Here is a 72,089-nt window from a genome sequence, read left to right on the forward strand (position 1 = left end):
CTTGGTGTTGAATCCTTTCCACTAGGAATGCGTCATACAAAAATAGCAGTTCGATGCATGATTTGTGCGTTCACGCAAAATAACAGGAACACCGAACTTCATGGAGACGTTTTTTACATCCATCCATGCATTCAGATTGGACGAAAAGCTGCAAAACATGCAGGATCCACGATCTGACTTGGTCTACAAACTGACACTGAAAATACAAGGTGTACGCCTGTTTGAATTTCTTAGCCAATGGACGCCTTCTTTAGCGCCCAATAGCGTCTGCTCAAACGTAACAAAATTTATCAAGTGGACATTTTTGTGAAGGCATACAGGCGCGCAGTAAAACAATTCTTCAATTTCTACGCTTCATCTCATGCATTCGCTGCCTATCGCCACGACACGCCTTCTAGTGACAAGAGAACTAAGACAGCACAATAGCAAGCAGCTGTGACAAACAATAGTTAAAACTGCGTCATGTATCTACATTCTACAATGCTCTCTGTATGGCGCACACACGAGTCATGATACACAGGAGTGTTGCCAAATTGTACTGGAAGCATCTACCTCAGTCTGGGAGAGGATCTCTTGTCTCTGCATGTAGCTCTTATAATGTCCTACAAGTGCGAATGTGAAATGTAACCTTGATATTCGTGTTCATTGCATCTAAATCAATAGCGCACTCTTACTTTCATTTCTAAAAAAAATAAAAAGGTATAATTTATTTACCAGTCTTGGGTAAAGAAATCCTCGCTAAAATTTCCAGATTCAGCGAACTCATTGTGACTAAATCAGTGTTTGTAAGACACAGGCACTGGATTTCCATTGAAAATTAACAACCTATTTCTTCGTTTTATGTACTGTTTCTTGCTTCAGAAGCTGAAATGTCAGGAAAAGAGTAATTAGTGTTGCTTGGAATAAAGCGTGGCGATGAATAATATATTAATATTGTGAATTAAGCATGACACTAAACATACACTGAAGCACCAAAGAAACTGGTATAGTCATGCGTATTCAAATACAGAGATACGTAAACAGGCAGAAAACGAAGCTACGTTTGGAAACACCTATACAAGACAACAAATGTCTGGCGCAGTTGTTAGATCGGTTACTGCTGCTATATAATAGCAGGTTATCAAGTTTAAGTGAGTTAGAACATGGTGTTATAGTCGGCGCACGAGCGATGGGACACAGCATCTCCGAGGTGGCGATGAAATGCGGATTTTCCCATATGATCACTTCAGGAGTGTACCGCGAACATCAGCAATCCGATAAAACATCGAAACTCGGACGTAGCTGCAGCTAGAAAAAGATCCTGCAAGAACGGGACCAACGACGACTGAAGAGAATCGTTGAACGTGACAGAAGTGAAACCTTTTCTCAAATGTCTGCAGATTTCAGTGCTGGGTCATCAACAAGTGTGCAGATCATTCAATCAACATCGATATGGGCTTTCGGAGCCGAAGGCCCACTCTTGTACCCTTAATGACTGCATGACACCACGCTTTACGCCTCGCCTGGACCCCTCAGTACCGACGTTGCACTGTTGATGGCTGGAAGCATGTTGCCTGGCCGCAAGAGTCTCGATTTAAATTGTATGATGATAATCTCATGAATCTATGGATGATGCATGTCAGCGGAGGACTATTTAAGTTGGTAGACGCTCCTAACGCTGTGGGGCGTGTGCAGTTGGAGTGATATGGGATTCCTGATACCTCTAGATACGACTCAGTAAGATGACGAGTACGTAGGCTTCCTGTCTGATCACCTGCATCCATTCATGTCCTTGTGCATTCCTACGGACTTGAGCAATTCCAGCAGGAAAATGCGACACCCCACACGTCTAGAACTGCTACAGAGTGGCTCCAGGATCACTCTTCTGAGCTTAAACACTTCCGCTTGTGGGGCGGTGAGTGGAAATAATTGTTAATGAAATGTTCCTATGATTTATTTAATGGTGTTGTTTGCCGTTCTCAACACTGGCCCTCTAACTACAATATTGGCTACCAGAAAGTGATTAGCAAAACGTGAAGCCTGTAATTAGAATTCTAGTGCCCACTTCAGCTGAGAAATACACTTATAGCTATAGCTTATAGCTCTGAGGAATTAGGAGACTGTCTGGGATTCATATTCAAAAAAGATTATTTCTAAAATGTTCACTATATTCTGAAAGTCACAGACCAAAAACAATCCACACAATCCAACTACCAGAGCAGGTCAGAGTCTAATGCGCTGATGCAACTATAACTGTTCAAATTAAATGTTTAAGTGAATGCTCGCCATAATTTGATGATAATGTTCATCAAACTCCACGCTAAATAATGGTAGAATGTCTGTCCCGCGGCGGCACGTGAAAATACGACATACGCGAACTGAAGATATGCGTATCCCGAGTAACTTATTACGGCATCCGAGGCTGTTTATAGCAATGATACCGACGCGACGCGACTCCCGGCACAGGTGGTGCTCTGATCAGCGTCTGGAGAGAACTGGGGCCTTTTATTAAATCGTGTGTGTGGATCTGCACGGAGATAACTTGTACTCCGATGTGTGATGGAGTTCGCAGCAGTTAGTGCTTTGCCTCCCATACATGCCGATGTAATGCGTCTTCACATGTAGATTGTCTTCTTGGGTGTCTCCTCAGCACAGTTCTGAGGTGCCAGCTATGCAGCGAGCAGGTGTGGCCAGCGGGTGGTGACGCTGCGCGGCAGTTTGCGGCCCAGAGTCCGGATTTGGGCGTTGTGTGACCGGCCAGCACGTTCGTAAAAGGTGCGGGCAGTCGCCTGGAAGAGGTCAAGGAGCAGAGGTACTTCCGCGATGTCGTGAAGATGAGCGGTGGGAAAATCGTAAGGCAGGTGCAAGGCCAGCCGAAGAATGCTATTCTGCAATGTCTCCAGCTTCTTCAGGTTCGTGTCGGCGGCGTTCCCCCAGACGACGGCGGCGTATTGGAGTACAGGGTCGAGCAACGCCTTGTAGAGAGTGATGCCCAGCCGCGGTGGTAGACGGGAGCCGGGGTTCAGCACCGGATACAGGATGCGGAACCGGTTCCGCACTTTGACCTTCACTTCGCGGATGTGCGGAACCATCGGTGGTCGATGGTGACGCCGAGGTAATGCGCCGTGGGACGCCACGGGACAGGGCTGCCACCGACGGTGAGCGGTTGTAGACCTGCAAGAACGAGTCGCCTGGTGACGATCAGGAACTGCGTCTTGGCCCCATTGAATTGTAGACGCCACTTGACGGCCCAGGCTGCCAGGGTGTCAATGGCGAGCTGCAGACGGCGGCGCATGACGGCGGCATTGAGGCTCTTCGTATATAGAGCCGTGTCATCCGCGTACAGGGCGTGCCGCACACGGTCGATCTTCGGCGCATCAGAAGTGTACAGCGAATACAGGAGTGGTCCCAAGACCGAGCCCTGTGGCACACCGGCGTTGATGCGGCGGACGGAGGACAAGCCATGCGTGGCCCGCACATGGAAGGTGCTATCGGCAAGATAGGAATGGATGAGACGGTTGTGCAACGTCGGGACCCCAAGTTCAAAAAGTTTGAACAAGAGGCAGCGGTGCCACACACTGTCGGAAGCACGCTACACGTCCAGGAACACCGCACCGAAGAACTCGCGCTGCTCGAGGGCGACGAACGCATCTTCCACTAGCCGTAGGAGTTGGTGAACTGCCGAGTGGCCCCTGCAAAAGCCGAACTGCTCTTCGGGCAGGAGGCCTTCCTCGTCAACGTGGAGCTGGAGCCGCCTGATGTACACCCTTTCAAAGACCTTGGAGACGGCCGGAAGATAACTAATAGGTCTGTAGTTCGCGGGCTGACGCAGATCCTTCCCCATCTTCGGAATCGCCACGATTTCTGCATGCTTCCAGGACTGAGGAAAACTGCAGGACCGGAGGATTACATTAAAGACGTCGGCAAGATGAGTGACAGCCACCGGCGGCAACTTCTGGAGTAGGGCATTGGAAACCTCGTCTGGGCCTGCAGCTTTCCTGGAGTTCAGGGCACGCAGGATGGACGACACCTCTTCCGCCGTCGTCTCTTCAATGACGTCATCGTCGCCGCGTGCCTCCAAGTAGCGAGGGAGCCGGTCAGCAACCAGATCGTCGTGGACAGCGTCGGTCGGGTCTTCGATCGGCGTAAACGCAGCCTCAAAGACGTCTGCGAGGGCATCAGCATTCGCAGCTGGTTCGCAGACAGCCTGACCATGGACCAGCAGCGGAGGGATACGTTGCGTGCGGCGCAGGAAACGCTTCGTCGTCTGCCAGGCCGTGCCGTCGTCAAGACAGAGGGTGGCGACCTTGTTATTCCAGTCGCGATTGCGATGGTTGTCAATGACGACCCGGATGTCCCGACGTATCCTGTTGAGGAGGCGCTTGGTGTCGGCATTTCTTGTCCGCTGCCACTCCCGGTAGATCCGGTTCTTCTCAGTGATGGCCGCAAGGATGTCCGGCGGCAGCTGGCGGGAGTAGTCAGGCGAAGTGCGAGATCGGGGCGGCGTTGCCATAGTGGCAGCGTCGATCGTGGTTGCCGCGAAGTGTAGAAGTGCTTTCGCAGGGGGCGGCGCGGCGGCGAGTGAGTCCGTCACGGCTGCTTGAAGCCTGCCCCAGTCGATGCCAGCAAGTGAGATGCCTCGCCTGGGCTGTTGGAGGGCGTCTAGTCGATATCAAAAACCACTGGGACATGATTAGAAGACAGTGCCGTCCTCGTCATGGCGGTGATCTGATGAGGGATGCCCTTGACGACCGCGATGTCGATTATATCCGGGAGGCCACGGGCAGGGAAGATTTTCGGGTCGTACGGCCCCACCACAAGCGCATGGTGGCGTTCTGCTACCCGGAGCAGGCAGCGGCCGGCGGCATTGGTGATCCTGGAGTTCCAGGAGACATGTTTACTATTGAAGTCCCCTGCGACGAACACCTGCCCCCTCAAGGAGAGCAGAGCATCGATGTCAGCAGGATCCAGTGGACGAGACGGCGGTCGATAGGCAGCGACGAACGTGATGGCGCCCGCCGAGGTGTGAACGACGACACCAGTGGCCTCCAGGGTTGCCAGTGCTGGAAGTTTATCACATGATGACGAATGTCATTGCGGACGTAAACGGCTGAGCCACCACCCGCCGTCAGTCGATCGGTGCGATAGCTGGAGTAGTTGGCCGCCCTGACGTCGACCCCAGGCTTCAGGTGGGTTTCGTTGATAAGGCAGACGTCGACGGCTTCATCTCGAAGAAATTGGCAGAGTTCACCAGCTTGAGTGCGGACGCTGTTGGCATTTCACGCAACGACCGTGAGCCCTCTAACGCTGCCCATGGTGCAGCTGGTGAGTGTTGACAGCGGTCGGGGCCGGAGAGGCCATCGGCACTGCAGCGGTGAGTTGCTGCGAAAGGACTTCAATCAACTTCGTAGCACTGGTCACCAAGGCAGTGAGCTGCGCGACGAGGTTGGCCAGGTCAGCGGTGGAGGCAGCCGGCGCGGCCCCGTCGCTGGAAGGGGGAGGCGTGGCTGCGTCGCTGTGAGAGTCCACATGGGGCTGCTCGACTGACGGTGCTGAGCGCTGGGTACCCACGGGGCGCTGACCCCCGCGCCGGCGATTGGCGGGGCGCGGTCCGGCCGACGTCCCGGGAGAGGCAGTACCAGGGTCCGCCACTAGCAGCTGTGGTGTAGGCGCAGGAGCCTCGGGTGTCGGCACGGCCTCGGATGAGGCAGAAGCAGGAGCAGCCGACGCAGCCGTGACGGCGGAGGGCGCCCCTGACGTTGCCGCCGCGAAAGAGACGTCGGGCCACCTCGTTGCTGGCTTCTTCGGACGCGGCGCTGGTGTTTGGCCACGTTGGCGAGCGATGGCACGCTTCCACACCTCACACCCACGATAGCTGGCCACGTGAGCACCGCCACAGAGTGCACATGTCGGCTTCTCGGTGGGCGGACGGGGGCACGCACTTCCTGCGTGGGCGCCGGCGCATTTAACACATCTGTCCGGCATAGAGCAGTGGCGCGCGACGTGATTGATCCCCTGGCAGCGAAAGTACTGCACAGGGCCTCTCCTGGAGCGAAGATCTTCGGTCTGAACTTGAACGTCGGCGACCCGCGTCAATTGGTAGAGTTTGCGGTTCTCCACGGTGTCGGAGCAGACGACCAGGAAGAGCGGCATATCATCGCGTGATTCAGGCGACTTCATCTTCACGACTGCCCGGATGTAGAAGCCCAGGTCAGCGAGTTCGAGATGCAGGTGATCGGCTTCCATGTTGAATGCGAGGTCCCGGATTACAATCTTCAAGACCTTGTCAGGTGCGGAAGCGTGGATATAGAACGGGATACCACGCTCAGACGCCTCCTGAGTGACCCGGCGATAGTCGTCAGCAGTGCGGAGTGTGACCCTGTACAGGTCTCGTCGGGCAGGCTTCACGGTATACACGGCCGTTGTCCAGCTGCGCAACAGCTTATGCAGTTTCCCATAGGGCGGCCGAAACTGGAGAACCACCGGCGGAAGATGGGAGTCTTCCTTCGGCGCAGGATCGCGCGGCAGCTGGTCCGGAGCGTCAGCGAGCGCGTCGAATGAGTTGGCGACGGCAGTTGGAAGCGTCGTCGATGACTGTATGCGTCTTGCAGTGCGCCGGGCTGGGACAAAACCATCAGCGTCAGGTGCGAGATCTTGCTTGGCCCTCTTCTCGATCGGCGAGCTGCGAACAGCGGACGTCACGGCTGTTGCCCTCCTCTTCTGTTTCCCGCTTCGTCCGCGTGGCTGAGGGGCGCTGGAGCTCTCATCTTCAGAATCGGGGAGCGGAGCAGACAGCTCTGTTTTCAAAGTTTCTGGAGCTGTGTCCATCAAATCCATAGCCATAGCACTGCTCGTCGTAAGTGGGGGGCCAGATGGGGCCGCCGACAGCGCAAGCGCGGCCGGACGGCAATCTGCCACACCCTTCGCGTCGCTAGCAAGCGCAGGTACGTCCTTCTCGCGGCTGCACATCTCAGCGACTCGTCCCTTTTTATTATTAACTCGTGCAGCGTTCTTATATATAAAGCCGCTGTGCGGACGGCTAAGGGAACGCCTGATTAAATTCGCTGTCCCGACTAGCCGCTGGGCTAGTAATGCACCACTTTAAGTTATCAAATAAATCATTGCTTCCTTTGCTTATGGCCGATGAAGCTCTCAATTAAAATGTGACATCAGCACACAGGTAAGGAATCATAATAAAAGTCTGACGTGGCTAAGTCCAATATTTTGGGCGAGAGAATTAATTTAATTACACTACACGCAGTAGACGAGCTCTGAACTTGCCCTTTGGAGATACGCTATCGCTATAGTTTTATAGTTATTGAGTTGAAACTTCTCACATCTTTATGAATATAGCGGATCTCCCTTCTACTTAAATTTAAACATCCTAGCTTTATTTATTCACCTACTTAATCTATCTTGCTTCCTTAATTTTTAAGACAAAAACAGAAAACCATGAATTTCAACTAAAATTTTAGTTTGTGAGATCCAAAATACTGTTCCTACTAAATTAATATGCAAAAGGAATCTAAACATAATTTTTTAAGTTTCTAGCTCTTTTCTGTTGCGCCAATGTTTTTTACAGAAAAAGTCAAAATTTCCAAAATGGTTGAAGTTATTGAACTGATATTCAACACATATTGATTTAGTATTACTCCTGACATGCTAGAAACGTTTCAGGTTATTTACTTGATTTTGAAAGTATTGTGCAACATTTATGACGTCAGAGCTAGTTACAGAGGACTGGCTGGCACACAATGGAAAGACTGATGTACATTTTATACGGCGTGAGTAGGCTGCTTCCCTACACGTTCTCCAGCAAATGCCCCATACATGAACAGTGTTGAGCATATCTGGGATGCCTTGCAACGTGCTGTTCAGAAGAGATCTCCACTCCCTCGTACCCTTACTGATTTATGGCCAGCTCTGAGGTATTTATAGAGTCAATTCCATCCAGCAGTACTTCAAACATTAGTAGAGACCATGCCACGTCGTGTTACGCCACTTTGCGTGCTCGCAGGGGCCCTACGTGAAATTAGACAGGTGTACCAGTTTCTTTGTCTCTTCTGTCTATTTTATTGCCATTTTTTCAGGCCCTCCTTCTTTCTTCATAACTCTCGTTGTTAACTTTTCTGCTTGCCTGCATACTATGAAGCATTGCGTTTGTCCGATAAGTTCTCCTTGGAAAACGTTTCAATCTTGTTGAGAACATCCAACAGGAAATTCTTAATTCTTCCGCAAAAGGTATCTTCAGGACCATCGATATTTCCTGTTACCTTTAAGCTTGTTTCCTTCACTTTCCGTTTGGTAATTTTTAGTCTCTTGAAAGCTCTTTTAATTTTCTTATTTCTTCTATTAAAAAGTTGACTGTACTTTGTAAATGCATTGTACTGTAATTCACGTTAGGGTTAGAAATTTTGATTCCTCGTCTCGTTCGAAGTATTCTTCTCTTACATTCACACTATTATCCCAGCAAAACTACCACTATGCAGCGCAGTCCTGGGAAGCTCCTTTCGATAAATTCGTCAGTCCTCATAACGAATTCTCATGAATGCTATGAACTGGTGCAAAGTGACGTTCTTGCAACAGTAATTTTCATTATGAAAATAAGAAAAAGCTACATGGAACCATTGCACGTGAGTAGGGTTCTGGTGAAGTTATAATTTTGATGTCTGGCACATAGAATTTAACTGATTAAGCTGAGTGTAAGGGCGTGACGAACTGCAAGTTTTCCTGCCAAAACTGTGGTTCCTTTTTGCCCATTTTCGTCGCGGTACCTCTTCAAAACGCTTGCATGTTGAATCCTATTCACTGATATCAAGGCAAAAAATTCCAAAATCACGAAACCATTTACACCGAAACGAATTGTGGCGATAATTTTACATGAGATTCAGAATGTCTTGCTTCTTTGGAGAGAGGAGAGCATTTACTACCTCACTGTGAAGATACTTTTGTCGCATCTTTTGTTACAATACTCATTCCCTCTGGTGACTCTTCCCATGAATGTTTCGTCATCGTCAGCAAGCAGTTTGCTTCAAAAGTTCATTTGATGTTCCTTCGGAATTTGTCAACGGTTGAAATTTTCTCTTAAAATCTTATTATATTAATAATGGAGATTTGAGACTATGAGAAATGCACCAGATAACATGACACACTGAGGCAAACGCAACACGGTGAGGCAGTCGGGCTTCTAGATCTGGGGTCGCCTTCAATTGACTGACCACTTTTGATCAGAAAAACCATTTGCAACATTTTTCGAGTGAAAGTTTCATCTTCGTAAGCTAATGTTGCGGTAGATACAATGTTTCCAAAGGCATTCGTTTGCACGACTCATTGCTGCGTTAAAAACTTTTCGGATCTTTTAAAGAGATTCCATGTACAGAGATGCCTTATCTGCTATTGATTTCTGCACTACAGTGCCTACTTTCAAGGGCCTCTGTGATAAATTGGGTTATAATTAGAATAACTGGGTAACTGCCATCCCATCTCTGGACAATCCAAGCTGAGGCACGCTCCTGACTCTGTCTCCTCAAACTCCGGCGGCACATGGGGTCTGGACCCCTCCACGCCTATAAATCTCTCATCCACCCCATCCTCTGTTTTGCACATCGCAGCTGGATTTCCGCCCCCCCCCCCCCCCCACTTACAACAAGTCCCTTCAAATCCTGGAAGCCTTGCGCTCCACCTTGTGTACCACATCCGTTTGCCGTCCCCCACACAGATCCTCTACGACTTAATTCCTTTCCCACACCTCCTCCTCTTCCTTAACACCTCCTGTAAACGTGATCCCTCTCACCCACTTGTCTCTCCCATCCTTTCTCACCCCAATCCGCTGTCGTGCCTGTACTTCTGAATCCCACCCGCTCTCCACCTTACCACACTTCACACCCTGGCCCAAGGTGGCTTCCGCCAATTCCCCCTCCTGGATGATGCCCTTGTCCCCTCCATCTACCCCTGCCACCTGATTTGATCCTCCCCTTCCTCCTCCTGAGTTTTCCCTCCTTAGGCTCCCTCTTTCCCATCACTCCCTCCTTCCTTCCCCCTTCTCTCTCCCTCTCCTCCCTCCCCGGGCTTCCACATCCCACCACACCCTCTCCCCTCCCCCTCCCTTCTTCTCTCCCCCTGGCATCCTCCCTACCTCCCTCCTACCCTCCCGTATTCCATGTGGCACCCCCCCCCCCCCCCGCCCTCTTTTGTGAAATATTGTGTGTAGTGGGCTGAAGATCGTCACCCGTGTGCTACAGTGTTTCTTCTTCAGTGCTTCTTTGTTCGCGTGTGATACTGTCTACGTTTGTGTGCAGTGCTGAACTTACTTGTACCACCAGTGACTTCCGCGAACGCCTTTTTTGCGTTTCTTATGTATGTCTCCTGTTTTTACCATTCATGTATGTCTGCTTTCCTGTCTCTGTGTCTTTTATCTGTTATACTGTGGCCAAAGAGAGGTGTAGATAGGCCTCTGCCGGCCTACCTTTTGTAAGGTGTTAAAATAACAAAGAAAACTAATGCCGTAATACACACTTGAAGATCACACAATCAAATAGATGTTCGCAATGGGTGTAAATGGTTCCATGTACTTCGTGTATTCGAACAACGGCGAAATTCAACACGAAAACTCGACTGACCTAATAAGACTTTCGTGTAGCGTGTACCGAGAATAACACTCATCATTGCACTGTTATGTCTTACTTCCAAGTTCTCCGAATACTCCTTCGATGTGGTTAAATTCTAACCTAACAGTAGAAAATATCAGCTGATTTTACTTACGAACTATAGAAAATCATCAACCAACATTCTGAATGGCTACCGACAGATAAAACACGGTTCGTGATGTTTACTTGCAATCTTTTATCGTACCAACGGTTGCTAAAAGCTGCACGGAGTGTAGCAGCCCCGATGCACTTAAGCGGAGCTTTTATATATTTTTTAAGCTGTATATAAGTGTTCTATGATTTTTCTGTTGACACCTTCCACATCATAACTTTTATCGTGGATGTGATTTCTGGAACAAGGAACTAATAATGGTGAAGGACACGCGTTGTTGCCTTACTTTACTGTTGTGATTTGGTAAACACACTGTTCCACATCTGCTGGTTGCCTTTATGACTGGGTGTTCTGAAGGCACAAAACAGTGACCTCACTATTCCTGTTTACGTTACCCTGCAGTAGTAAGGTAGCATGTCCAATTGCTGGTCAAACGTTTCCGGGGAAGGGTTTTACGCTTCACCTATTCATCTCAAAGTACTATTGATCTAGAGCTTACGTTACAAGAACTGTGGACAAAAAAGCGTTAGAATAGCAAATATCGTTTTATTCGTGAGTGTAAATGGAACATAGTGGAAGGACATCAAAGGCTCTAGTAACAGACAGCACACTGTCCTGACGCAAATGTATTTTCGTTCTTTTACGTTCAGAATGGCACTAACGAAGTTCAATTTGAAACAGTGAACTTCCTCTCTGAGAACTAATTTTACAGCAGAGCATAACAAATTTCGCGTTATTTTTTACTTCGTTTAGAGTCATTTATTTAACAAAGGTAATGTATTTTCTTATCAGGTTTGAGTTTAAATTACTCTATCGAGAAAAACGAAAGTGTCATAATGAATATAGTAACTCAATATACGAACAGTTTTTAAATGGATTGTGATGTACTTGTCAGTCATGATCGTCTGTATGAATTAGCTATTTGGTGTAGTACAGCAACGCTGTCAAAACCTAGAAGAAGTTTTCAAATACTTCACATTATTTTATTTTCCTACTAATTTTTCGCTCATATGTTTTATAATTACATTATTACTCTCCATCGTAGTAAAAATGAAAAGACTCGTCAGACGTCGTTTAATTAATGTCATATACAGCAACTTTCACCTTCTTTTCTTCAAATGTCATTTAATTAATGTCACATACAAAAACTTTCACATTCGGTGATAGTCTCATTACATTTATCTGGTGTTACAAAGCATCAGATACATGATTATGTCACTGATTAAATGTACTTCTTCATTCTAGGAAGTTTCATTACCGATAATCAGTTTTCACAGGTTTGGTTGGTTTTTCGCAGTCTCTCAGTGTCCAGACCATTCGTTGTCATAACAGAGAACATATTTTGGATGAGTTCGTCGGTGGGGTTTTTTTCTCTTGTGAGCAGCCACGAGAACTCTGAAACAAAAATTAGTTTAATTGAACAAGTGATTTTGAAATTTTACGCTGCGGCTGAAGATCTCCACACAAGTTAAAAGGATATATATGATGTTGCCACATTCCTCATATTAGATCAATAGCAGTACAAAATTTGGATAAACCAAAAAGATATCAATACTAAGATACGATTTTCTTATTCAATATCTCGATAAGAGCAATTGATTTGATTCAACTATACTACTTCTGTCCGTCTTTCATACATAGCATGAAATTACATGCCTAAAATGTATCCTGAAAATTTCAATACAAACTCCAAAACATCACTGCTTTAATTTCCTCTCTGACTGGCATTACAGAATCCTGTACAATCTACGAAGTTAATCATTCACACTGCTCACTGGAATGAAAGTAACCAAACACTTGCTTTGCTTCACAAGAAATAACCCAATTTGTTAACGTCCGATGAGCAAAATGACCACTGGACACTGTTTCTACTTTTTCCAGATAATCACTACACTGCTTTCGTTGACAGCAGACAGTATTTAGTAGCCTTCAGCCGTATGCGTTAGTGGCAGTTTGACCGGGCATGAAAATGATGTCTTTGTTAATTGTGTAGTATTCACGGAATGTATCATAGGAAAATTACAGCTATTGTCTCCACTCCGCTGATGTGTACAGCTACTAAAAACATCAGTCTAGAGTACGTGGTGGTCTGGCTCTAAATGTGTGCTCCTACAAACAAGCCTGCAGACTTTTTTTGCAGAATGAGTGTCTTTGTTGCTTGAAGAAGCTCTGAACTCTGTCGTGTGGATGGCTAATTTGAACTAACAAACAATAATACCTGGTGCTTTAGCATGAGAGTATCCTTAGTCGTTGCTTCCACTTCTAGCCTGATACAGGGAGTGGAGGAGAAAACCTAAACCATCACAACGAGGTTTAGGAGAGGGGACAGAGTAAGCTCCGGCTCCTTCATACAGTGTCTTCAATTAGAAAATTCAGCATGCTTTTGTACAGAGGACCTACTTGCTACATGTAAGAACAAAGAACATTTAAATGTTACAGATAATCTTAAGTGAGACTGCTTCTCTATGCAGGAGACTGTGACACACAGGAGATGATCCGTATCATATTTGAAATGTAGCACACTAAGGAAGCACAACGATCGATAATAGTGCTGTCTTTATTTTGTCACTCTAGTAGTATTCATCGCATATGTTGACGAAAAAAATAATTTCCCGAAAATCTTTCGGTTCTGCTGATTCAGGACTAGGTAAATGATAAATTAAGTACGAACGTATGTTTCTCGTTGGTCTCGGTCAGAGAGCGTAATCCGCAATAAAAAAAATTAAAAGGAAAAAAAAAGGACGAACAGTATTTACTAATTGACCAGTAGCTTGTTAAAGCAGTATGACGCCAACAACAGAACTCCGCATTGCCACGTGTTTGTCTGGTTTTGCGCCGATATCTGTTTGTTCTACAGGTCTCACTTCACCTGCATCTCGCGTAACAATCAAAACTTATTACGACCACTTACGTATAATCTCACCAAAATTCTGCCGAACAGCTAGCAGCGATACTTACGCATGTTAGCCGCGCCTCCAATATCGATACACGACCAGACCACGGAGTAGCTTCCGTAGTCCGTGTCGAGAATCCAGTATGGCGCCTCAAATGAACCTGGAGAGAAAAATTTGCAATCGGATTTGATATTCAAGCTTCTAACTGCAATTGTTTTATTTCTTTTAGGGGACATATTGCAACAAAGGTTGTGAAGCAACAGGAATTCATACACTAGAAGCTTCCAACATTCTCTACGTCAATAACGGAATGAGATACAAAGCGTAATGTTTTCATGATGGAAGATGAGGTATCCGTACCTTAAATAGCATAATTACAACAGTACCTACCTTACTACGCTTGTAGCGTTATTGGCAGCGTACTTTTCACTAAAATACTCTTTTATTGTGAATTTTCTATTATTAATGTAGCACTAAAATACATCTTGTTCTCTGTTTGTTTAATTATCGTACAGCGATAACAGTTACATAGAAAATAACTGATGTAAATCATTAACGAATAATATCTATGAATAATTAATATAACTGATACTACTAATTCTCTACTTCCTGCACAGGCAATTAGTACAGAAGTAGAAAATACGACGTATATGTGGGGCAAGGAAAGATACTGTCGAGGGAATGGCGGCAATGACGTCGAAGAGTTTCCTACGTTAGTTTCTCTGTAGTTCGACGGTGACTCCTGCAGTTCCTAACTTCAGCACCAGAACATTGCTTTACAGCACCCATGATGCTCGACTTCACATGAAATTAAATAATGATTATATATCGATCTTGTGGACCTCGGTACCATATGGAAATGTCGTGTAAATTTTACACCGTTTTTCTTTGATTTCGAAGCTAAAGTTCCTTACGGTATTACACACGGCGCAATTTGAGACGAATCAAATGAAGTCCACCATCGACAAAAGTCTATTTATTGAAAGACATTCATTCTACATGGACCTGTCAAAATAATATTACCCGTTTTGTATTGTTGGTTTCATACTGATCCGTTTGACTGATAACTCGAGCACGTATCGTTTTCACACCGTGTATTCACAGTTTCTTCTTTGGTCTTTGCGGTAAGAATACTATAATATAAAATTTTCTATAGAATTCTTTCATAGCTTGTATCTACAGAAGATGAGAGGTGTTGTTGAGATAATCAAGAGAATGGGCTAACTAGATACGTTAAAACCAATACAGAGTTTTTTATCTGTCAGGGTCTTCTCTAACATTGAGAACGCGACATTCGAGTGTCAGCTGCAATGTTTTTCACAATTCAGCCTTCACCGGAAAGCTCTAGATACCATCTTCGAGAGACAAACAATACTACATGTTCTGCTGAATAACAAAGTATCGTCATCCACATCTGTACTGACATCTGTGAGTGGGTGGTACTAGAGTCGGATGTAGTTGGTTTGAATGCCGATGGAGGAAGGAAATTCGATCACCAGAATTTGTCCTCGAATGAGACAAGCCTTGTGGTATGTACTACCTTGAGGCTCGAGGCCGTGACAGACACCTCTTGCATGATGCGACACCTTGTGACATGTCTAGTACTAACTAGTTGTCACCCGGATAGCGACACTAAATCCGGTAGCCCCACTGACGTTAGTCAGCCAGTCAGTCAGGCAGCAGCAGCCGGCAGAGACACAAGCAGCAATAGGGAAGTAACCGATTTTGTGACTACAACGAGTTCCTAACAAGGAGCGAATTTTGTAATATCATCTGTGTGCTTTAATAGTTTAGTTTTTGAGTTTCTGCTTGTTTATTTGGTATCTAATAGCCACATTCTCGCGTTTTCGTTTTCGCCGAAAAGTAAACCGATTTTGTGACATATTACAAGTTCCTAACCAGGGGCGAATCATTTATTTTCACCTGAGTGCTTCCGTAGTTAGGTTTTTGAATCTCTGCGTATTAATCTAATCTACTATACAAGTTGCTGCGTTTTCGTCAGAGTCTACAGTAGAGTTGTGCAGCACGTGCCGATTATCCGTTTATCTACATAGTTTAGTTTTCCACTGTATTTAGTACGGACATGTACTGCAATTGTTGTAAGTGGATGCGAGCCGAGTTGGTGACACTTCGCTCTCAGCTTCAAGCTGTGATGTCTTCGGTTACTACGATTGTTGTGTGTGGATGCGAGCCAAGTTGGTGACACTTCGCTCTCAGCTTCAAGCTGTGATGTCTTTGGTTACACAGCTTGAGGCTGCAGTGGATGGGCCCCACTGTTGTGGGCCGGCTGTGGGGATTCAACGGACGTCCAGCACGTCAGAGTCCTCCGATCGGTCCTCACCGGTGACCACCCCAAAAAAATGGCTCTGAGCACTGTGGGACTTAACATCTGTGGTCATCAGTCCCCTAGAACTAAGAACTACTTAAATCTAATTAACCTAAGGACATCACACACATCCATGCCCGAGACAGGATTCGAACCTGAGACCGTAGCGGTCACGCGGTTCCAGACTAGCGCGCCTAGAACCGCACGGCCACATCGACCGGCTGGCCAGCCGAGTTTCTGATCGCACTGAGATTGACCCCTTCCCTGTGGTCGAGTGGGAAGTCGCCCCGCGGCGTAGCAGGCGGCGAAAGACTTCCCAAGCGGCCTTGCGTAGGGCCTCCCCGATTTGTCTGACAAACAGGTTCCAGGTGTTATCTGTGGCTGACACTGTCGCTTAGCCAGATTCTGTTGCCTGTCCTGTTTCAGAGGAAACCTCTCAGTCTGCAAGATCTGGACAGTCACAAAGGGTAGAATGAATGATAGCTAGGAGCTTCAACGTTAGGAGCGTTATGAGGCCCCTTAGGGACATGGCTGCCAAGAAGGGAAAGAAACCTAGTGCACACTCCATGTGCATACCGAGTTGAGTCATTCCAGATGTGGAATGGGTCCTCCCAGATGCCAACTGCAGGTGGTGGCTCACGTCGGTACCAATGATGTGTGTCACTTTGGATCAGAAGAGATTCTCTCTGGTTTCGAGCGACTAACAGAAGTGCTAAACGATGCCAGTCTTGCTTGGAAGCAGAGCTGACCATTTGCAGCATATTCGACAGCACCGACTGTGAACCTCTGGTACAGAGCCGAGATGAGGGTCTGAATCAGAGACTCAGACGGCTGTGCGACCCTGTAAGCTGCAGATTCCTCGACTTGAGCCAAAGGATGGTTGGGTTTCGGGTTCCACTGAATAGGTCAGGAGGCGGCTACACGGGTAGCAGGGGCTATGTGGCTTGGACTGGGCGGCTTATTAGGTTAGAGGGTCTATGGAAAATACAAGATGAGCTCAGCCACAAAGGGTGACCGAACACTGGATGGACTTAGATACAGGAAACATCGGTATAACAATCGTAAATTGTCGTTGCTGTGTTGGGAAAGTACCAGAGCTCCAAGCACTAATAGAAAGCACTGATGATCAAATCATTATAGACACTGAAAGCTGGCTAAAGCCGGAAATGAGCTCAGCCGAAATTTTTGTGAAGAACGGTATTCAGAAATGATAGGCTAAACGCGGTTTGCGGTGGCGTGTTTGTTGCTGTTAGAAGTAGATTACCATGTTGCGAAATTGAAGTAGATTGTTCCTGTGAGTTATCATGGGCAGAGGGCATTGTTGGCAACCGCAATAAGATAATAATAAGATCCTTTTACTGGCGTCTTAATTCAGATCATATAGTTGCTAAAAGGTTCCAAAAGAACCTGAGTTTGATTTCAAACACGTACCCGACTCATACGATTATAGTTGGTGGTGACTTTAATTTACCCTCGATATGTTGGCGAAAATACATGTTTAATTCTGCACATACGCATAAAATATCATCCGAAACTGTGGTGGTGGTGGTTAGTGTTTAACGTCTCGTCGACAACGAGGTCATTAAGACGGAGCGCAAGCTCGGGTTAGGGAAGGATTGGGAAGGAAATCGGCCGTGCCCTTTCAAAGGAACCATCCCGGCATTTGCCTGAAACGATTTAGGGAAATCACGGAAAACCTAAATCAGGATGGCCGGAGACGGGATTGAACCGTCGTCCTCCCGAATGCGAGTCCAGCGAAACTGTGCTAAACGCATTCTCTGAAAATTATTTCGAGCAGTTAGTTCATGAGCCTACGCGAATTGTAAACGGTTGTTAAAACACACGTGACCTCTTAGCAACAAATAATCCTGAGTTAATAACGAGCATCAAAATGGATACAGGGATTAGTGAACACAGGGTTGTCGTAGCGAGATTGAGTATTGTAACCTCCAAATTCACCAAAAATAACCGAACAATATAACTGTTCAAGAAAGCAGATAATAATTCACTTGACACCTTCCTCAGAGAGAATCTCCACTCGTTCCACATTAATTATGTAAGTGTAGACCAGATGTGGTTTCAATTTAAAGAAATAGTATCAGCAGCAATTGAGAGATTTATACCAAATAAATTAACAAACGACGGAGCTGATACTCCTTGGAACACAAAACGGGTCAGAACACTGTTGCAAAAACAACTAAACAAATATGCCAAATACAAACAGACGCCATATCGAGACGCATTTGGCTGTCTTACGTATTTACCTGTTGGTACAAGGCCCGGTGTAGCATTTGCAGTGAGCTATGTGTCAAAATTTTTAGAGAATCCTCGAGAAAATCATTGGTCTGTGGTAAAAAGAATCCTAAAGTATATAAAAGGTATGTAGTTGGTTTATCACTGGTTAACTCATTTGGCTGCAAATACTGTTCAGTTGGAGTTGACACAGGATTTGCCTCTGTCATGTGAAGAATGTCTTTATCATAAATGTCTTGATCAATCTGTATTGATCCATTATCATGACATACATTATTAATATTTAAGAAATATTCTACTGGCTCAACAGCAATTTTTAACTCATCTTGAATTTCCTTTAGGAAAACTTCAATATCCTTCTTCTTACTTGCAGATATTAATCCATCATCAACATACATAACTAACCTTGTCATTGCAGTTTTCTCGATAGAACAAACACGGATCTGCCTTACTTTCCACAAGCCCAAGATTTATTAGGAAGTCCTTGAACCGTTGGTTCCAGCACCTTGGAGATTGTTTTAGTCCATATAAACTTTTATGAAGTTTGCATACCCAATCACTTCCATCACTAAATCCCTCAGGCTGCTCCATATACATATCTCTTCTTTTAAGAAGCCAGTGCTGATGGTCTACAAAATTAATAGTCTCTGTATCATTCTTTGGCTCATTTATTTCAGACAGTATAATTTCAATGAGGCGCTCTGGTTTCTTCAGTTGTTGTTTCTTACTGGGGCGACCCAGTTTCAATAAAATCTAGGATAACGGAGTCATTTTATCCTGTACCTTTCATTCAAAATGTTCCGAGACTGATTCTTTTCCTGGCGTGCAAGCGACGTCAGTGCAGTAACTACAGTAGCATCTGGAACTACCAACTCTAAACAACAGCTGTGCATTCGACCAATCAGTTGTGAGCAAGCAGTGTAAGCAGAGGACGTACGGCAGCCTAGTTATGACATAAATCGCAATGGAACAACGAACAGAACATCTTCAAATCAAGTTTGAAGACATTTTCCATAATATTTTGAAGAAGAGAAAATCGCGACACGATTGAAAATAAAAAAGTGAACAGTTCTTACCTGAGATAAGTAACCATGGGTGACTAGATTTGGTGTTATCAGTGCGGAGCTATCACAAAAAGAAAATGTGTGCAGTGGGTCTCTGAGGCGTGAATGTGAAGCACGAGTTTAACAACATCCCGAAGAAGGACTTTTCTGACTCTTTCATATGGATCTATGAACGTTCTGTGCGCTGTAGTTTCGTGGGAGGATACTTTCGAGAACACGGGAAGCATTACAACCACCTTTTTAACATTTATCTGTTTTCTTATTATTCCATTCTCAAAATTTTTTGACTAACTGGGTATGTTCCGACATTCGCATCCAATTCCTAATCAACCTAAGACATTGTTATTCAAAGTTAGGTTATAACTAACACCAACAGAGGAACGCCAGTTCTAATAAACCAAAATATGCAAGTAAAATAGTATTTTTTGCATTAATATATTTAAAAATACATGTTAGGAGAAAGAATAATCAGTGTAAGACAGAAATTAACATAGAATTAATGAAGGACTTCCTACAAATGTTCATTTTGAGCATAGTTTTACCGAGAAGAGAAACGTAAATCGTGGAAGAAACAGTTAAAAAATGACTGATAGCACTTGAAATGAGGTGCCACAAAACAAAGTTAAGAATTAAATGAATGAATACGGACAAAATGAACAAGTACTAGGTACGTATATAGGAGAGGAAAGGAATCTACACAATAGGCTTTCCACAAACAGGAACATACCAGTAGCCTCTCACTCCGGATTCTTTAAAGAATCAAACTTCCTTGTACAGAACAGATTCAAACGTCTGTTTACAGACGAGTGAATGACTGTATTAAATATTTGACATGAAGCATGTTAAACCTTTATGGTTGAAGGGCAAAACTTTAATTAATTTGGTTTTATTAGCCCCGAATTATTTACCCACAGACTAATGAAAAAGTCAAAACCAAAAGAGGGTAGCCGTTAGATTTGAGGGTATACATTACACCGAAACGTCATGTTTGCTGCTTATGTTTTATAGCAAGAAAAATGAATTATCTTTAAAGTTCGTCACCAGTCGCTAAGTGCTCTCATTATAAAACACGGAATGAGTGCATTCTACGTTGTCATTTAGTACTACCTCCAGCTAGTGCACTAGCATCGCGTACGCAGCGTTTGCGCTAAGGACAGCTTCTGCCAAGAGAGGGCACTAGTAGAACAGGGGAGCAGAGTGTGCGATAGTGAAAGAACATTATTATGCTAAACTTGCTTAAAACGTTAAAACTGTGTAATTGATTAGTGCAGACGAAGTATAATTTTGTGATAAGTAGGGATTCAAAGATGAAAAGATCAGTAGAAGAGAGAAAGAGACAGAAACGGTACTAATGCAGTCACAAGACTGATAACTTCTAAAGGAAGTAGATTGTGGAACAAGAGTCAATGACTGATAGCATTGACACATATTAAAGTTTCTGAGGCGATTTGCTCGTAAACACTCACCGGTCTGTGGGAAGATAACGACCAGGCGACCTTCCGTTGTGTTCCCATCCACACTGGCTTGTCCATTGATGATTTCTGGATCGCCCGTTCTGAAAGACAACGGAACAACTCATTAATGACCTGAAGAAATCACTGACTAATGACATTAAATACAGTCATGGAAATAAGTATTCATACAGTAGGTGGTGACAAACTACGATGGTGTGTTGGGATAGTAATTCACCCACAGCGCCGATACGAATAAGTACGATGATGTAGCGTCTGTTAACCATGTTCTTGGTAATGAAGCTTCCCGTATGCCATGAATCTATTCTGGGAAAATAAAATATGTTACACTCCGCACGGCCTATGACAGGCAAAATGTATTCATACAGCGGACTACGTTTAACCAAACAAACGGCTGACGCAGCCCCGGAGTGCATGCCACACTTGGGTTGTCGTGTGGCGGCCGTGAAGCAACAGCACGTCGGACGTGGGTACCGTGGGACAGCAGAATGGGCCGCAAGGGGAAGGAAACGACCACTGAGGAACGAAACATCGTTGTCGCCCTATACCTTCAACCCAAGTCGTATGCCGAAATTGCGAACATCATAGCACGAAGCCGAGCGACTGTGCAATCTATCATTAAGCGATATAAGGACAGACGTGTAGTAATAAACAGTGAACGACACGGTCGTCCACAGAAACTTACAAGAGAGACCAGAATGCTACTAAGAATCATCAAGAAAACCCCGAAAACGAGAGCGTCGGCACTATCCGCATATGTACATGACCACTTCTGAAAGGACATCACTCTAAGGGCAGTTCGTACCATTCTCAATCGTTCGGCCCAGAGAGCCAGGGTCCCGAGACGAAAGCCCTACATCAGCAAAAAGAATAGGAAGTGGCGGATGGAATTAGCGAAACAACATGTATCCAAGACAGCAGACTTCTGGGATACTGTATTGTTTAGTTTTGAAAGCAAATTTAATGTCGTGCACAATGATGGTAGGATCTTAGAAGACCGAAACAACATTCAATCCACGGTGAAGCATGGAGGTGGTGGAGTGATGGTGTGGAGTTGTATGTCAGCCTCCGGTGTCGGAAAAGTAGTCTTTGTGGAATGTACCATGGACAGATTTGTGTATATGAACATTCTCAAACAGAACTTACAACAGAGTGTTGATGGTGGCTTGGCTCTTCCTATAAGTTATTACTTCCAACAGGACAATGATCCCAAACATACGGGGCAAATTGCCCGGCTATGGTTGCTCTATTCCACACACTTAAAACACCAGCTCAGAGTCCGGACCTGAATCTCATCGAACACTTGTGGAGTGAGCTGGATACACGAGTGACAAAACACGTCATCCGTAGTATGGCCTCCTTGAAAGAGGCTCTCCTTCGAGAATGGGAAACTACAAGAAAATTGGTCCATTCCATGCCATGGTGGTTGCGAGAAGTAATAAATCGGAAGGGTGTGCATACAAAGTATTAAACATGTTCTTGCATTTTCTGTTGGTGTATGAATACTTAATTCCCAGCGCAGTAGAGAACTTGGCAGACTTTTCCGTATTTTGTTTTGTAAAGGCTTGTTCATTCTCGTTCTATATACCAGCATAGATGCATTGGTGACTGGCCAATGTGTATAGTGCATATCGAATTAGTGTTTTTGGTTTCGTATTGTCAATAAAGGCAGTTTACTTTTCCACGCTCTCATGTATGAATACTTATTTCCACTACTGTACGTATATTCTAACCGCTTTGGCGCACAAAGAAATATGTTTAGTGTTATTAAACTCCAAAACATTAATAAAAACCATGAAGAAATTTGATGTAACTTTGGATGAGCACATCAGCTGAGCAGAAAGTACTTGCACCACACACAGCAAGATTGCTGCTCGCCTGTATACTCTATTTACGTGTGGGAGCATATTTCCACGGGATGTGAAAAGATAGCTTGTGCAAATACTCGATCTACCGACCCTTCGCTATTGTCATGTAGTCCAACACGGCACGAAAAGTAACAACACTAAAAATTTGGAAATAACCGTGGGTGTTTTTGTGTGTTAAATCTGCAACATCCATCTAGGTTTCATGTCAGCCCCTCACTTGCCCAGTTAGCTTGGTTGCGGCCATACAAGCTACGTGATACCATAAGCTTTGTTTCCTTCATCGGCTTCTCAGTGCACATGCAACCTTATACCTTGCAGATTTGCGTCAGAGATTAAGTCTCACTTATCGAGTATCGCAGGTGAACATATCCATAAAACAAAAAACGTATGCAAACTACTCTGTCGCTGCCGTAACTAATATTCATTTCACAGTAAATGGCGAAATAATTCTCAGACTTCTTAGTACACCTACTACAATATTCATTATACGTTCCGCATTTTGTCAAACTCATACTGAAATGATATACAGAAGGTGTGACTTGGTCAAGTAAGAGATATGTGCCCATTTTATTTTACCTGTTTAGATTACAATCATAATTAGAAAATCCGAAAACGGTACAAAAAAACACAAGAGTAGCACAGTGAGGATGGCTGAGACATAAAGAAGTGAATATATTAGCAAAGGCATTGTATAATATCAAAAATAACGAAATGGTCAACAAGTGACGCTAGTGGTAACACGTCGTTGTGTTAAACGCAAGGAAGAAAACAATAATTAAAATACAAGGAAATCATGGAATGGTGTACGAAAAAAGCACCACAGCTATACATGGTGCTACAAAAAGGCACGGCCAAACATTCAGGAAACATTCCTCACACACAAAGAAAGAAAATATGTTATGTGGACATGTCTCCGGAAACGCTTACTTTCCATATTAGAGCTCATTTTATTACTTCTTTTCAAATCACATTAATCATGCAATAGAAACACACAGCAACAGAACGTACCAGCATGACTTCAAACACTTTGTTACAGGAAATGTTCAAAATGTCCTCCGTTAGCGAGGATACATGCGTCCACCCTCCGTCGCATGGAATCCCTGATGCGATGATGCAGCCCTGGAAAATGGCGTATTGTATCACAGCCGTCCACAATACGAGCACGAAGAGACTCTACATTTGGTACCTGGGTTGGGCAGACAAGAGCTTTCAAATTCCCCCATAAATGAAAGTCAAGAGGGTTGAGGTCAGGAGAGCGTGGAGGCCATGGAATTGGTCCACCTCTACCAATTCATCGGTCACCGAATCTGTTGTTGAGAAGCGCACGAACACTTCGACTGAAATGTGCAGGAGCTCCATCGTGCATGAACCACATGTTGTGTCGTACTTGTAAAGGTACATGTTCAAGCAGCACAGTTAGAGTATCCCGTATGAAATCATGATAACGTGCTCCATTGAGCGTAGGTGGAAGAACATGGGGCTCAATGAAGACATCACCAACAATGCCTACCCAAACGTTCACAGTAAATCTGTGTTGATGGCGCGATTGCACAATTGCGTGCGGATTCTCGTCAGCCCACACATGTTGATTGTGAAAATTTACACTTTGATCACGTTGAGGTGAAGCCTCATCCGTAAAGAGAACATTTGCACTGAAATGAGGATTGACACATTGTTGGATGAACCATTCGCAGAAGTGTACCCATGGAGGCCGATCAGCTGTTGATAGTGACTGCACATGCTGTACATGGTACGGAAACAACTGGTTCTCCCGTAGCACTCTCCATACAGTGACGTGGTCAGCGTTACCTTGTACAGCAGCAACTTCTCTGACGCTGACATTAGAATTATTGTCAACTGCACGAAGAATTGCCTCGTCCATTGCAGGTGTCCTCGTCCTTCTAGGTCTTCCCCAGTCGCGAGTCATAGGCTGGAATGTTCCCTAAGACGCCGATCAATCGCTTCGAACGTCTTCCTGTCGGGACACCTTCGTTCTGGAAATCTGTCTCGCTACGGCTATTGCCCCGTGCTAATCCATACATCAAATGAGCATCTGCCAACTGTAAACGTTGCACTGACTGCAAAACCACGTTCGTGATGAACACTAACCTGTTGATGCTACGTACTGATGTGCTTGATGCTAGTACTGTAGAGCAATGAGTCGCATGTCAACACAAGCACCGAAGTCAACATTACCTTCCTTCAATTGGGCCAACTGGTGGTGAATCGAGGAAGTACAGTACAAACTGACGAAACTAAACTGAGCTCTAACATGGATATTAAGTGTTTCCGGACCCATGTCCACATAACATCTTTTCTTTATTTGTGTCTGAGGAATGTTTCCTAAAAGTTTGGCCGTACCTTTTTGTAACACCCTGTATAAATAAAATGTGAAAGTAATGTATCCCAGACAAGGTTCATGTAGCCTTTTACTTCGTGCTGAACATCTAAAAAAGAAGCGATGGTACACGAGCTAACAAACTCTAGTGCCAGCCCTGGTTGAGTAGGTTGATCTCCTTACAAGTTCACCAGTCCCCTCCTCACAAAAGTATGTGTACCAGGCACAGCCTGCGCCTACGTTCTCCGCTTCCCCTTCTGTCAACGATCAGGAAAAGTCCATCAAATGTATTTGTCGGCCATAAGGATGTGAATTGCTTGGCTTGACTTGCTGCGCTTGTTTGTGTGAAAATATCGACTCACTCTGGGTCAATCATGGCGTTTTCGACTCCCACGGTGCCGTCCCCATTGTCGGTGTATGTGGCGGTCACACACTCTCCGTTCCCCTCGAAGATGGCGAAGTAGCGGTACTGCTCGTACCATTTCCCCAGGTACTGCGTGAGAGAGGAAGAGCTCGTTATTTTAAGCAGCAAAGAAAGTTTTATCGGCCAAAAATCCAGGATACACTAATAATTTATGACTGGCATCATTACAGTCTCAGTACAGCTCTTTATGGCGAAAATAACTTAAGAACAAAGCTAAAGTACTCACAGCAGCTGCGTCGAAGTTGGAGACAAGTGTGACGTTGGGACAGGGTCCGGTACTGCCGATCTGGGCCAGTGACGGTGTCGCTACCAGGGCCAGAACGGTTACGAAAGAAACTGCTGAAGCCATTGGTTCCTGTAATAAACAACGTTATATTCTGTCTTGTTACCGAGACGATTTAACTTCATTTATCTGTTCTTTCAGTGGATTACTACATGACTACTACAAGGTTATAAAACAAGTCGTAGCGTATATAGAAAGTTTTAAAAGAAGAATCAGAACAATAATCAACTTCGAAATACTAAATTACAATAATTAACATACTAACGATAGCAACAATGAGTATGTATAGCTTAGAAAAGAAACCAGAGTATATAGCAGATATGACGGAGGCGCCGAAATATATGGAAACTGTTTATGGAAGAATAAAATAGGATACAAAATACAAACATCTAGGAGAAATAATACAACCAATTCTTCAGACAAAGACGCTATATTATCGAGGGCAAGGAAAATGGAGGTAATATTCCAATTAATGGCACTTCAGATAACAAAAAATCCTTTATAATATCTGTTCCCATAAATGCAAAACTCTAGCACTACAGCATAATCATCAGAACAAAATTCCTTTATGCTTCAGAAAGCTTACGTTAACTACAGCCAACAATCCGGTTAAATAGGAATGAAGGCTAGGAAAATATTCAGGAAAACATGCCAAAGGAATATGGGAGTTCAGAAGCAATAAAAATGGTTATTAATAAATAGAACGAATGTTAGACACATCGTGGAAGAGAAAAAGGGCGAGATGAAAAAAGAATTTTTAGCTTTTTTGACAGAAACCCAAAAATATCAATGAACTGAGGCAAAGACGTTAAAGCAGATCTGCATGGTATGGAAATAGCGGAGGAAGAAATAGGAGAAAGATAAAAGTTCGAGTAAAAGTAGAACGTTTCAAAGACATCCCAGGGAAAACAAACAAAAAAAAATAGGCGTATTATAGATTTAAAAAGGAAGAGAAAAACATAGGTAAGGAATGAAAAACTGCTGACAGGAAAGAAAGGAGAAAAGAAAGAAGACGGAAGTTGGTTCCTGCGGTCCTTAGTAGGCCAAACCAATAAAGAAACATATAATATGAGAACGTATTTCTACAGAGTCTTTAATGAACTGTTGTAAATTCAGTCAGGATTTATCAAGGAAACCATCGCAGTGTTGGCCTCAAATGGTTTGGAAGGGCCATATGTACCTTAAATTAGGGTGACTGGGTAAGTAAAATGTTTAACTCCTCTTTATGCCAAGACAATATGTGTTTTTACTAACTCACCCACTTTAGTGAATTATACCCCTATAAACCAATTAAGTGGACCTACTGCACTGTGACAAGGAATGGAACGCTATCCTCTAGGTAAAAACGTTAACTTCAGTTTCAAAACCTCCGGTTTATCACTAGCAACCTCTTCCTGTAGCCGACTGAAAAAGTAAAGTGGCACATTGTGTCACACATGCTCGTTCTTCCGTCTTACTCTACATTTTTAAACGCAGCTCTCACTTTTAAACTAGTCACTGTCGAATCTGACAAGCAAGTGTAGCGACCTATCGACGAAGAGATCATTGGTGATGGAGCACAATATCGGATAGGGGAAGAATGGATCGCAGATTTGGCACAGTCCTTTTCAAAAAAACAATCCTGGCATTTTCGTTAACCGTTCTAGGAAAACAAAGAAAAACTAAATCTAAATGGCCGTATGGTGATTTCAACTGCCGTCGTCCCTAATACTAGAACCTAACATCTCACCGTACGGCCAACGCAAGGTCTAATTTATACTGGTTGCGCCTACCCGTAAACCGAAAGCTTTCGCAAATTCCATTGTTGCTACTATCCACTCTTCTCGCAATTCAGTCCTCTGTTGCCTTTGAAAAATAAAGTAATGCACTTACTTTTGTCAACCTCATAACTGTTTTCTACAAAATAAAGGTATGTGACCAGTTTCTACACGGGAAACAGCAAAGCAAACGCTTTATCTTCTGACACCACTACTTCTTCCTCTTTCAGTTTCTCAGTCAGTCATGCAGCTTTCTTTTCCTATGTCTTTATCATTTATCTCCCGTAACATTCCTCTTTCTCTCCGTCTCTCATCCCCGTCTCTCAAAAATCCATTGTCCCCCGAGCTTTCAGTTTAAAACTACCTGACTGTAACCATTGTGGCTCTCCTTTTAGTGAACAGGGATCGATTCAGGGCCAATTTAAACCACAAGCGACACAAATGGCAGCTTGAGGCGCCGTTCAAGTCCTTCCACCAGAGAAATTTCTCTGACAGCACCATGAATGTACTCAAAACTCTCGTTTTCCAATGAAACACGTTGACGGTCCATGCACAGAGACAGTTACAAGTCATGTACATTTTACAAAGAAATGATCATACTAATGAAAACACTAAAAGACCAAAAACTGCAGCTACCAGCTACTTCCATACAAAAGATAGCGATGAAAACAATTATCAGAGATGTCAAATATCTAAGGGTGTGCGGAGCAATTTGAAGAGGGACGACAATGTAAAATTAGTTACAAGAAGAGCAAATGGTAGACTGATACACTGGGTTACTCCTAAGGAAATGTAAGAGGGCAGTTGGGAAACTCACCTTCGACCGGTTGTTGGGTATTACACGTCAGTCTGCGATCATCACGATTGAGAATAAATGAACGGGATGAAAAAACCTCGATATTGAAAGGAGGGAGGTGGCAATGGTACACGATGTGCTATCCGTCACATACCGTAAAGTGGTACGCGCAGTACTTGTTTAGACTTGAATATAGATGTAGGTGTGGAAGGTCGAATCTGGAGAAGCCCTACGTTGGCGAGTTTGAAGCCTTCGCGGAAGGTTTAGCAATAATTACTGAGGAGGATAATAATTTATGTCGATTCTATACCATCTACGTAAACTAGAAAACGTGTCTTTCTTATAGAAGTATGAAAGGTGCCTGAGTATTAAAACTACTGAAATCAGACTTGGTGTTGCCAAAATGACTAGTTAACTCTTCTGGGAATTAGTCACTTCCGTATAGCTAGTTTCTGCTTGTAATGTCTGGTTGGTGAAACTGAAATCTTATATTTTTCTATTCAGGGAGTCATACTTCTATGTGAACTTCCAGAAACTCTTCCAGTGCTTATAGTTATGAATATACAGTGGTAGGTAGAACCATAGGGCACCCCAAATAATTCCGGAGCTATTAAATTCATCGAGATGTATTTTCCAGTAAGTTATAGCAGAGAATGTGACGAGTGTTTTGTGTTCTGACGTAAGCAAGTAAATATAATGTGTATGAATCCGACGTCTTATTAATTTTTTATGAAAGTATATTCTTTTCTGCAGAATTAGAGAGAACCTTCGAAGAGGATTTAAAAGGCTAATCACGTACGGAGCGTGATCACGTAATAATAAGATAAGAGCATCGAAAAGAACTGTCAAGCCGTCAGGAGAAGAGGTCCCTCAAACGCCTGCCCAGCTGTACCAAATGTAAACAGACACGTAACCCGAGTACGGTTCGAGTGTTTACCAATGTGCTTGAAATCAATCAGCTTGTTGCCTTGCTGTTGTGTCTATCACCAAATCGTTAGAGTAGCGCTGTGGTTGTGTCCCGAAGTATCCCTTGAACGTTGCATGTCGTAACGATCTGTCTTCGCAAAGATTGTAATACAGTTTCAACAAACTCTAAGTTCGAAGAATAAAATAAGCCGAAGAAAAACAAACAAAAAACCTGTAAGTGATGAGAGAAATCCAACTAACACTTTAGTAACCTTAACATATAATCCACCTGTCAGTATGAGGCACCTTGAAAGTGAGAGTCGGATCAGCACGGTGAATATTCTACGAATGCTACACTGCTCTGCAAAACCATAGGACGAGCTAGATAAAGAACGTGACATGTTAACTAGTCGGTGGAAATGAATGAAAGTGGGGGAGCATTTTGCCAGAGGTCTCGCCGACGTCCTCAGGAAGTGGAACGTCACGGTTCAGCGTGACTATAGCGCCAAATCGGGCTGGCCCCGTAATACCAGCAAGTGGAAGTAACCGGAAAGACGTTATGTGTCAATCAGCGAGCAGCCATGGTGCGCTGTGATAGGGTTCTTAGTTACAGCAGTGCTCCGAGATAAAATTCGTATCACTTCACACTGGGAAGAATCACAGGGAAACTGGAATAAGTTTGAAGTGTGACGAGTGTAGTCAAGTGTTTGGTATGGCTCAGAGCATTGTTTCACGTGCACTGGGAGCGTTCCGAACCTCGGACACTGCTGCTCGAAGGACAGGAGATGGTTGGCCAAGGTTAGCTGCGGCATCAGATGACAACTGCATTGTGCAACAAGCGAAAAAAGACGTACGTCAAACACCGAGTACAACTGCACCACATTTACCAGGACTGTAAGTCACGCAATATCACGCTCCACAGTGGCGCGGCAGCTGCAGGTGTGTGGTCTCTTTGCCCGAACGACCTGTACATCGGCGCCACATTAGCAATGCTCCCATGGGCATAGGGACTGGACCACAGAGGACTGGGATCCCGTGCTGTTCCCGGCTGAGAGAAGACTCAATCTGATTTGTGATACTGGCAGAGATGTGAGAAAACGTAATGAACTGAGGAACACTGTCGAATAGGATCGTTTTGGTAGTCCCCTATCATGGAGAGGGGAGACATAATTGCGTGGGCATGCTGGGATCCAAATCTTTAAAAACGAGTCACACACCAGTCGTCGTTATTGTGACTCTGTACTCCTTTCTATGGGGACTTCATTTTTATGGATGACTTTGCGTGATCGCACCAAAAAGCGCACATGCAGGAGGCCCTTGGGCGAGATGATATTCGACGAATGTACTGGCTTGCTCGTTTCCCGACGTAAATCTCATCTAGAATGTGTAGGATGCTTTGGGCGGGACGTACTGCAACATGTCAACATGTCCAAATGCACCAACGAACTTAGAGTCGCTCTGGAGGAGGAATGAAACACATTATCACAAGAACTCCTAACCACCGTTGTGGCCGGCATGGGAGCACGTTGTACAAATGGCTCTGAGCACTATGGGACTTAACATCGGAGGTCATCAGTCCCCTAGACATAGACCTACTTAAACCTAACTAACCTAAGGACATCACGGAATCCGAGGCAGGGTTCGAACCTGCGACCGTAGCAGCAGCACAGTTCCGGACTGAAACGCCTAGAAGCGCTCGGCCACAGCGGCCGGCAGCACGTTGTACAGGACGCTCCGTCGCGCGTGATTATGTCACACCTCATTAAGAACCACGTCCTTCCTTGTGTAAAAGTGTCTTTTCTGTTCGTCTCGCTGCGTATTTCTTTCACTTACTTCCGTACAGTACAGTAGCAGTTCTTTATGTGTCTGGTTCAAGTATCATCGAGCTGTCTTACTTGGCAGTGATACAAGATGCGGAAGCGATTTCCGTCACGAAGTCTTGCACTCCAGTGTGCATTCAAATGCTTTTCGCCACTTCCCCATTTCGTTTCATTTACAACATCACGACAGGTACGCTCAAAATTGGTTATAGTTCTCCCAACGATGTCTACGAAAACTGAAAAGTGATGCGGCTTTAATGGTGCAGGATTTACTTTATGGATTAATCTTGCGTCAATCAATCTTCGTAGTGTGGACAACTGCTCAATTGAAAATCCACGCTGACTGACAGATGTGTAGAAACACCGACCCCGCTCTCCCAACGTGTGATGCGGGAATCCCGAGATTCGCATCACTGAACCCCTTTTTGTTCATGGGACTCTAAATATACACAAGAATCTACAGTTCCTAACAGATATGCTGCAACAGTTATTAATAAGCATCCCACTGAATATAAAGCTAACCACTTGTTACCAAAGAGACGGATGCTACACCCATACCGCACAGATGTATTTATTCTTTCTGGATGTAGTTTGGTTGCTATATTTTAGCTGACTTGTATGATAAGTAGGAGAGTTCGTAGCTTAACTGTGTGTGATCGTAGGTGGGAGAAAGTGGACAGGATTTCCGGAAAAAGTTCGTCACTGTGAGGTTGTCTGCTCGAAAAACTTTTCAGTCGATAGACACACAAATGTTGCGAGTGACAGTTAATGCAGTACAGTTTTAACAATCACATTTTTATGTAAGTTTCTTAAAACTGTCTTGTCGAGATATACATAATGAGTGAACAGACTATAAGCGTGAATGACCTTGAAAGAAAAACTTTGGCAACCGATCTGACCAAAAACATTAAGACTTCCGTAAAATCAGTGAGCGGTTCGAAATCATCTGTTCAGTCACTAAGTCACTACAGAGTGATCGGAACGTAAGATAACAGACAGAAACCCGAAATACTGAATTCGGTCATCCGAAACTGCTTCAACGCGCAACATTCTAACAGAGTCCCTTCTTGCAATCATCATACGAACGTCGAAATGGCAGATACTGAGATAGCCGATGGCGGAATAGAAAAGGAACTACAATCACTTAGTAGTGGGAAGCCATCACGGCCATAACAGATACTTACAAATATTATGCTAAATAACTTGCTCTTTTTTAGCAGCAATTTATCCTAGCTCGCTGGAGCAACCAAGGTTACCTAGCGAATGGAAAAATGTGCAGGTCATTCCCGGTTTCAAGGAGGTTCTTAGGACAGATGCACATAATTAAAGGCCTATATCGTTGGCATGAATATGTTGTAGAATTATGGAACATGCTTTATGCTCAAGAATTACGACATTTTTGGAGGACGAATGTCTCCTCCATAAAAATCAGTATGGATTCCGCAAACAGCAATCTCACGAAAGTCAGCTCGCCCTGTGCTTCCATGAAGGCATTTGACACGTCCTGCGTTTAATGAAATAAACACGAACTTATCAAATATCGGACCGTATTTGCTATTGGATTCAAGACTGCCTTGCAGACAGAATTCATTATGACTGTCTTAACAGAACAAAATCGACAGATGTAAAGGTAATTTCCAGGGTGCCCAAGGAAGTGTGATACACAATCATTACTGTTTACGATGTAATAAATTATCTAGTGGAAAGCCTTGGTAGCTCTTTAAGACTGTTCGCAGATGGTTCAGATGGCGTGTGTACAATAAAGTAGCAACGTCAGAAGACAGTATCGATTTGCAGAATGGCCTCAGAGGACTGATGATGGTGGAGTCTCTGGCAGTTGCCCTTGAAAGTTAATGAATGTAATACATCGAGCATACGTAGGAAAAGAAGTCCACCACTATACAGCTACAATAATGATGACAAAGTGCTGGAAGCAATATCTATCGTAAGTGCCTAGGATTAACTAGTCAGACAGACATTAAGTGCAACGACAACGAAAAATAAATAGTAGTAAAAACAGATGCCAAACTGGGATTCAAAGGAAGAATCTTAAGGAAAAGGGAATCATCCACGAAATAAGTAGCTTACCAAACGATTGTTCGACCGATTCTGGAGTATTGTTCATTAATCTGAGATCCTGAACAGGTAGAACTGCTGGAAGAGATAGAGAAGACACAAGGTAGCGGTGAATTTCGTCAGGGGACTGTATTGCCAACGCGTGAGAGCTACAGAGATGTTCGACAAACTCCAATGGCAGACGCAACAAGAGAGGCGTTGTGCAACACGAAGAGGATTACTGTTAAAATTTCTAAAGTGTCCGGGAAGAGCTGGACAAGATATTACTTCCTCACACCTACATCTCGCAAAATAACCCTGATGAGAAAACTCGATAAATTACACCTAATACAGAGGCTTACCGACAACCATTCATCCCACAAGCCATTCGTGAGTGGAATAGGGAAGGGAGTACCTTCGGCCACACACTGCCAGGTAGATTACTGAATTCTGATGCAGATGTAGAACAGTATTTTTAGCAACGAATTTCTTTACTATTAGCTACCTTCGAAATAAAGTCTATACTCCTCCGTTCTAAAATCAGAACTATTTATAAGCTCAGTTAAGTAGAATGCTGAGTGGTTATCGGCCTGTCAACTCACCTGTGAAACAGATCAGCGGAGAAGTGGGGCCACTGAGAATCTACCAGAGAGCCGCGCTGGCGTCCCTTTTATGTGATAAGACGTGGAGTTGATATGACGCACACGGCTCAGCTTCGCCTCCAATGGCAACGGCCTGGAGGAAGATCACTCACACCTGGCGATAAAGGAAGCAAAGCATCGCGTGCGAACCATGCCAAAACATGTTTGGCTCCGTCGTAACTCAACTTCTGTCGAGACCGGTCACCTTCGCAGTCAGGGCGGATTCGTCCTTCGGCAATTATTCGGTAGCTATCTAATTACACACCAGCCAATCAACCGGGCCTAATATTAATTTAACACTAAATATTAATCGTTTCCGATTGTTTTTACGTCACATCCTTCCTATCTACACCCCTCCCCCCTCCTCAATCATTCCATAGGATTGAAATCTCATCAGAACTGTTTAACGACTTGATACTGAAAGCAGTTATTTTCGATTAAAGTTACATCTCACTCCCTTTCCAACCCCATTCATTCTTCCATGGGTGAAATGTCTTTGGGATTTTCACTAACCAGCTCAGTAAACCCGACAACTGTAAAAGTCATCCTCAGAGCCATATTTCGTAGCCGAAACTGACCACGAAGATATTTTAAAATCGATCTAGAATCAATAAATTGATTGAACAACTGTATTAAATGATCGCTATAGTTTGTAGCAGACAGTATGGCTCTGAGCACTACGGGAGTTAACATCTGAGGTCATCAGTCCCCTAGAACTTAGAACTACTTAAACCTAACTAACCTAAGGACATCACACACGTCCATGCCCGAGGCAGGGTTCGAACCTGAGACCGTAGCGGACGCACGGTTCCAGACTGAAGCAGACTGTATGTCAGGATACATAATATCACATTATTTTCTGATACTTGTAAATTACGGTGTTCTAGAAGGACAATAAATTTATTGTAAAAGCATATTAAGTGATCGCTGTAGTCTCAAACACACTGTACGTCTAGACATTTAATGCTACGTTACTTTTTGAATGTCACAATCGTAACTGGAAGAAGCAACACATGGTAGCTCTCGTGTACAAAGATTTTCTTGTGGGAAAGAAAGCGAAATTAAAGGATGTTAATAGATGGGACAATCGCCAAGAAACAAAAATAAATGGAAGGCTACAATATAGAAAAATAGTGAAAAGCAATTTTAATGTTCTCCACACGCTTTGAACAATTCACCCTTTTCATCAGGGTCGAAGACTGTGGTGGAAGAAAGAGGAAAGACATTTAAGGCGGCTCATTCACGTTATCGCCACATATGTTAAAAAAGACCGATCGTAATGCTGTTTCTGTCGTATCTATTGAACTAAGCACAAAGACCAGGCAAAATTCTGGAGATAAGGAAATCAATACCGACTATAACACAAGGAACCCGGTAACTATTCTGCAGGACAGATGAATGGAAAATCGCTATTTTTAACTATTGTCATCTCTCAGGCAAAAACCAGGGGCAAACATTTTAATATTTCAAGGAGTCAGGATATAGCCAAGGAAGGTTTGGTAATTGCACTGGAAAATCTGCTAATGAATTCATCAGATGGTTTCTCCGAATTGTGTACGGGAAACCATGGCTATTATGCATTAAACAACTGGTCGCTTAAGAAATTTTCGAGTTCGTTAATAACTTTAACCTAGGTTTTTGATTACGTTATAAAAGTAGCAGTGTAATATGGAATGTTTATCTGCCCACGGTAATAGTAAAATTCAGTAAGAGTGACTCACAGCATTCTGAACTCTTGTGACAGATTTTCTCAGAAGAGTTCCTTTATTTTATCTTGCTTTATTCAGTCGTTCTGTTCTCACACTCATTCGCTCGATGTCAGAACCTTTAGATGCAACATTTCAGAGCAGAGTTGCAAGAATGAAAGTACTTCCCACACAGACGAGCTGGACCACTCGTGGACCAGAACAGTTTGTGACAGACTTTGCTGTATGGTCTTGGCCGTGAGCTTAGCGGGAAGTGCAAGTTAATATGTAAAGAGCATCGGGCAAAAAAAGAAAAGAAAAAAAGAAAAGAAAGGAGGATGACTTTCTATCAAGCTGATACTGGAATGTCTATTGTGTAAACTGACAGTAAATCTTGACATTATCATTGATTAGTAACGATTTATTAATTTAGAGGATAAAGCGCTGGTTTTGACATTTGGGCAGACGCTCAAAAATGGTTTGTAACCAACTGTTCTTCACTAACACCTCACAACTTTTGGCGTGTCTTCATAATATCGATTTATCACTTATTGCACCAAACAGGAAATTGTTTGATAACGTGGTAAGACCGTATAGAAAGCATTAACATCTAAATCACGGAGATCTACTGTTAAAGATAATTAATGGAGCGATATCATCAGTGATAAACGGAAATTTGAACATAACTTAAGGGCGTGCTGTAGGAGCATTACTGTTCACAAAACATATTAAAGGTGATTCCGTGATGGTCTTACAATCTTTCATGGTTGATGGAGAAACGTAAAGTCACTAATTTCAGGTAATAGACCCTGATCCGGAAACAATCGAATCGAAAGTTATAAGTGAAAAGCGTTCAAATATCTCTGACAGTGGATCTCTTCTCCTGCATGTTCATTGCTTTCCATATTTTGGAGGAGGTAACACGAACCAAAGCAAGAAAAATATTCTACTAAACATCAGATCTAAAGTGCGTAGCTCAAGGGCTATGAGCACAAGCTCATCTTTGTTACACAGCTTTTAAGATACGCATTTTAGAACCCACGTTTTGTTAAATTTTTTTCTTCTTTCGGTCCATTTTACTACTTGGAAAGCAAAGAGCTCGCAGTAGAACAGCTCCACATTCAGAGATATCACAATGATTTTCGCTTTCAGCTTTCGACTTAGTCGTTTCGTAAATAGAGTATTAACTGAAACTGATAGTTACCCTTCTCCATTGCCTCTGAAGACTGTGACATCATCCAGGAATCACCCTGAAGTAACGTGGTAGACAGAATCGGCAGTTTCAGGAGTCTGTTCGGGAATGATTATATTGTATACAGAACGACGCAAGGCTTGAAAATCGTGGCAAAATACCGGAAGGCCTGCAGAGGGTCGACGCTTTGGTGCAGTGATTGCCAGTCAACCCTTAAAATAAACAAATATGACGAATTGCGCGTAGTCTACCCACGAAGGAGGTAGCTTACAGCACCCTATTTATTCTACTACTTGAGTAATGTTCGTCAGTGTGTCCCTTACCAGATATGATTGATGGAGAAAGTCTCGAAAACCCTAAGAAAACTAGAGATACTCACCCACATCTTGTGGCACACACTGCAAGAGAGGCTGTATGCATCACGATGTGAATCGAGAATGTACGTTCCTAGAAGACTCAATTAATATATTGTTTCCTCTTGCGTGTGCCTCTTTAAATGACCAGAAGGTAAAATGAAAGAGATTCGAGCTTACACTAACTCACTAACAACAGTTCTTTCCATACACCATTAGCGCCTGGAACAGGAAAGCGTGAAGTAACAGTGGTGCTCGGAGAACACTCCGCCATACATCATTTTTACGTGGCTTGTGGAGTTATGAAGTAGTTGTAGACCGGTGCAGTCTAGGAACTACAAGAAGCTTCCACCCGACATTTGGACAACATGTCAGGGAGTGCAGACACAAGAGATTGTCCATATTAAATTCTTATGATTAAGGGTTGCTGATAACTTCTGCCAAGAGAAGCGTACCACAAAACTGCTGGAATAACTAAACGTACCTTTATATCCCATGCGAACGCTTTAACTGATGCACAAAATAAAAAAGTTGACAATATTTGCATACATTCAATCCATAAATGCAGAAAGAGATATGGTGAAATATTTCAAGATGATTCAACAAACCAAGCTGTAGTTAAGTGTATTCAAAAGTAACATGAATGATTTGTGATTTGAAATCAAGAATGGCCTGAGGAAGTACGTCCAAACAATTGAGGATATTAATCACTGCATATTTATTCCTTCTTCGTCTTTCTCTCTCTCTCTCTCTCTCTCTCTCTCTCTCTCTCTCTCTCTCTCTCTCTCTCTTCTATCTCTATTCAAAGAATCTATACTGGGAAGAAGAAGAAGAACAATCCACAGTGACTTAAAACCACTTACTTTGATCTAAAATGATGCCCTTCAGTTAAGAAAACACTTCTTTGTAAAAATTTTAGCTACTAATAAAGAACACTTTAAGAGGAAATTAAATGCCTTATTGTTTTCCACCCCCTTCTACTCCACTGCTGAACTTGTTAATAGAAGCCATTGATCTCTACATTGCCAAACATATACACTCCTGGAAATGGAAAAAAGAACACATTGACACCAGTGTGTCAGACCCACCATACTTGCTCCGGACACTGCGAGAGGGCTGTACAAGCAATGATCACACGCACGGCACGGCGGACACACCAGGAACCGCGGTGTTGGCCGTCGAATGGCGCTAGGTGCGCAGCATTTGTGCACCGCCGCCGTCAGTGTCAGCCAGTTTGCCGTGGCATATGGAGCTCCATCGCAGTCTTTAACACTGGTAGCATGCCGCGACAGCGTGGACGTGAACCGTATGTGCAGTTGACGGACTTTGAGCGAGGGCGTATAGTGGGCATGCGGGAGGCCGGGTGGACGTACCGCCGAATTGCTCAACACGTGGGGCGTGAGGTCTCCACAGTACATCGATGTTGTCGCCAGTGGTTGGCGGAAGTTGCAAGTGCCCGTCGACCTGGGACCGGACCGCAGCGACGCACAGATGCACGCCAAGACCGCAGGATCCTACGCAGGGCCGTAGGGGACCGCACCGCCACTTCCCAGCAAATTAGGGACACTGTTGGTCCTGGGGTATCGGCGAGGATCATTCTCAACCGTCTCCATGAAGCTGGGCTACGGTCCCGCACACCGTTACGCCATCTTCCGCTCACGCCCCACCATCGTGCAGCCCGCCTCCAGTGGTGTCGCGACAGGCGTGAATGGAGGGACGAATGGAGACGTGTCGTCTTCAGCGATGAGAGTCGCTTCTGCCTTGGTGCCAATGATGGTCGTATGCGCGTTTGGCGCCGTGCAGGTGAGCGCCACAATCAGGACTGCATACGACCAATGCACACAGGGCCAACACCCGCACCATGGTGTGGGGAGCGATCTCCTACACTGGCCGTACACCTCTGGTGATCGTCGAGGGGACACTGAATAATGCACGGTACATCCAAACCGTCATCGAACCCATCGTTCTACCATTCCTAGACCGGCAAGGGAATTTGCTGTTCCAACAGGACAATGCACGTCCGCATGTATCCCGTGCCACCCAACGTGCTCTAGAAGGTGTAAGTCAACTACCCCGGTCAGCAAAATCTCCTGATCTGTCCCCCATTGAGCATGTTTGGGACTGGACGAAGCGTCGTCTCACGCGGTCTGCACGTCCAGCACGATCGCTGGTCCAACTGAGGCGCCAGGTGGAAATGGCATGGCAAGCCGTTCCACAGGACTACATCCAGCATCTCAACGATCGTCTCCATGGGAGAATAGCAGCCTGCATTGCTGCGAAAGGTGGATATACACTGTACTAGTGCCGACATTGTGCATGCTCTGTTGCCTGTGTCTATGTGCCTGTGGTTCTGTCAGTGTGATCATGTGATGTATCTGACCCCGGGAATGTGTCAATAAAGTTTCCCCTTCCTGGGACAATGAATTCACGGTGTTCTTATTTCAATTTCCAGGAGTGTATCATTGGTTTCTTGTGGTATCTGACTTCTGCACTTTTTCATCACAGTATAGCAGTATAAGCAAGCATTGTAGGCAATTTTCTTTTCACAGCAGCATTTAAGTTCAACAGTATTTAAGTTAGGATGTTTGAAAAGAACATAAACGTATCCATTTTTCTGTAAACAGTATTACACATTTTTATGACAAGTTCAGCATCCTTTAGGATATCCGCACTATGGCTTCTATGGAACCAATAGTACTTCTAATCTAACAGAGACAATGAGCGAATCTGCTTAATCACAGCTGAAGGTGGAACAAATTTTCATAACTAGCATGTGTCATAAAACAATCATTACAACTAATTAATCACATAAAAATAGTGCTTGTGATCATGAAATCTCGTTATCAATAAAATTGGCCTCAAATTCGTATAATGATTTAAACAGCGTTTAGAAATGTCTTATAGAAACAATTAAAATTTATGTAGTTGATAACTCAGAGATAAAGTTCCGCACAACGGCGCTAGGATGCAATGAAAAAGCAGATTAAAAGGATTTAGCAATAAGATTAGCAAATAATTGGTACAATTAAGATTAAGTATTGTCATGTACATTAGTTATACCTCGAAATATTATAACATACTTATTAAACTATATATTCTGAAAAACACTGTTTCTTTATGAACAAAAGTTGGTATTGTCTTTTGTGAAGTCGTACTACAACTGCACCACGATTTCAGTATGGAGATTACAAGACTCCAGTGATCTAAAAGTGAGATTTATCTCGTTTAAAAAGCCAACGTGCTTCAGGAAGGCATGATCCTGTTTTCAAGTTCTATAAGCAAGGAAAACACATATAATTATTTCGCAATTATGACACATACTGCCGTACATGTAATGAAATCCATTTATATTTTCCATCTAGTATCACCCTCCATTAAAGTATTACACCATCAGGCACAGACAAATAAGCAAACAGCAAACATGCTACGTGAAACGTGTAAGACATTGCAATAGACAGTAGATAAACCACACAATTAGACGACCAGTGCACCACAATCTCTGTAATGAAAAATTGGTATTTTTGTATTATTTATACCATCAAGTTACCCAATGATTAATTTGAATATTATTACAAAAATTCGACAAACAAGGTTGGCAAAATGTCTCGAGATGAGGACCTTACCAAAATATGATTTGTAAAACAGGTAATTATAAATATTAAACACTGCTCAAATGTGAATCGTTTGTTACCTTATGAGTGTTGTGCTACATAAGATGGACCTACTTGATAAAACTTGTATGTTGTAAAATATTTCAGTGGAGAAAAGAACGCCACAAGTTTAAGTTCCAGCAGTAGTGTGATACAGGCCAGTTGAGAGTCAATTGAGACTCAGCTGAGTAGATGAGCACGTGAATTATCTTTTGAGTGAATTGATACACCGCAGATTTCAGCAATAAGTGTGAGTAAACAAGAGTGTATTTTTCTAAGTGCAGGGTATACTTTTATTTGGAGGGAAGCACCCATTTTTAAAATTACATTATTAGCACCTCAGAGGTGGTAGGGTGTGAGCACTCTGCTGTGTTTTGACGCAATGTGTGTTGCAAACAAGCCAGTCATTGGTCTTGCATGGAAGTTGTAGAACAAGCTTCTGCATTACACAGTCCAGTCAGAAGCCTGAGTAACCATGTTTTGCATTGCGGACATGCAGGAAGAGAGTCAGTGACGTTTTAGAAAGAAGTGGAGCCGTGCCAACTCCGGTACCTTGCCCGGACGAGCTGGCTTTATCAGCTGAGGAGCTATGAGCGAGCAGCCCGATCGAAGTGCTCCCAGAGACGGGGACACGTTGTGGCCGTGGGAGTACGGCAGATTCATCCTGGTTCTCTTCAAGCCACAAAGTACTGTGCGAGCTGTGTGATCCGTTGACTCATTGTATTGTCCTGATAGTAGATGCCATGGTGCTGAGGAAAAAACAAACTGCATGTTGGGCGTGAACATGGTCCCCAAGGATAGATGCAGACGTGTGTTGATCCATTGTGCCTTCCAGAATGACGAGATCGCCCAGAGAACAATTTTTTTTCCCCCAAATTTTTTTTGCAACCTACGTAACCCACTTTCTGACACTTTTGAGTGGGTGTTTTAAGACTAACTATCTCTGGTATTAGCGCTACAGAAGTGGTTTATACATGCATGGAACTAATCTGTTTATTCTGCAACTTTGCAAACTATATATGAAAAGTCGGCGTCTTAGCCTCTATGGTTTTTGCCAGAGAGTTGCCCATCCCTAGCCACGTGGAGGCGGGCCGCTACTACTAGAAGAAACCACTCCATTGTGCTACTCTTTTATTCCCCCCACCACCATACTAAGCTAACTACAGCTACTAGCTACTAAAACTCATGACTTAAAACGTAGTATTTACATATTTACAATTGCGCATTGGATCTGAAGCGCGTTACACTCTCCCAAGGTAGGCTCGCTGGGCCTCCTTTGAGATTTTATTCACTAACTTTGCGAAGTTTCTAAATAATTCGCCATTCGTTAGTATAACATTTATGTCTCTTGTCTGGAGAAGCTGTCTCTCAACTGAGACAGCCTGTTCATATATTGGACACTCAAACACTGTGTGTTCTGGCGATCCTATGTGGGCACCACAGTCACATTCTGGTATTAGCCTTTTACCTATTTTATGCAGGTACGTGGGGTAGGGGCCGTGGCCTGTGAGGAAGTGGACTAGGCCCTGTGAGGGCTTCATTATCTTGTTCCTTAGTCTTTCCCTTACTGTGGGTAGAAACCCATGGACTCTACGGCCTGTACTGGACCCATCCCATTCGTCCTGCCAAATGTCGAGCATTTTATCTCGGATGGATTTAACGCTAGCCAGAGGAGTACCCATTATATTTTCCACCATCTCAATATTTTGTTTGCGCAGCCAGTAGGAGGCTGCGTGCTGTCTTATTAACAGGTCTAGTGGACATAGACCCATAATAACCAACAGTGCATCTGTTGGACTTGTGTTGAATGCACCAATACATCTCAACAGAACATTCCTCTGTATTCGCCTGACAGCAGCCGCAGGCTTCACCAGAGCTAGCCTGTGGGCCCACACACTGGATGCGTGCCCTACTACAGGTGCCAATATACTGTTATGGTAAATGTTTATTGCCTTTGACGGCAGATGAAACCTTCTTTGTCCTATCGATATTATCTTGTTGAACAGGGCTAAGGACTTTGTCGCTATTTGTTCAATATGCGGAATGAAGCTCCAATTCTCATCTAGATATACCCCTAGGTAGCGGGCATATCTCTGTCGCGACACCGCCTGGCCATTAATTCTGACTGTTGGGTCCCTATTTAACTTGCCTTTTAAGAGCATATATAGCGATTTTTGTGGTGCAATAGACATTTTAGTCTTCTCACACCAATCAGCTAACAGTCTAACAGCCAGTCGTGATCTGTGTTCGATCACATTGCGAGTGTCACCTTCCACTGGAATTGCGAGATCGTCCGCATAAGCAACAACACCCCGGCCAGAGAACACCACGAAAACATTCCCCAGACCATAACGCTCCGTCTTCCTGCCTGGATCCTTACAACGATTGGTGCAGGGCCATGGATAACAACGGCCATCTGTCCGATAGCGGTCGGCAGCTCGTAGTCGTGCGGTAGCGTTCTCACTTCCCACGCCCGGGTTCCCGAGTTCGATTCCCGGCGGGGTCAGGGATTTTCTCTGCCTCGTGATGACTGGGTGTTGTGTGCTGTCCTTAGGTTAGTTAGGTTCAAGTAGTTTTGAGTTCTAGGGGACGGGTGACCATAGATGTTAAGTCCCCTATTCCTGAGAGCCATTTGAACCATTTTGTCCGATGGTGGATAAAACGTGACTCATTTGAAAAGGTCAGCTGGACGTCCAGTTGTGGCAGGGGGATGCATATTCCAGCCGTCGTCGACCATGAGCAGCAGTCAGCATGGGTGCATGAACCAGGAGCCTGCTGCAAAGGCACACACGCAGCAACGGTAGGTGAACCGTCGTTGAGGAGACAATGTTGGGGGTCCTTGGTCCATCTGGGTGGTGAGATGCTCTACAGTTGCACGTCTGTTCGTTCTTACAACAACCGTTGTTTCCCCTGGCATCTGTGGAACCGTCGTTGAGGAGACAATGTTGGGGGTCCTTGGTCCATCTGGGTGGTGAGATGCTCTACAGTTGCACGTCTGTTCGTTCTTGCAACAGCCGTTGTTTCCCCTGGCATCTGTGGACTGTGGTGCACCACCGTTGTCTCGGTGCCAGTTCTCGATAGCGCCATTTTGCGATGAACGCTATACGGTGTCATGTGAAAGGTTCACAAACTTAGCCGTTTCGGAAGTACTTCCACCTTGGCCTGAAAGGCAACGATCATGTTTTTTTGGACGTCAGATAAATCACTCCATTTCCACATTATGAGAGCGACTGCAATGTTCCCCTCGTCTCCCCCGACACATTTTATATATACTCCAATGCTAATGCTGACACCTGCACTACGATGTCGAACACAGGCGGTGGTCCCATTAATGCGACTGAGCCGTGTATCTCTCTTCGCTTAGCCGGCCGCGGTGGCCGTGCGGTTCTGGCGCTGCAGTCCGGAACCGCGGGAGTGCTATGGTCGCAGGTTCGAATCCTGCCTCGGGCATGGGTGTGTGTGATGTCCTTAGGTTAGTTAGGTTTAAGTAGTTCTAAGTTCTATGGGACTAATGACCTAAGATGTTGAGTCCCATAGTGCTCAGAGCCATTCAAACCATTTTGAATCTCTTCGCTTAGAGATGACCATTCTTCAGGATGTTTTTAGAAAAATCGCTATATCGTTTTACTGCGGTAGGTAGCATGCAGATGCAGCACACTTGATTAGTCGACACATCCACTTCGGTGAAATATCGTCCTAGGGACGGCGAATACTGAAGGATGCCTAGTGACTTTAGGAAGTGTCAGCGGACATTTTGTCTCTAACTAAAGTCGTGCCACATGAGATGGTCTGTCACCTCTTGATATTTATCGCCAATAGATATTTATCGCCAATACTTTGAGACAGACTGTATAAAAGAAAGAATATGCTTACTATTTACTCTAAAATATGCCACAGTGGTGCGTAATTACTGGTAATGCCGAATAAACCGACAAACGACATTTCATGAGGAATAGCTTAACATGTGATTCTGTGCAGTTACCTTTAGTTTGCAAGGCTATTTTTACACTGTCTTCTGAATCTTAGTCAGTTCTTAGCCGATGAAGGTGTAATAATCTGAAAACCGTACACGGTAACAATAATGAAATGTTATTGGAAGAGGATGGAATTAATTTTTCACCCACAAGTGAAAAATGTTTACTTTAAAGCGGATCCTCTTTAGAACTGTATCTCAGTCCTTATGCACGACAACAGCTCCGTTTCTCGAAGACAAAATGACAGTTTCAGCACGCACAGACAGCGCAAGAAACAAAAATAAAAATCGCGCGTTAAGTTGTCTGTAATTTCGCTGATAGCATCGAGTAACTTCCGTCGACTGTGAGACCACAGCGTAGTCCTCATCGCAACTGTGGTCCTAGCTGGAAGTGCAAGAGGTAAACGCCCACGCGATCGTAAGGCAGACAATTCTAAGATTAATATTGCTTCTACCTCTTGATCATGAAACTCGGTGACAGTGTCTGTTCTTCTCTGTACAAGCTTTGGGGACACGTTCCGTACTTCAAACCAAGAAAAAAATTACATAGAAACATCCGTCGGAAAGTTCTTCGTTTTCGAGTTATTAATGAAAGATGGCAATTTCGGTGAATGGAGCTCATGAACACACACATCTACAACTGTGTCTATACTCGGCAAACCACACTGCGGTATGTGGCGGACGGTATTTTGTACACTACTGTCTCTTCCCCTCTTTCCTGTTCAGGTCGCGAATAGTTCGTGGGAAGAAGGATTGCCGGTAAGCCTCCGTATGGCCTCGAATCTCTGTAAGTTTACCTTCATGGTCGTTTTGCGACACATACGTAGGAGAAAGCAAAATATTTGTTAACTCTTCTAGGAACGTACTCTTTCCGAACTTTAACAAAAAAAAAAACAACACACCGTGATCCAGAACACTGCCCTGCAGCGTCTGCCATTGGAGTTGGGTGATCATCTCTGTGAAGCATTGGTGCTTACTAAATAAACCTGTAACGAAACGCGTCTCTTTTCTTTGAATCTTTTTTATGTCCTCTATCAGTCCTGTCCAATACAGATCCCATACTGACAAGCGATATTCAGCTATTCGTGTTTTATAAGCTACTTCCTTTGTTGGTAGGAATTCCTGAAGATTCTTTCAATGCTTTACTCTCGATTAATTTCATGCGCTCGTTCCATCCCACACCGAGCCGCACCTATACTCCTAGGTATTTTATGGAAGTAACAGCATCCAACAATTGTTGCAGCTGTGTAATCGGACAGTAAAGGGTCTTTCTAGAATGAGATTTTCACTCTGCCAGCGGAGTGTGCGCTGATATGAAACTTCCTGGCAGATTAGAACTGTGTGCCGGACTGAGACACGAACTCGGGATCTTTGACTTTCACGGGCAAGTGCTCTACCATCTGAGGTTTGGAGGGTAGGAAACGAGGTACTGGCAGAATTGAAGCTGTGAGGATGGGTCGTGAGACGTGCTTGGGTAGCTCAGATGATAGAGCATTTGCCCGCGAAAGGCAAAGGTCCCGATTTCGTGTCTCGGTACGGCACACGGTTTTAATTTACCAGGAAGTTTCCAAGGGTCTTTCTATCTACATGTTCTCAATATGCTACATTTGCTAATGTTGACAGTCAGTTGCCACTCCCTGCACCAACCGTTGGTCCTCTGCAGGTCTTCCTGAATCTCACCACAATTTTTTAGCGTCACAACTTCACCGTACACAACGGAATCACCCGTGAAATGCGCCATAGAACTTCCGACGTTACCTGCTAGGTCATATATATGAAAATTAATGCTCCTGTAACACTCCACTGTAACTCGCCAGAATTTGCTTTTACGTCTAAGGACTTCTCTCCGTTCAGAACATATGCTGTGTTCGTTTTTGTAGAAGCCCATCAATCCAGTCACACAGTTGGTGCGATATTCCGTACGCTCGTATTTTGTTCATTAGGCGTCTGTGCGAAACTATATCGAATGTCTTCCGGAAGTCAATTAAAACGGTGTCTACCTGGGCGCCTGCATCTGCTGCTTTCTGGATCCCGCGGACGAACAAGACGAGATACGTTTCACACGATCGCTGTTTTCGGGACGCATGTTGGTTCCTACCGAAGAGATTTTCGCTCTCCAGAAATTTTGTAACACGTGAGCGTAAAACACGTTACTAAATTCTACAAATGACTGACCTCAGAGACTTAGGCCTACAGTTTTGTGTACCTGTTCGATGGTCCTTCTTGAGAACGGTAATGCGTTGCGCTTTTTTTTAAATTTTTTTTTCAATCACCAGGAACACTGAGCTCTTCCAAAGGCCTACTGTACACTGTTGCTAGAAGATTGGCAAGTGTTTTCTCATAACTATGTAGAATCGTACTGATATCCCGTTTGGTGCAGTGGCCTTCCCTGTGTTGAGCGATTTCAATTGCTTTTCTATCCCATTCTCATTTATTTCTGAAGCAGCCATTTTGTCGTTCTCGAGACTGTTTAAAAGAATCACTACCGTGCGGTCTTTCTTTACAAAATAGTTTTGGAAAAAAGGGCTTTTAGTATCAAGACAATTTCTTTGTCGTTCTCCGTTTCACTGCCTCTATAGCCACAGAAGGTCTGAACTGATTCCTTCGATGAGTTAACTCATTTAACATAAGATCAAAACTTCTTAGGATTTTCTGTCAAGTCAGTAGACAGACAGGCAATTTCGAAACTCTAATTAAATGCTCGAAATTTCTGCCTCTTGCTTCTAAACACACATGAGCTCATTGAGCCACGGATTCACGCATACTTTCAAATACTCCTTGGCGGTTTCAAATGGTTTTCCAGGCTTCCGTGACACGTCGATCAAGAGTTCCTGCGTTCTAGTGGTCTGCTGCGTACACCAGTTGTCTAAGGTGCCCTTAGAGATAAAGTGGGGGAATCATGTAAGTCATGCAACTGGTCTTCCTCTACCTACCCACCTGTTATAGTAGATACCTACCAAAGCATCTCGGACACTGAACCTAAAATGTGTTAGAGCTCGATCAAGCATGGATTACAAGCTTTCTAGTAGAACTTGGAGGTTGTTCTAAGTAAAGACCCTGGAGACAGCACCTGTTAGACGAGTAGCAGACCTTGTGTCCCTGCCAGACAGTCATCTACTGTTCCAGCCTTCACATTGGTGTTAAACTGATACCGATTTCTAGCCTTCACTGTAGCATGAGGACAGCGATCAGCACATATGTGTGGGTTGTGGAAATTTCTTATTCACCTCTTCCGAATGATGCCTCAGCTGTAAACAGAACTGAAGAGACAAACAATGTAATGCCATTTTGTGAAACAAACCGTTCGTAAAAGTTCTCCCTTGCTGGGTGATCGGCAGAGATAAGGGCTCGCACACGTAGGAGATGATACGGATACGTGAGTTGTTCGTGAAGCATCCTTTGTGCTGTACTTAGTGATATGCCACGTGACAGGGCCGCTTATCTTGCCCCTGGCTCTTCTTCGGCAGCATTTAGAACGCGCTCTTCCTGCTTCGGATCCTATCTCAGCAACATGATGATACACAGCACTGGATGACTCAGCCGTCCCTGGTCTGGAAACGGCATCTGATACAGCCGTACTGCCTCGTGTCTATTACCATTCCTGCGTCCGTACATAAAAATGGCATCTATCAGCCCACGAAATGTATATACGGCCATGTTTGACCGGAGCACTTTCGCCCTGCAAACTGATGCGTAGATTAATGAAGTTGTTGCGTTATTCCTGGAAAGCTGTTGAATACCAACTTTCATAAGTAACTCCAAAACGAAGTATTTTTGTCATATTTTTATCTGATCTTTGTTTCTAGGTTTGATGAAAGGAACCTGCCCCTCAGAGCCTGTAAAATTCACTCTCTTTATTCGCACTTCATTGTGACACATATTCCCCAACGTGGAATACTTGGCGGAGACCTTGTTTGCTTTGGCTGTTGAGGAAAAGTTTCATCTATAAAAGCACCTAGTATTCGTTTTTAAGATGCCTGCCACGAAATGGTTTGCTCGTCCAAAGAAAGAGGAAGACGTCGCCGGATGCCATGTAAAAGGAACGTAGTAAAGTAAACTGTACAATTTTTTTGGGTCATCAGTCTACTGACTGGTTTGATTCGGCCGGCCACGAATTCCTCCCCTGTGCTAATCTCTTCATCTCAGAGTAGCACTTGCAACCTACGTCCTCAATTGTTTGCTTGACGAATTCCAATCTCTGTCTTCCTCTACAGTTTTTGCCTTCTACAGCTCCCTCTAGTACCATGGAAGTCATTCCCTCATGTCTTAGCAAATGTCCTATCATCCTGTCCCTTCTCCTTATCAGTGTTTTCCACATATTCCTTTCCTCTCTGATTCTGCGTAGAACCTCCTCATTCCTTACCTTATCAGTCCACCTAATTTTCAACATTCGTCTATAGCACCGCATCTCAAATGCTTCGATTCTCTTCTGTTCCCGTTTTCCCACAGTCCATGTTTCACTACCATACAATGCTGTACTCCAGACGTACATCCTCAGAAATTTCTTCCTCAAATTAAGGCCGGTATTTGATATTAGTAGACTTCTCTTGGCCAGAAATGCCTTTTTTGCCATAGCGAGTCTGCTTTTGATGTCCTCCTTGCTCCGTCCGTCATTGGTTATTTTACTGCCTAGGTAGCAGAATTCCTTAACTTCATTGACTTCGTGACCATCAATACTGATGTTAAGTTTCTCGCTGTTCTCATTTCTACTACTACTCATTACCTTCGTCTTTCTCCGATATACTCTCAAACCATACTGTGTACTCATTAGACTGTTCATTCCGTTCAGCAGATCATTTAATTCTTCTTCACTTTCACTCAGGATAGCAATGTCATCAGCGAATCGTATCATTGATATCGTTTCACCTTGTATTGTAATTCCACTCCTGAACCTTTCTTTTATTTCCATCATTGACTCCTCGATGTACAGATTGAAGAGTAGGGGCGAAAGGATACAGCCTTGTCTTACTCCCTTCTTAATACGAGCATTTTGTTCTTGATCGCCCACTCTTATTATTCCCTCTTGGTTTTAGTACATATGACCCGTCTCTCCCTATAGCGTACCCCTACTTTTTACAGAATCTCGAACAGCTTCCACCATTTTATACTGTCGAACGCTTTTTCCAGATCGACAAATCCTATGAACGTGTTTTGATTTTTCTTTAGCCTTGCTTCCATTATTAGCCGTAACGTCAGAATTGCCTCTCTCGTGCCTTTACTTTTCCTAAAGCCAAACTGATCGTCACCTAGCGCATTCTCAATTTTCTTTTCTATTCTTCTGCATATTATTCTTGTAAGCAACTTCGATGCATGAGCTGTTCAGCTGAATGTGCGATAATTCTCGCACTTGTCAGCTCTTGCCGTCTTCGGAATTGTGTGGATGATGCTTTTCCGAAAGTCAGATGGTATGTCGCCAGACTCATATATTCTACACACCAACGTGAATAGTCGTTTTGTTGCCACTTCCGCTAATGATTTTAGAAATTCTGTTGGAATGTTGTCTATCCCTTCTGCCTTATTTGCCCTTAAGTCCTCCTAAGCTCTTTTAAATTCCGATTCTAATACTGGATCCCCTATCTCTTCTAAATCGACTCCTGTTTCTTCTTCTATCACATCAGACAAATCTTCACCCTCATAGAGACTTTCAATGTATTCTTTCCACCTATCTGCTCTCTCCTCTGCATTTAACAGTCGAATTCCCGTTGCACTCTTAATGTTACCACCGTTGCTTTTAACGTCACCAAAGGTTCTTTTGACTTTCCTGTATGCTGAGTCTGTCCTTCCGACAATCATATCTTTTTGGATGTCTTCACATTTTTCCTGCAGCCATTTCGTCTTAGCTTCCCTGCACTTCCTATTTACTTCATTCCTCAGCGACTTGTATTTCGGTATTCCTGATTTTCCCGGAACATGTTTGTACTTCCTCCTTTCATCAATCAACTGAAGTATTTCTTCTGTTACCCATGGTTTCTTCGCAGTTACATTCTTTGTACCTATGTTTTCCTTCCCAACTTCTGTGACGGCCCTTTTTAGAGATGTCCATTCCTCTTCAGCTGTGCTGCCTACTGCGCTATTCCTTATTGATGTATCTATAGCGTTATAGAACTTCAAACGTATCTCGTCATTCCTTAGAACTTCCGTATCCCACTTCTTAGCGTATTGATTCTTCCTGACTAATATCTTGAGCTTCAGCCTACTCTTCATCACTACTATATTGTGATCTGAGTCTATATCTGCTCCTGGGTACGCCTTACAATCCAATATCTGATTTCGGAATCTCTGTCTGACCATGATGTAGTCTAATTGAAATCTTCCCGTATCTCCCGGCCTTTTCCAAGTATACCTCCTCCTCTTGTGATTCTTGAACAGGGTATTGGCTATTACTAGCTGAAACTTGTTACAGAACTCAATTAGTCTTTCTCCTCTTTCATTCCTTGTCCCAAGCCCATACTCTCCTGTAACCTTTTCTTCTATTCCTTCCCCTACAATTGCATTCCAGTCGGCAATGACTATTAGATTTTCGTCCCCCTTTACATACTGCATTACCCTTTCAATATCCTCATACACTTTCTCTATCTGTTATAGTTCAGCTTGCGACGTCGGCATGTATACCTGAACTATCGTTGTCGGTGTTGGTCTGCTGTCGCTTCTGATTAGAACAACCCGGTCACTGAACTGTTCACAGTAACACACCCTCTGCCCTACCTTCCTATTCATAATGAATCCTACACCTGTTATACCATTTTCTGCTGCTGTTGATATTACCCGATACTCATCTGACCAGAAATCCTCGTCTTCCTTCCACTTCACTTCACTGACCCCTACTATATCTAGATTGAACCTTTGCATTTTCCTTTTCAGATTTTCTAGTTTCCCTACCATGTTCAAGCTTCTGACATTCCACGCCCCGACTCGTAGAACATTATCCTTTCGTTGGTTATTCAATCTTTTTCTCATGGTAACCTCCCCCTTGGCAGTCCCCTCCCGGAGATGCGAATGGGGGACTATTCCGGAATATTTTGCCAATGGAGAGATCATCATGACACTTCTTCAACTACAGGCCACATGTCCTGCAGATACACGTTACGTGTCTTTAACGCAGTGGTTTCCATTGCCTTCTGCATCCTCATGTCGTTGATCATTGCTGATTCTTCCGCCTTTAGGGGCAATTTCCCCCCCCTAGGACAAGAGAGTGCCCTGAACCTCTCTGAGCCTGACTTCTTATGCCGGAAGTCTTCGGCCGCCAATGCTGATTATTTATCAAAATTTAGGCAGTGGCGGGGATCGAACCCGCGACCGAAGCCGTTTTGGCTATGAATCAAAGACGCTACCCGTAGACCACGGGTACACTCCAACTGTAGAACAGGAGTCGGAGAATTTTACGTAACATTTTATTTTGACAGCCATCTGTAATTTTGATAGTATGCTCCTGCTACGTTTTTCTCCTTACGAGCATAATCTGTTAGCACTACACCATGACAGAAAAATAAAAATAAAAATAAAAAGTAAAGTAAGGGCAGTTAAAGAAGCCATCTGGATCATCTGGCAAAACTTGCAAATTTTATCTGATTTTATCCGCTGCCTCGGTTCGGAGTGTTTTCTGATTGGATGTCAGGTAATGGTTTGTCAAAATGTCGTGCAATATGTTGAAAACTGATTCACGAGATTAATTTTTCCTTTTGTCACGATCGCTGCGATTGCGCTACAGCGGTCTTCAAGCATCAGTGTTTCGAGATCTCCTCTGATATCCAGTTCGTCACACAGAAATTGCCTGCCACTTCGGTCTTCGTCACCCAGACTTCTCTGACTGGACTGTAAGCGTCTGCGCCGTCTTATTCTCGTGTCATACGACCGTGCATTGTGCGCGTAGGCTTACATCAGCTCCACCACGTACTGTTGCAGAGTCGTCCCACTTCAACTGCAGGGCACAAATTACTCCATTTTTAGATGCTATATCATTTTGATTTGGATCCTCTGGGGTCATACTACAATATTGTGATTTGCGCGGGGGAGGGGGGGGAGGGGAGGGGAGGTCCAGTGTGTGCCGGAAATACACAAAACGAAGAAAACATTAATAACTTTATGACTGCCCTAGCGCAGTTCTCTGCTGCCCCATCGAGAGCAAGCCACTAGAATCGTTGCGTCTTCCTGTTTTCGCGGCTTATTGATTCACGTACTAGATTTCGAGCGTGCAGCTGCAGAAACTCCGTATCAGAAGCTCCATGTCTTCAACTGATATTTCAAGCATAAGCCTTTCGGTCTTCTTTCGTGTTAACTGACAAACCGTACCCATAGCACTCGCATCCGTTGTTTTACACATGAGAGCTGTGTCACTGTTCTCGAAACCACGTCACGCCCAAAGGCCAAAAGCGTTGTTCTACGACAAACCGAATCTATCGTTAGACGCTTAATACACATTGAGATATCAGTGCATCAATATGTGCTGTATTGTAGCGACGTCAGTCCGAGATAATAAAGGAAGCTGCAGATTTCATGTTTTGTCTAGCGTTCAAGAGCTATCTTTGCTAGTTAAATCCTTATCCAACTTAATTTCCAGTGTTTTCTTTACCGCCAAGTCCCAGAATGATGAAGTGAGGCTAACATTTTTTCCTATTTTATTATGTTTATTTTTTATTATTGAACCATAATGCCAACAGACTGGAACGAACATATATACAACGCTATTACAATAAAAATAATTTGAACAACGGTTTTAAGTTGTTTCACAATTTCCACATAGGTCCAATTCTTATAGCTCATGTTTCTTGACATATCATACAGCCAAAATTGAATATGAAAAAGAGGAGACTGAAAAGCATACACCTGGGAATTAAATGGATTGCGCACTATGACAGGAAATCAAATTTCTTATACATTTTTTAACCACAAAAGTTTCAATTTTTTCTTCAAATAACAGTATTGCCCCCGTCAAAAGAGTCCCCTTTAGCATCTATACGCTGGCGGGGTCCTTGTTCCCCTTCTTGGTAGCAGCCCTAAAAGGCTTCAAGTAGTAGGGCCCTTAACATGCTGTTCATATTCTTTCCTATGTTCTCCAGAATCCCAGAATGAGTCCTCTCTAGACATTTTTCTATTTCGGGAACGGACACAGATCAGGTGAATAGGTCAGCTGTGGAACAACAGAAACGCCTTTTGAGGTGAAAAATCCATGACTGAAGTGGCCATGTCACATGGGACGTTTGCATGAAGCAGTATCCACCTGTCTGCAATATCTGGACGCACTCGATTCACACTTTACCTGAGCTTTTCAATAACATCTTTGTAAAATACTTAGTCGACAGTCAGTCCTGGAAGAACAAATTCTTTACTTACGATACCCTAAGTTTAAAAAAAGCAAATCAGCATTGTTTTGATCCCTGAACCTCGGTCGAGGAGATGTAGCAATGTGCTATTGCTCAGTGTGCCTCTTTGTCTCAGGATCGTCCTTAAAAATCCAGGATTCATTACCAGTGATCACTTGCCTGAACCATTAGTGGTCATTGGCAATCCCCTCAAGAAGATTAACTCACACGTGTGTTCCATTATCCTTCTGCTCAGCTGCGAAGTTTTTCGTTAAGATTTTGACACAAATCTTTCTCATGCGCCAAACTTCTGTAACAGGCCATCTGTCATCCTTACTGTTAAACGTTGGGCTCATCTCCAAAGAGCACACACACGTTCGACGTTTTCGTCCGGTTTTGAAGCTGATGATCTCGCTGAGCGAGGTTCATCTTCAGTTTGTTCTCAACCTTCCAAAAAAAAGCTAAAAATATGTGCTCTTGATAAGGAATATTCCCTATAGCCGTGTTTCAACTTTTGAAGCGCCACACCCGTGGATTCTTCAAGTTTAACACAAAACCTGATAAGACAACTTTGCTCTAAATACACAGTTCCATTTTCGAAACACTCAACTTCCCTTATGACACTCTCAAAAATCACCCTATGCCTGTACGGAGCTGAAACTCGGAATGAGCATTTGGAAGGGATGAAAATACCGGTCTACTGAACTAGAACAACACAGCATTGCCAGATCGCCTGCAGTGTTTCAGTCTCATTACTTTTCTCACATCCCGCGTATGACCAATGAACCAAAATTTCAAGCAAATGCGTATCAATCAGAGGAGGCGGAAGAGGGGGGGGGGGGGCGAGGGAGTGGGGGTGGAGATCGGGACACCGGCAGGGGGACACTCGCCCCACGTTTCACGTCTGGGGGTTGGGCAAGACACGGTTTGTGCTCTCTCATCCGGAAAATTCTGTTACAGATGCACATGATCTACGACAGCATTTTCGTACCTATGACATAAATTTAAGAACCTTGCCTCATTATGGATTTTTTTCATGGACCTGAGGTACTTTGGGTGGACTTCTTAATACGTGCTGTTATTCGTCCCTTAGTGTGAGACATTGATCATCTCTGTGATTATGCCTACAAGAGCCTTTCGTATTGTTTATGTGTAGAGAGAAAAATAATGTCTTTATAGAACGTTGCATGAAGCAAGTTCCTGGAATTTAGCACCTAGTTCCTTGCATTGTCCTGTTATCGTTTGGATTCAGAGAGAAAAAAAGTAAAAAAATCAGCAGCTTTTGGAAAATTTTCACTATCATTATTTAGGGCCTTTTCGAACGTAATAAACGGGCGGTATTATGGGCCACACAGTTTTGTTGTAGTGACTTTTGTTTTTGCAAATAAGCTAGAGCACCTCAGAAGTCTCCTGAACACTGGTAACCCACAATTTAAGTAAATCACCGTTTGGTTTCTGAAGTGATAGACATAAAAAAATCAGCAATAGCAGAATTCACTAAGGTGGAACTTGATGCTCTTGACGAAGATGATTGTGTCACAGGCACATTTTTAGATTTCACTAAGGTTACGTTAATACAGGCGTTCGCACGGTAGCGTTTTAGGACCGGTACTGTTCCATATATATATCAATGACTTTCCAAATAGTCGTGCGAAAAAATTCTCTTTGCAGACGACTGTAATATTAAAGTCACTGAGAAAACAAGAGAACTCCTTGTAGAGGAAGCAAATGAAACACTCAAAGAAGTTTAAATTTGGTCAATAAACAATAAAGCGGAACTGAACATAAGGTAAACAAATGCCGTAAATTTCAATTTGAAGAGGGAAAATGGCACCATTAAATTAAACGGGTGGCACCTCTACAGACCGTGCAATAAACGTAGAATTTATAGGAATGAATATTAATTCTCAGTTGAAGTAGTGTGAACACAGATCGAATTTTCAAACAGAGTTTCTTCAGGATTTTGTTTCCTTAGAGTCCTGTCATCAGTTTGTAACAGCCAGAATGTTCTAGTTAGATGTTTTTCATGCACACACTCTCTTCTTAGCTATGAAATTCTTTTTTGGACAATATATGCACAAAATATGTATACAGTTTTGAAACTACAGAAAAGGGGCATAAGACAAGTAAGCAAATGTCTGTTCAAATCACTGGGCATTTTACTACGCCATGTGAGTATATTTACCAGTCAGCTGTGGGCATCAAACATACCATTGATAATTATTGCACAAGCAGCTGTGTCCATGACCATGGAACGAGCCTCAGAATGAACTTACTTGTACCAAGTGAGAATAAACGTAAAACGAAATATAGCATTTCCTACCAAGGACTAGAATGGCACAATAAGTAGCCCAAGTGGATTAAAAAGATCACAGAAAGTAATTTATTTAAAAACGCAGCTATAAAGCAACTGTAAAGCAATACATCCTACACGTTGAAGGAATGCTTAGATGAAACAGAGCAGTCGTCTGGGTAAAATGTTACTCATATAAATAATAATAAGAATAATAAAACAAATTACTTCCAATAACACTTTCAAACCATATTTTTCTTTCTTTTACTCTCAAAGCTACGCATGGTATAATATTAACCCGCTATGCTCTTTCCGAGCTCAACAGCTCACTCCTTATGGAAAGGTGATGACTCCGTCTTTCAAGTTATCAAATGAGAAGGTACGGTACACAAAATAAATCCAGGAATTATCGCTGAGGCCTGGACATCACCTGATAGTGTATGTAGTGTTACGTTACTGATTTATGTTTTCCGTGGTTTCCCTAAATTATGCCAGGCAAATGCTATAATGTTAGAGCCAACCACCATCCTTGTCAAATTAGATCTGTAAGTATGTAAATGTCTGTGTGTATGAATTACGTTATGTTTGTTGTTCTTAAATTGTAATACCACGAAATATCCAGTATCCATGTAAAAGAGCTCTACAGATGAATGAAACTACTACTACTACAAAGCAGAGGGAGACTCACTACCAATGTAATACCGTATGAACACGGGCAAGACCACATTCTGTGCCTCCTATATTGTTAATCGAGCCGCACTTTCCGGATTTTCCGACGATATGATGACGCTCCTGCACTTTGTAGGATGCTTGATAGAAAACTGTCAAAGAAACTTTCATAAGAGTAATGAGCTGCAGTTTGTAGGATGTTCGATAGACAACTGTCAAAGAAACTTTCATAAGAGTAATGAGCTGTTATACTGATATGATACTAGTTTAAGTGACTGATCATTATTGTAAAAAAAAGTAACATCTATTCCGAGAAACATGTTAACTTCACTTATTCGTCGGTCTGTTGAGAAATACTGTACCAACATACGTTTGTGTGTGTGTGTGTGATTTTGCGTGTGCGTGCACTGAAGAGACAGAGGGAGTGGAGTCAAGTTGAAGGAGAGGTAATTGACCTTTGAGTAACTTCAGAAGTGAGTGAAAGGCAAAGGTCCCGAGTTGGAGTCTCGGTCCAGCACATAGTTTTCATCTGCCAGGAAGTTTCATATCAGCACACACTCCGCTGCAGAGTGAAAAACGTTCTTGGAACTTTAGAAGTGTTTGGATTATGAAAGAACAATTTCGCATCCGTTTCAATATGGGCTTTCCGTCTGTTATCTTTGAACTAAAATGTGCACAATGAGATACGAAAATGTCTCGCTCTAGAGCACTTTCTCACTGAAAAGACCTGAATGAGGTAGATGGCAAAGGAAGAATGAAGGAGTCAGAGAACGTAATTGTGTTGCTGCTCGTAAGCAGCAAGTAAACAGAAAAAAATTTTTTGCATGAAGAAATAAAGGAGGTAACGAATGGAAGATCTTCTGAAACATGCTCATATACAGAAAATTCCCCCAAAATGCAAGAAAAATGACGAAAATTCCAAGAAACCTGTGGTTTGTGTCCATTGAGCCTACGCATCTGAACGAAAAGTTATAGACGTTGACATGTGCGTCACTAACGTCATTGGGAGGAAGTAAAGGAACTGAAACAGAGAGGCACATACTGATACCGAATACCGCCAAGATATGCCGCGCAGCACGTGCGACAGGTGGCCCCGTACAAATACTGGGTCTTCCTTGTTCTGTCTGACACGCCCCTTTATTATATTTTAGCACCTGTAAAGCTGTGGCTGTAAAACAGTGGCACAAGTGGAAACGTACCAAGTACAAATGAAAACTGTTGAGAACTAGAAGTCAGGCAGCTGTTTACGGAAGAGAACACGGGACATTACGTGATGTTAGTCTGAGAAGCATGATACACGCCTCTCACCAACTGCCGGTCAGGGATACGCCACACTCGAAAAAGAGCGCGGTGCCATGATTTATCGTTCGCTGGTGACAGTGGCTTATCAGAAAACGGTATTCTGTCATTATAGAGAGATTTATTCTGTCATGTTAGAGGGATTTTTAATGTAGTGCTGAACGACGAAATAGAGATTAAAAATCCATTTTCAGCTGACCGCAATTCTTCCACAAAGTATTATTTACGTAATTAATTGCTTTCGTTACCAATCACTCGGCATGTGACAGCATGAATCACTGCGACAGCGTGAATCACTGTTAAAGTTCGTAAACAGCGCTTATGACGAACACTACCGGCCAAAACAGATTACTCTAATCTGTAAACTCTTCGAAATAATAATGTCAGGAGTGTAAAAAAAAACTGCTGTTTCTGGCTTGTGAGAGCTTTTCTTCCCAATATGTCAGAATCAGTAGGAACAGAAGTAGCTCTTTTTGGTGAGAGAATTTATCAGTTCAACTCCTAGATTTGGCCTTTAGGACTGCATGGCCAAGGCGAGTTTAAGGCACAGGCGACAAAAGACATCGCTTGGGGCGCCAGTCTGAGAGGGGCGCCAAAGACGACCGAGATTTGTATACAGTACGTATCACAAATCTTAGCGGCCGCTTAGGGCGCCATTCTCCGGTAAACGCCCAGGTACAACGTTTGTGTTCTGTACGTATCACAGTTGGTAGTGAACACTGACACGGGTGGAAGTATGCAAGGCAAAGGGGGGAGAAGGGGCGCCAAATTATGTCACTTGTTTGAAATATGTTCTCGAACCGGCACAGCGATTTGGTTTCGTTCGGATGCCGTTTGATGCTTCATGGGGTCAGCACACTGCTCTCCCCGACCTTGTCTGCTTTCGGGACAAAAAAAAGTTTGAATGTGGGTGAAATCCTATGGGACTTAACTGCTAAGTTCATCAGTCCCTAAGCTTACACATTACTTAACCTAAATTATCCTAAGGACAAACACACACACCCATTCCCGAGGGAGGACTCGAACCTCCGCCTGGACCAGCCGCACAGTCCATGACTTCAGCGCCTTAGACCGCTCGGCTAATCCCGCGTGGCCTTTCGAGACCCTAGACCACCAATTTCTCATTCAAGTATCACCTTAGTTGGCATTACAAGACTGCCTGGACCCCGTTCCACTCATCCCATCAAGGAAAAAAAGACATTGGCAATACCGGAAACTGAACACAGGTCCTCCAAATGGCATTCAGGCTGCGTGATCACTCAGCTCCGGAGGCGTATCTAGATACGGCATGTAATGAGAACATAATCTAAGCAGTAATCTACAAAACAGCAATCTATAAAGAGTTCTCCCGTAGTTCATTAACTTGAGTAACTTATTTCGAGCCATAAACGTCTAGCATGTTCGTTAGGGTTCAAGTCTGGAGAACATGCTGGCCACTCTAGTCAAACGATTTCGTTATCCTAAAGGAAGATGTGTAGGATGGGGGCGCGAATTGTCGTGCATGAAGACGAATGCCTAGCCAATATGCCGCCGATATGGTTGCACTGTCGGTCGGAAGATGGATGGCATTCACGTATCGTACAGCCATTATGTCGCCTTCTATGACTACCAGAGGTGTACGTCGGCTCCACATAATGCCACCCCAAAACAGGACGAAACCTCCACCTTGCTGCGTTCGCTGTACAGTGTGTCTTAGGCGTTCAGCCTGAATGGGTTGCCTCCAAACACGTCTCCGACTATTGGCTAGTTGAAGGCATATGCGACAGTCATTGGTGAAGAGAAAGTGATGTCAATCCTGAGCAGTCCATCCGGCATGTTGCTGGGCCCACCTGTACAGCGCTGCATGGTGTCGAGGTTGCAAAGATGGACCTCGCCGTGGACGTCGGGTGTAAAGTTGCGCATCATGGAGCCTATTGCACACAGAGTCGCGTCCTGTGGGTTCACGAAAAGCGTTATTCAACATGGTGGCGTAGCTGTCAGGGTTCCGCCGAGGCATAATCCGTAGGTAGCGGTGATCCACTGCAGTAGTAGCTCTTGGGTGGCTTAAGCGAGGCATGTCATCGATAGTTAGTGTGTTTGTGTATCTCCTCCATGTCCGAGCAACATCGCTTTGATTCACTCCGAGATGCCTGGACACTTCCCTTGTTGGGAGCCCTTCCTGGCACAAAGTAACAATGCAGACGCGATCGAACAGCTACCGCATGGTTGAACTACAGACAACTCCTCCTTCCTGGTGGAATGACTGTAACTGGTCGGCTGTCGGAACCACTTTGTCTAATAGGCGCTGTTGCTCATGCATGGTTGTTTACATCTTTGGGCGTGTTTAGTGACATCTCTGAACAAAGGGACTATGTCTGTGGTACAATATCCACAGTCAACCTCTATCTCCAGGAGTTCTGGGAATTGGGGTGATGCAAAAAAATGTTTGATGTGTGTATCTCAGCTTGGTGCGCCAATGTTTAGCCCACTGTTTTACAAAAATCGCAAATAAAATACAAAATATTCTGCTGATCCGTACATTTAAGATCAGTACCTTGCACGCAACACCGAGTCTTCTTCAGATGATTCCAAACATACAATGCAGTTTTCAGTCTTTTCTGTCGACCCATTATTTCCAGTAATTTCCAGTTTCCTTCACCGCTTTACAATTGACTTTCTGTCGGCACCTTCTGTGTGCTTATTTAATTTTGGAACACCCAACTAAAGTTCAACTTTCTTCTTTTTAGAATTTATTTTTCCTAATTTTAATCTCTGCTCTTCAGTGGCGATCATTCTTTTCTAATTGTTTAAAACGCTTCAAAATGCTGTCATTTTGTTAGACATAACCTTGCTCATAACCATTTTCAAACAGTCTTTATTAGATTTCCCTCTTACTTTTTCCCATTTCCCGCCATTTCAATACAGAAAGAAGCAAGAGGAACAAAATGTAACTTAAAAGTTGAAATTACTTCTCGTCAATAACGAAAGAAATCGGGTGGCCGGTACTGCATGACCAACAAGCAGCAGGTCTAGTGATAATGTTCGTTCTGTTCTAGAAATTATCATGTAGCGTTTGTTAGACATCATTCCTTACACAATATTGGCAACCGAAATATAGAAACGACACTATCACTTACCTTAAAATCTACCGTTATGTGCGAAAAGATCTCCAGCAACACTATCCAGCACTCAAAGTAGACAAAGCACTCTAGTGCACATGCATACACAAACTTGCTTCTGCTTCCTGTAAACTTCTGCTGTCTGGAGAGGGAAAGGGAAATCACAACTGTGGTCGGTACGGTTAGCCGGCCGATACTGCATAACTCTCCCCTACAGCTGTTTCCATAGTTCGTAAATTTCCTTTCGAACACAACAACAACAGTAATAAGGTAAGGGCGGCATGAGTGCATTTTTGATATAAATTGATATGCAAGTTAATTAAATTGATCAATTAATTACGCCCCCAAACACGCCAACCCCGAACTCCCCCACCCTAGGATGAGTTCATGTGTTTTCCTCAGTCGGCATGTGGGTCCCCACACACACCCTCCTCTCCACCCCACCCCGTCCCTCTCCCCCACCTACCCTATTGGCGGGAATTTCGAATTTTCGCTGTACAATTCGATTATCAATTTGGTGGGCGTAATTTTAATGGAAAATATTGATTGACTGATTGATTGATTGATTTTAACAGGAGAGCTAAAACAGCTTAGGTCTAACCCGCCACTGCGTGCACCGAAACCAAGTATCAGTCCCTGTACATCTACTAAAGCCAACCAGTGCTCTTAAATAGTGCAAGGAGTCCCTCTGCCAGTTTTTGTTAGATACAATTTCTTCAGGTCTAGTTGTCCCGAAGATTTTGTACCTTCTACTCTCCTATGCTTTGCATTCAAAGATGAGGTGTGATGCAGTTTCTTCACCCTCATCACAGATCCTACATTTAGGATCCTCTTCCATTATACCCATTGCGTGTAGGTGTTTTTTGAAGTTCCCATGGCCGGTCATCAGTCCAGTCATAAGTTTGATATCTTTCCTGTTCAATCCCAGGATTACAGAGCTTCTTTTAAAACATGGCTTGGGCTTCATTACCTTACCATGTTTTTGTTTATGGAACTTGGTCCAATATCCTACGTGCTGTTTCCTAAGCCAGTTCCGTAGTTCTAATTTGATCATAGCCTTGGTGATTGTCAAGACAGCTTCAGGTCCAATAAATGGAGTTGTTGCCCCCATCCTAGCCAATCTATAGGCTTGTTCATTGCAACAGATCCCTGAGTGGCCAGGGAGCCACACTAGGTACACTCTATTGCTTCCCCCTAGCTCCACCAGAGCCCCGTGGCAATCTGCAATAATCTTAGATCTGGTTGCAGGAGCTGCCAATGATTTCAGGGTTGCCTGGCTGTCTGAATAGATGTAGATGCTACGGTCATTGTAGCACCTACTCATATTCTCCTCCACACATGCCCTGATTGCAGTAATTTCGACTTGGAATATAGAGGCCAGTTTCGCCCGAGAGATGCTGCTCTCCAATCTTGGCTGAACCCCGTACAACCCTGCCCCAGTGCCTTGATCTGTTTTCGACCCATCGTTGAACCAAACGATGTCCCCCGTATGGTGTCGAAATGGAAACTATTGATGGAAAATGTTTATAAAACGGGAATACGTGATATAAACTGGGGAAAAGAGAAATTCAGAGGACTGGAAAATCTGTGAATTATGGTGCTCTGTGGTGTCCTGGTGGGCACAAGTGCAACAATGCTGTGCCATGGTTGATCCCTTCCCTGCCTTCTGCACCACACCAGCTCACTTGTCACATGGCGTTGGGAGTCGAGGGGCTGAGCTTGGTCCATATTCATGATGGCTGCTGCAGCTGCCTCAGCTCACGGTCTTTACTGGACCCGTTTACCGCTTCTTGCTCTCCTCTGGGGCCACGTTGGATAGCTGTGCGATATGAAGCGCCTTGCCATGGTCCGTGTGGTTCCCTCTGTCAGAGGTTCGAGTCCTCCTTCGGGCATGAGTGTGTACGCCGTCCTTAGCGTAAGTTAGTTTAAGTTAGATTCGGTAGTGTGTAAGCTTGCAGCCCGTGACCTCAGCAGTTTGGTCCCATAAGACCTTACCACAAATTCTTCCTGTCCTGGGGGCTTGAGATTAAAGGGCGCCATGCCACGCACACTCGTAACTCTCAGGCGTCCTTACGTGACACAACACATGCCATATGCGTTGCTTGGCTCAGTGTCTGGCGATCTGCACGGCGTCCAAGCGCACTTGTGATCCCTTTGGTTTCCAGGGTACAGTGTAGGGGGAGGGGGGGGGGGGGGGTGACAGCCAGCAGGAGGAAATCGGCAGATGATTTTAATGTACAGTACCATTCTCAAGGCGAGCTTTGTTGGACATCTACCACAAACAATGATTTTAAGCTTAGCATTTTCATCCCACAGCTGTGTCCTAACGAAGACAATAACATATATATAGAGGGATACAGCTGCCATTAGGCGTACAAGGCTATCAGTCTCTCTCAGAATAAAAAAAGGGTGTTTTTCAAAAGGTAGCAGATGCATCCAGTTTTCCAGTCACTTGCTGTCAAATATAGAATGTTTTCAGAAGGGGCCTCGATTAGTTTGAGAGAATTTTTTTTTGTCCCCTACAGCATCCACCTGCACCAAGCCTGCTTGAAGAACAAAAAGAAGGCGAGATTAGCAGTCTCCTCCAACAGCTTACTCTGACTAATAACAACATGTATTTCGAGGGATGCAGTTGACATCAGAAGTATCAAGCTGTATGTTTGCCTCAGAATGAAGAAGGAGTGTTTTTCTAAAGCTAGCAGCTCCATTCAATTTCCCAGTCACTTCACAGGAAATAAGGGAAGTGTGTCTCAGAATTCTTTTTTCTCCCACACAGCTGCGATCTGTTCCATAAAAGCTACATCAATCCTGCTTGAAGGAAAAAGAAGCCAAGTTATGAACGTTATTCTAGCATTAGGGAGAGCAGCAGCAGCTGAAAGCTGAAAGTCTCCAACAAGCCAAAGAGCTTGTGCTACCATCATGTAACTACATCTCCAAATTCTGTATGACAGTTTACGTGTTCAGAAAACAGCTCTTGATGTATTCAGATCGTAACAAGTGTTTATAAAAAAAATTATCTCGCTGTTTCAGCATTAGAGCAGCAGCCGACAGACAATGAGTTGCTGCTGGAGGCCAAAATGTAGCAAGAACGTAAGCACATTTGCAATTTATTGCCATTAGACTTTTTTGCATCGTTTGCGGGGCATATGTTATCCATTTTTGTTACTACAGATCAAGGAGAGGATGAGATTCTATTAAGGGCATGCTCGAGAAGGGTGACCAAGAGTCATTACTTCCATCTAGTATGATCTTTTTATTTTATTTTTTTTCACAGTTATATACAACCAACATCTCGTTGTAGGCAAATTCAGTACAAATTTGCTGTTGCTGTTGATGTTTCTTATAATCAATATCTCTACAACAACAGCAATTGTGACAAGGGTGAAATACCACAGCGGAAGCCTGAGATGGTGGCAGCTGAAAGGCAGTGCAAACTCTCCCTTCTGGAAGATGAGGTCGAGATATTTGACCGGATGAGAGAACTTGCAGAAAGCTTGACTGAACTGCACAATCCTGGACTCAGGTTGCAAAAGGTGATTATAATGTGACCATCATCATTACAGCAGTTAATTATTATTCTGGAATGCTGATGTACTTAATTGTTGTTATTTGTTTATAGCATATATTTAAAAAATCTTGAGCACAGTACTTACGTTTTTTCCATTATTCATATGTTACAGAGGTGCCACCAATCCTATCATGACAACAGCTTGCTATGGCACATGCACCTAGAGCGGTGATTGCGAGGGCAGGTATCAAACACTGACCCAAGCGATGTGCACCACCATACGAAGTGCCACTCATTGCTGTGCGAGAGGCAGTGATGGAAGCAACCATGGTGGCTGCAGTTCATAACCCCTGGCGTCCATGGGTGCTTCAGTCGGATCAACGATCTCCCAACTCGCAGACTGGCGATGGTGGAGCCTCCAACATGCAGCAGCATCAAAAAGCACCTTACTCGCAGCCTGACCACTCCCAGAGCAGCCCACCATCGCCTCCTCTCCTACTACAGCTCTGGCTGTTCATCTTCACAGCAGCGAAAGGCATGTCTGACTCATCACTTACCCCTCTCCCCTGAAGGTACCTACCCCCCCCCCCCCCCTCCCAGCACCCTCATGCGCCAGGTGGATGCAGGAGTGTCCTAGTTGTAGTATTAATGATAAAGGAGCTGTGGCTAGCACTAGTGATAGTGAAGGACATTGGATTAGTGGCGTCATGAGCCCTCTAGAGTACTTGGTGGTTGCTAATGCCTTTGAGGGGCTTATTGAGAATCCGACCATGGTGGCTACCGTAACCCAGTCAGATTTCTACAAGCATGCCTCCAGGTGCTGGAGGCAGACCTCAACGTCCTTGATGGTCTGAGATATAATGCCATTAAATGTAATGCAGTATTCTGCTGTGAGTTGACTTATCTTCCCCCCCCTATCCCCCCCAAAAAAGAAAACAGGGTGCTACTGGAGAGAAAAGCCTGCACTACATCTGGGGTGATAATGATGTTACAACAACCGCTGAGTGGTACTGTGAATCCACCTTGGGTCCTATACTGGCCAAGTTTCCCAAGATGGATATAGGAAAGTCAGCTAAAGGACTCAGACAAATACTATACTTCAACACCCATATTCATGTCTATGATCTGTTAGATAGAGGGTCCAGTTATATCAAACTCCCTGAGGATATTAAGAACAAGCATGCTGGTATTAACGTTCAAAATGAAAGGGATAACGCTTGTTTTGCATGGTCAGTCCTGACTTGTAAAAGAAATTACACAAATGATCCACAGCGCACATCTTCATATGGAATGGGTCTTACGATTAGTGGATGTTATAAATTTGACTATGTTTAGTTACCCGTAATGATACCAGAGATACCAAAATTTGAGGCCCAAAATCCCAGAATATTTGTTCACGTTTATGGCCTGAAGAAGAAGCAGAAAAGCAAGCCAGATGAGCAGGGTCAAGCATACTGTAATTGGACCACTCCATTTTTTCGATATATGCAGGTAAGCATGATCTTCATGTAAACATTCTGCTTTCACTGAAGATGATAATCAGCTTTACGTATCGATCAAAGACATGTCCCTCCTCCTATACAGCCATTTGTCGAAAAGAGAACATAAAAAACATATTTTCTTCGCGTATCTAAATACCTTTACAGAATGAAGATATTTAAATGGCATCTGGAGGACTGTGAATCCAAGAAACTGGTACGTGTAGTTATGCCTACAGAAGGAAACAAGCTTAACAAATTCAAGAATGCTGCCAACAGTAACGATGTCCATTTGTTGTCTAAGCAGGCTTTGAATGTCTCCTTTCCCCTACCACCCATTGCGAAGAGAGCACCTTAGCCTCACATACCACCTTCACTCCAAAACATGTACCACATGTGGCACGGCCTCAAATTGCATATTAGTCTGATTAAAGTCTTAACTGCTATTAATCTTATGTTTCGGATAATCCTGCGGTTTGGTTGCTCCTTAAGCTTGAAAAACTCCCAAATCTTCATAGTCCTCTCAGCACCAACATCTCTATGACCGAATCGGAGGAGGATAAAAGCTGATACAATGATGCGGTTAACTGCCATATTCGTGACCTGTCATTAGACAGAAAAATTGAAACTCCCAATAGAGACAACTGTCATCTTACGGAGAACTTCCAGGTGCAGCTCATAACACATGCACTTTGTAGTATCAGGTACTACGACACATACCCGTTTTCTTTTATAATGGAAGCGAGTATGACGCTCGCTTTCTAGTTGAGCGATTGGCTGCGAAAAAAATCAGATCAGTGTCCTGCCTGAGAGTGATGAGAAGTATATTTCTTTCTCCAAACGAATGACGCCAAAAATTACGCTTCGCTTCCTTGACACACTACGTTTTATGCAGGCGCCACTCTAGAAATTCGTTGAAACTCTAACTCGGAAGAATATGCATATCACCCAATCTCCATACCCCGACGAAGAAAAGTTTCAGCTTATGACTAGGAAAGAAGTTTTCCCTTATGAGTATCTGGGTGGTAAGACGAAACTTGACGAAACCGGGCTACCCGACATAAGGGTGTGCAACTTGCAGTGCCTGTATGGTGGTCTTCGTGGTTCTGCGCCATTACCTATGCATTTGGTACAGTGAACTGGTATTCGATCGTGAGGTCACGAGGTGGTGTACACTGTGCTGCAGTCTAAAGTCGGCTTGTCACCTCATGACGATAAGAGAGTCATTTGTGATGACGGGATCGAAACCCTCTCCAACTCATTTATTTACTTGAAGTGCGGTAGGGGGTGAGGGCTCCGACGGTGTGAATGAGAGAGAGAGTGTGATTGACTGACTGAGAGAGAGCTTGTGGCGAGTACTATGGCTCTTTTATCACAGTGTAAATATTGTATGTGTGTGATGTATGGTGTGCCTGCATGTATGTGCTTATGTGTGTCTGTGTGTATGCTTGTGGGTGCGTTTAAGTGTGGATGTCTATGTAAATGTGCATGCCTGTGTGTAAATATATTCTGTTTATTTTCTTCTGAATACGTAGCATAGTATTTCTGCATAACACGTATTAAAAACTGAACTGAAATCATCAAAAAAGTTGAAAAAATTGTAAGTGAAGGAAAAAAATAGTCTGCTGTATTTCCCTCTTTTGCACTTCATGTGCGTGCATGATTTTGTGAGTGCATGTGTAAATAGATTAGCTTTTAAGTTTCACTTATCGCTAGCTGTCCAAGTGATACAGGTTTCAAATGAGTACTCCACCCAGTTAATTTTATTGCAGCTGTTTGGGATGGATATTTTAAGGCCATCCGCTTTATTGTATTATTAAATTATTTCAACCGTTTGAGGTGCAAAATGTTTATAGCCACCCAGTTCAACGTATAAATTAAATCTTCTGTGTCGGTGGAATTTCACTAGTAATACTATTAGTGTAAGAGAAACCATACCTCTGCAATAGCTGTAATCAGTACTACAGTGTAAAGTAAAAGATTTTTTTCAACAAATACTATTATTTGTAAAACCAAGAATTCTCACTAAAAAGTTTTAAACAGTTACAAGAATTGTGAATTTAAAAGCTGTATTACTACGAGTATTGTAAAAATAATAAGATTTGTGGATATAAAGCTATATTATTAATTTGATATTTATGCCTGAATAAAAAATTCTTATTCGTTACCATACCTCTTTGTCGTTATTTCACAAATGCCTGAACTTACAAGTGTAAATAAAGGCTGTGCAAAATTCACAAAATATTAGTCTGAAGCATGAGGGAGGTGACGTTTAAGATGGAGGAAAACAAAAAATATGTAATGATTGCATGGGATTTCGCCTATCATGCAGCACGTATAGGTTTCTGGGAACAAATCGTGCTTGCAAAGATATATTGCAAACAGGGATGAAATTATGTCTCCTTTGCTTGAACAAAGCCACAGACATAGGATCTGGGCAAAGCTAGGTACTATCTAAGTAGGAGCTAGGTAGAAAGAAAGGAAAACAGAATGTGAGGTAAAAAATTCGTTTATTTTAATTAATCCAACTTAAAAGTAATTATACATTTTCATAAGCAGACACAACACTATTTCCACACATTTTCGTCTTCTTGAGCTGATAGATAGCAGGGCACGTGTGGAATTCCAGGCCTTTAACAGGTGCAAATTGAAGATTCATTGCATCACGTGATCTCGTCTTTGACGTAGATGATGGTCTCAGGATGATCCAGCATTCAAAGTGACGTCATTATTTCGTTATAAGGATGTGGAGTCCATGAATGGAACGTCTTTTTTTAGGGGGGGGAGGGGGGGAAGAGACCATACAGCGAGGTCATCGGTCTCATCAGATTAGAGAAGGATGGGGAAGGAAGTCGGCCATGCCCTTTGAAAGGAACCATCCCGACATTTGCCTGGAGCGATTTAGGGAAATCACGGAAAACCTAAATCAGGATGGCTGAACGCGGAATTGAACCGTCGTCCTCCGGAATGCGAGTCCAGTGTGCTAGGAATGGAACGTGTTAGCCACTTTACAATCCTCCGTATTTTAGCACAATTCACACTCTGAAAAGCCTCAGTGCCGCAATTCTGGCTGAAAATGTCCCTATTATACCAGCATATTCTGTGTATGCTATAAGTGCAACATCTGTAAATATGATTGTCTTCATTCCTCATCATAAGACCCTCCAATGTCGACAGCGTCGTTCACACTGCAAGTTGTCAGTACTTGGTCATTTATACAGCACGGTGCACAACAATAGTAAGTGAGCAATAGTTAATCACACGGTGTGTAAAACTAGAGCATACACTGCAGTGTGTTCTGGGAAATCTGATGAGGATTCAAGTTCGATTTGTACATCTACTAGTCTTGATTTAATTATCTCATTCTGATTAGAACAGTGAATTACGATGACTGGTGCCAGATCCTTGAATTTTCGTGGACTGAGTAGGCTTCCCTCCTATTCAACACCTTCATCGTAAGAAGTACGGAACCTTACATACGTGTCAAATGCTAGACTGTATACACTTTGATCTCATTGGAGCAGTAAATTGTCATACGGACAGAATTCTGAATTCAAGTACACTCTGGCATTAGTTAAATTACAGTTGTCAAATACGGTAGAATCATTATCTAAATTTTCCCTTCCAGCAGAGCGGAAATTTTAATATCCCACGTTTGTTTGATCGCTGTCGGTAGCAGTGGGTACTCGAAAACCTCCCATTAGCGGAAAGTTAATGGCATGTACCGGTATTCAGAACTTTTAAAAGTTTCAGGCTCTACTTGTCTGCTACAGTGACGTGCAGAATTTTCCATGTTATTTAATTGATGATGATATGATTCTCCTCTTGAGCTCCTTGGATGTATAAGTTGCTATCCGTTGCACTGCATACCAGAATAAGCTCCTGTTTAACATTCATAATAATTCGCTGCATACCCTCAAAGTACCCCATCAGTATTTTTAAAGGTATGCATGCAGTAAATCGGCGGCATTCTTCTCCTATTCTGCCCACAGGCTCCTCTATGAACCATCCTGCATTTTCTAACCCATTTAAATCCGAGGATGATAATGATACATATGTTTTAAGGTTTGATGCTATGCCAATATTATGTGTACGATCAATCTCTACTCCATGATGTTCATATCGTATTTCCGGGAACAGAAATGCCGAAGCATTACGTGTAAGTTTTCATCCCACTGCATGACTACAGTCCTTTTTCTTAAATGTTCCATCTATTATATGGAACTCTTGCATGGAAGAGTTAAAGCGTCTTGGCACTGAATGACAATCCTAATTTCAACGTCCTTGTTAAATGTCGATGAAGCATAAAGTTTATGATAGGAGTATTCCTGGCGTATGATTCGCTCTCCATATTCCACTGGATGAGACATATTGAGCGACAACGTCATTGCGAGGTTTCAAGCCTACTGATTTAAGAAACTCAAAGTTTTCAGGTGTTTTCACCTTGCGGTTCTGCTGCGAAGTGTTGCACTTGGTGCTGCGTGTGATGGTTTTACGCCTCACGCCCATCTAGTCTTATATGTAGTCGTACTATGATTTCCTCAGGATGAAAGTCAACAAGATGGTTATTTTGGTTCACATAGCCCAATGACTGAACTCTCACTGGAAGGTATATAACGTTGGTAGGATTCTCAACAATTTTATACCCTGTTCCAACTGATGGTAAGAATCCGTAAATTGAACGAACCAACCTATCGTTGAGATATGACTTCGTTGGAATGTTACACTCAACACGGATTGTACTGACAGGGAGAACATCCACTGTCTGATCAGGTAAAATTTACTGCGATCCATCTCCAAAACCTGTCCCGCATAAACACACCTCGGAATCTCGGAATCTTGATTTCTTCTTACCAGACTTTAGTAGTTCTGTATTTGTAAGCGCCCTGTCTGGTAGGACTGTTACAGGGCTCTTTTTTGTGAGACTTACTCCTTTCTTTTATTGTTTCAAGTAAAGTCGTTTTCCGATTGCTGCTGCCTTCATTAATAGTTTATGGCTTCGTGCTTCCTGCAGTTGCTCCTTAGAGCTTTGTGCATTCTTGACTGTCTTGGCAATGGCCGCAGCACCCCCAGCCAGTGAACCACTGCTGAGAGACCGGCTAGGGCAGGAATGAGGAAGGCAATAATTCCACCAGACGTCTTAGTTATTGGTAGAACCCTGGGTGGTTTAAACGACATTTTTTTCGCGCCCCTTTCTGCTTCCGGGCGTTTTTGGCTGCATACAACGCTATCAGAATAGGTTTTCATGCTCCCTTTGGTTGTCATCTTCTCTCTTAGCGCACTGCGTGCAGCGCTCGTAATTTAACTGAACTTCTTAGCAACCAAGCCCAAATTAACTTTACCACGCATAGTTTTTTCAACTGCAAATACTGCAATGCTTTGACCTATACCAATACCCCTTCACGCACATGTTGCCTTAGCTGTATCACCTAAAATTCGATAGTCAGTGTGACGATCTTCATTTGCTGCACATGTAATGTCGTGTTCCATACACGCTGCGTGGGGCAGATTTATCCCCTTATCACCACGTGCCAATGGTATTTGAAGATTTGTTCCAAGGCCACAGTAGTTATATCCAGGAATGTGTAATTCGGGGGGTAGATTGTTGAAAATACCGCCTCATCCTTTAATGCGTCTCCTACCTCGAATGTTATGCTACTGAAGTGGTTGTGGTCTGAGCACCCTTTTATATAGAAAAACCGCCAGCGTCGAACCAGTTGTTTTGTGATGCGGGAAAACCAGGCAATTTAACTGACGCTCTATAAGCCCTGACATCGTATGATCCTCTCTACAAGAGACAAATTTGGTTCGGAGCTGTTCTATATCTCTTCTCTGTAAAAAGCATCCTGCAAATTTCAGTACCACTGCTGTCCTTTAAGAGGTAGGTTCTAGGATTCGTTCTCTTCACTTCGGAAAATGTGAATATCTCAACTGACCAGTTTGCCATGTATGACTTTT

At 43.6% G+C, this 72,089-nt stretch overlaps 1 protein-coding gene across 1 annotated transcript; it reads right to left on the minus strand.

The window, feature by feature from the left end:
- Positions 1 to 11,808: 11,808 nt before the first annotated feature.
- Positions 11,809 to 33,698, minus strand: LOC126295285 (apolipoprotein D-like). The gene is made up of 6 exons (XM_049988087.1): positions 33,596 to 33,698; positions 25,603 to 25,731; positions 25,315 to 25,445; positions 20,741 to 20,829; positions 13,696 to 13,791; positions 11,809 to 12,132 (listed from the first exon to the last, which is right to left on the minus strand). Exons 2-6 carry the CDS (start codon positions 25,723 to 25,725, stop codon positions 12,002 to 12,004), a joined length of 570 nt encoding a protein of 189 aa, XP_049844044.1. The 5' UTR covers positions 25,726 to 25,731; positions 33,596 to 33,698; the 3' UTR covers positions 11,809 to 12,001.
- Between the last annotated feature and the right edge of the window lie 38,391 nt (positions 33,699 to 72,089).

Source organism: Schistocerca gregaria, chromosome 1, assembly GCF_023897955.1.
Source record: "Schistocerca gregaria isolate iqSchGreg1 chromosome 1, iqSchGreg1.2, whole genome shotgun sequence".
Taxonomy (NCBI): Eukaryota; Metazoa; Arthropoda; class Insecta; order Orthoptera; family Acrididae; genus Schistocerca; species Schistocerca gregaria.

Coding starts and splice junctions, on each gene's coding strand:
- LOC126295285 (XM_049988087.1), bottom strand. CDS start 25,725: ATGGCTTCAGCAGTTTCTTTCGTAACCGTTCTGGCCCTGGTAGCGACA. Junction 25,446..25,602: donor CCAACTTCGACGCAGCTGCT/GTGAGTACTTTA, acceptor TCTCTCACGCAG/TACCTGGGGAAATGGTACGA. Junction 20,830..25,314: donor AACGCCATGATTGACCCAGA/GTGAGTCGATAT, acceptor GTTGTCTTTCAG/AACGGGCGATCCAGAAATCA.